At 36.2% G+C, this 72,089-nt stretch overlaps 2 protein-coding genes and 1 pseudogene across 2 annotated transcripts; all 3 read left to right on the forward strand.

Moving 5' to 3' along the window:
- Positions 1-23,200: 23,200 nt before the first annotated feature.
- LOC149218500 (AAA-ATPase At3g28510-like) lies at positions 23,201-24,653 on the forward strand (annotated as a pseudogene).
- Positions 24,654-59,917: 35,264 nt separating this feature from the next.
- On the forward strand, positions 59,918-60,649 carry LOC149218501 (AAA-ATPase At3g28510-like). Its single transcript, XM_089386573.1, has one exon. It carries the CDS (start codon positions 59,918-59,920, stop codon positions 60,647-60,649), a length of 732 nt encoding a protein of 243 aa, XP_089242699.1.
- A 5,051-nt stretch (positions 60,650-65,700) lies between these two features.
- Positions 65,701-67,415, forward strand: LOC149218502 (uncharacterized). Its single transcript, XM_089386574.1, has 3 exons — positions 65,701-66,271; positions 66,446-66,719; positions 67,307-67,415. Exons 1-3 carry the CDS (start codon positions 65,701-65,703, stop codon positions 67,413-67,415), a joined length of 954 nt encoding a protein of 317 aa, XP_089242700.1.
- Positions 67,416-72,089: the final 4,674 nt, after the last annotated feature.

A 72,089-nucleotide genomic window follows, 5' to 3' on the forward strand; every position in this document is an offset into this window, starting at 1 on the left:
CATCTATGCATCTCATTCATATGCTACAGTAAACCCATCTTTTGTTGAAATTTCAATGCATAAACACATTGCAATCAGCGTAAATACAATATTACAAATGCATCACCCTTTCACAAACCCGCCATCTATTGATTCTTAATGAGCATTCAATGCATGAATAAGTCCATCCAATGCTATAATAACCAACTTTTATGTCTTCTCAATGAAATTTCAATGCATGAATACATCTCATTCATATGCAATACCAAATCCATCTTTTCTTTTCTCTGAGTAAAATTTCAAAAGCATGAACACATGCCATTTCATATGCACAATAAACCCAACTTCTAAAATTTCAATGCTTGGATGCATCCCATTCATATGCTACAGTAAGCCCATATTTTCCTTAAATTTCAATCCATAAACACATCCATTCATGAGCCTGCAATGCAAGAGCATTATCCCTATTCAAAAGCAAAGAAGTAGCAAATATAAATGCCAGTGTTCCACAGTCTTGACTGCGCAAACCAATCATTGTCATTTGAAAAATCAAGAAAATAAAGACGATGACGAGTTAAGGAGATGATAGTGACCCTTTCTCTGGCCTTCTTCGGTCGCCTTTCGCTCGGGAGGCTTCATGCTCGCACACATAAAGAAGAATGTCGACTTCAAAAGCTGCAACGTTGTCCTGCGGCGGAACAAAATTGGACAACCCAGTTCCAGAAATAGGATCAGCCTAAGATTTCCCCTAGTGGCAATCTGGTCAGAGTTTTTGCATAACAGGGCCAGGTTCAATGCACAACACAACTCGGATGTGAAAAGACGGCAACTCAACCAATATTTGGAAAAAGCAATCAAAGTGCAGTGCATGCTTGCCAGATGCGATGCGCGGCGAGGGATAATGAATCAAACACTTCAAATCAATGGTTGAAAGTGTCTCACCTGATCGAACGAAGCAGGGTAAAAGGGTAGATGATTGTTGATGCATAGGAAGGCCTATCGGCCCAATTATAGATATTATATGAATGTATGATGAAACAGTGAATGGAGATTAATAATTTATTAAAATAGTTGATTAATTTAAAAAGTCAATTTTAATTTTAATAATTTAAAATTAATTTGAAATTAAAATTTTCAAATTATATTAACAAAAATTAAATTAATAATTTAATTATTATAAACATTTTTATAATAATCAACATGGTTTTGTTCATTTTTTCTCCACTCATATTTTTCAATGGCATCTTATACTCTTGAAAATTATAATATTTATGGATTGAATTTTTTAATAAATATAAAATATGTACCAAGTGTATGGGATAATGTTTTGTTATTTTTTTATTCAGTTTTATTTTTTACTTTTTAAGGAAATGTTGGTATGTTGTGATAAGGTTTTAAGAGTAAATAACTTATGATTACAAGGCATGAAAAAATATGCATTACATGAAATTGAAACACTTTAAACCACTTCAAATGTTTCTCAAATACAAGCCATATAAGCATAGAAAATAATAGAAATGAGCATACAAATATCAACACTCATCATTTCATGCGAGATGCAAGAATATATAATTAAATTGAGATTGAAATTGATTCATGAAAAATTAATTAGATCATAATTGTGATTTAAATATAAGAAAAAATTTCATTGAAATGAAACAAAATAACTCACTTTTTTTTATATAAAGTACTAAACAAACTACATTCAATAGAATAAGTTAAAAGCCAATTTATTGTACAACTGGTGCATGCATTCAAAGAAAGGCCTATGAGGATTGCACAATTCATATTTAGTATTTTTGCTAATTAATAGGGGGCTATTTCCCAAGGAAACAATGTAAGGAAATAGGGACTTGGGCAAGCCAAATTTTGGTTAAGTATTGGCCTGGGTTTGTCTAGGAAGCTATGAGACAGATAGAGATAGTGCAGAGCATGCTTGAGCTTGAGCAAAGCATTGTAATCTTCTAATATTTTCTGACTAATGCAATATACAGATAGCATGGGTTTTTAGCTGTGGTTTTCCCAGGAAATCACTGTATAATGTGTTGATTGAATTATTTATCTTGTACGCTTCGTGATTTCGTGATTGTTTAATTTTTCCCACTAATGAGTAGAGTAAATTCAAGTATTTTGTTTTAGTAAATTACAATTAGCAATTTGAATCTACAAGTAATTTCTACAACATCCACTATTAAAAACCAAATGGAGACAGAGTTGCCACTCTTTCGCTAGGGTAATAACAACTACATAAACAATAGTGAGAGTTTTAATTACAACCAACAAAGACCACCAAGAGGGATAACAACTTACCCTCTCTTGAATACCATGGCGCAACCACCAGCATGGAAAGGAGAGGACCTGTGAATAAAAGAACAACAACTAGGAAAGGAGACAACCACCCTGAAAAATGACAGCAACAACCACAGAATCTCCTGGGTCCCAAACAAATCCTTGAGAGCATAACCATGCATGCAGGCCAACACATGTGTTTATCCCCTCACCACATTGGCCTTTCAGCTTCCGCCGCAAGTCAGAATAGAAAACATGACTGTCACCACCCTCCATAACATCTCTTATCATCGCTCAATACACCAGACTGTTCACATACCATATCTAGAGCATGATAATTATACCTGCCTTCTCTAGATGCATCCTCCGTCGGGCCATGAGCCCAACACCTATCCTCTTAATCACACGCATGGGAAACAGGTGGATGGGAGTGGGGATGCCAAGGCCCCCTCATCTCAGAGTCGATCGCTCCCATTGGAAACTAAAAATGGCAATTAAAAAAATCATGCTAAAACGTAATCATTAATTAAATTATAATCAATTACAATTAATTATTAGAATTATAAACTTGAAGTTGATGATAAAACATAATCATTAATTAAACTATAATCAATTAAAATCAACTATTAAGACTAGATTAATAATTCTAGTCTTATGTATATGAAATTTGAATATAATTATATTTATCTATATTTTTCTCATTGATAAGCTAACTAATGCTTTTGGTAAAATTTTAATGCATATTTTGTTTTGAGATGTTGACATAAAAATAGAGGGAATATAAAATGAAAAGTGATGTATATAAAAAATAAAATAAAAAATATGTGAAATTTAAATTATTTATAAAATTGAAAGAATATTTTTAAATATTATAATTTTATTATATATTAATCAGCATAGAGTGTGATTTTATTATAAATATACAAAAATAAGAAGAAAAAAGTGTTTTTATTATATTTTATTATATTACTCTTTATATAATTTATTTTTAAATAAATTACTTTATTCCTCTTTCATCTTTGTTACACTAAAATTTGTCACCATGACTATTTGCAGTTAGTATGGCTCCATCAACTGTCATACTATCCTCCTTGGCAAGTCTCATACCTCTGCTCTTCATGTCAAACTCCAAGAAAGAGAGAAAGTCTTTAAAAATCTATATATCTCTGGGTACGCAGTTTCTCTTAGCCTTACCTGCGTGTACGCACTCCAAGTTCACAATACCTGCGTACTTGTACGCTCTGTATGTAAAGCAATGGGTGCGTACTCCTGTAAAGGTCAAAAGGCGCAAGTTTCACTCCAAAAAAGTTACTTGTGGTCATTTCTAGAGCCTTCTAGAAGCTTGTTTGACGTGTATGGAGCATCTCCAGATGGTTCATGTATCCCTACCAAAGAGGAACTTATCCCATCAAGAGGGGAGTTATCCCATCCAAAGAGGGGCTTATCCCATTGATGGTGGACCTGAATAACTTCCTCTAGAGCACTATAAATACAGGCATTGGGCCAAAGGGAGGGAGGTTGAAAGCTGAACATTCCTAAGGGTAGATGCTGCTGGAATTAGGACTCCCTTGTAAAGATTGAGAGGAGAGATTCCCATCCTTTCCTAGCCTTATTTGAGAGTGGGTGAGCTGATCAAAGTAAAGGAAAACTCTTGCTGGACCCTAGAAGGGACTTGCACAACACTAAGGCTCAGGTTGTAATGGTTCCTTTTGTTACCTTTTAATGCAAATGAACTTATTTTTCTCAACAGATTGTTATTCATGGTTTGTTTCATATACTCCTTGGTCTGTATGATGGATATGTATTGTTTTATGAGTTTATCAGGTGCTATTTAATCTTTTGGCTTGTTAGTGAATGCAGGTTTCGAAGAGAAGGAGGAGCTCATCCGGATCGGCGAGGCTGGACTACTACAAAGCGTTGGACTAAAGGTATGTTAAAGATCCCCTGATTACTTGTATTTGCAATGCATGTTTAGAGAAAGGTAGCTTTATTTGTCTTGTTTGTCACTAGAAAGCTTTTGCTTCTAGGGAGGTCGGTTGAGTCCGCACTAACGACTCTTTCCGCATGACAATCTTCTTATTTCAATATAAAACTTATTAAAATTAATTTTCTTAGCCATAATTATATCCATTTCTAACCATAGCACCATTTCATATATTTATAAAAAATATCATTATTTAGAGTTAACGCTTTGTTCTTTAATTAAACAAATTTATTAATATGGATGTGGATTTTATATGATATTTCCATATATATTTTTGTAAAGTTTGAGTGATTGGTTTAAAAGTTTGGGAGTGATTTGGATTTAAAAGTGTTTAATTTATATATAGTTATTTATTTTTAGAATGAAATAAAGATAGGTTAATTTAACATAACCATATTATTTGTGTTTATAATTAATCAATACATAGATTTAATTAATAAATTAATTTGAATTATTGATTTATTAGAAAGCATTTTTTTCTTAATTTTATTTTTTTACATATAGCTTTTATAATTAATAACTATTAGATATCTTAACTCAACACAACCATATTAACATTAATTAATAAAAATTAATAAGAGTTAGTTTACAAAAATTGGTTTGAATTATTGATTTGTTTTATTTTGAATACAAGATGATAGCCATGATATATCCATGTCATGAAATTTCATGGGTGACATGGGACACATGTCAAAAAAGTTGAAATAAAAAACCCAAACTTTTAACCCAATCACATGGTAACAAATTATATTTTTTAGTTAAAAAGAATACTTTAATTATTTATAAAGTTAAACATTAGAAGTTGTTATGGTCAACATTAAACTATTACTGGTCAATAAGAAAACGTTAAACTATTACTGGTCAATAACGTTAAACTATTACTGGTCAATAAGAAAATCGATTGCTATAGTCCTCCATTGGGGGACTAATTTAACTGGTCAATAAGAAGATTGATTGATATAGTCCTACATTGGGGGACTAATAAAAGACATAGGGTATCACAAATGATAACATTCATTATAGATATTTAGGTGCTAAATCAATTAATTGATTGGTGTAGTTTTGTGAGGTAGCCAACATAATACCAATGCCATATGCTTCTATGCATAATATATATTTCATCCTTCATGTCATATTGATGTTGCTCATTTATCATGAATGATCAACCTATCTCAGTTTTTAATTAATCACTTGGTGTTTCTATTTTGTTGAATGATCTATGATTTAAAGGTGACAACATGCTTCCATCTTTCCTATACTATAATTACAAGACATGGAAACCTATTCATTACATGCCATTGAAAAAATTTAAACCATTTAAAATGTTTCTGAAATACAAGACATAAAATCATATCCTATAACAAAACTGAGCATGTAAATATCAACCATCATCATTTTAAGCAAGGTGAAAGAATATTTAATTAAAGTGAAATTTCAATTAATTCATGCAAAATGGTTAGATCATAATTTTCATTCAATTACAAGAAAATTTTCATTGAAATCAAATCAAATAACTCACTTTACTAAGTACTAAGGAAACTACGTTCAAAAGCGCAAGTGAAAAGCCAATCTATTAATTGTTAGATCAGAGCATACATAACACACATCGGATTTATACTCAGAGACTTAGACGGCAATAGCAGAGAACAATTTCCAGAGACAGACAAATGGAGAAACAACAAGATTACTCAGTCAGAAACAACGGAATAGATAAAACAATCACTGGAGAACAAAAATCACTTTGCATTACATAACAGGCTTGGGCCTTGGCTTTCTTGCTTTCCTTGGCTAGAGAAATTACAAATTTATAGAGGCTGAAGAAGGATCTAGAATCCTGTATGTGATTCAGATGGAGATCTAGAAAGATCTAGAAACTAATGGCGGTGTGGAGATCTAGAAAGATCTGATCTAGAAGGATCTAGAATCCTGCGTGAATTTGGCTTCACACTTAACATTCTCCCACTTGAAGCCAAATAAGAGTCATCAAGTCACACCGAGTCCTACCATGCCTCTACATAAATCACGTTTATTTCGTGGTAGAATCTTAGTGAGCATATCAGCAGGGTTCCTATTTGTATGGATCTTTTCCAAGCATAATTGTTCTTCTTCCAACACATGCCGGATCCAATGGTAAAAGCATTCAATTCTTTATGTACACCATAAAAGCATTCATAATTCCAAATCCTCTTGAAACATAAGAGCTAAAATTAAAGAATTTAAAACAAGGGAAGGTAAGCATTGAACAAGTTATTAACAAAGCTTATGAAAAAATAAATTTGGGGTCACCACTTGTCACTACTTGGGTTTATTTGGGTTTAGTTTATGGTAAAGTAAGTCCTTTGTTATTAAAACAATAGGTGAAATTTCAATTTGATTTACTATTATATTTGGGTATGTACTTGCTCTTCAATGTTGATCTATTTAAGTATTGCTACCCACCATTGTTTGATGAAGAGTAAAGGTTTAAATGCTAGTTGATTTAGGTCTGGAACATTTAGAATTATTACAATTTGATGAAACCATTAATCAATGACTCAAATGTACTCACAAATAAAGTTTTAGCACCATTGCAATTTGATAAAATTATTAAACAATGAATGAAATGTACTCACATATTATTTTTTTGTATCGAGTTTGAGCTAAACAATAACCACGTTAAACTAATTGGCACACCCTAAATTAAAAAGTTTAGATTCCTCTATTGTTCCCTAAAGAGAGGGCGCCATTGCATTTTAAAAGGGAATGACTGAATAATTCCACACCTCAGATCTAAAAAAAAACAATCTACATCCATCTCATGAGTAATACCTGCAACTCTTCCAATAATCTTTCTAAATACAATGATCCTTTTCTAAGTTGCAATGTGATATATTATCTTGAGTTCCAAATTACAAAACACAACTTTTTCAAATATAACTGCTCTAACTTGTGGATGATGTTTTGATTATGGGCATGATAAATAGGATCACTTGGATGGCTCTATCCCATATTTTTGTCAGATTCAGGAAGGCTACGGGGCTTCTTATGAAACTACAGAAGTCTATCATTTTATATGGTAGTTGCATGCTGGAGGATATTTCTTACATCAAGAACTTATTTGGTATTGGTACTGAGATATTGGCATACCTGGGATATCATATAAAACCCAACAAATACAGGCTTAATGAATGGATGTGGTTAGTGTATTGGTATTATAAAAAGATTTCAGGGTGGGAGAACAGATGTATTTCACTGGGGGGACATGTTATTCTCTCACAATCTTTGATTACACAGTTGGGCGTGTATTGGGCTCATTTATATTGTATCCCGAGTTCCATCATCAAGAAACTTAATAGCATCATGGCACAATATATCTGGTTGGGTGGTATCTCCAAACATAAATATCATCTGGCTAAATTAGCCACTATCACTACTGCAAAAAGAATGAGAGGGTGGGGTATACTAGATTTGAGGCTATTTGGATGGGCGATGTTACAAAAAGCACCGTGGAGGGGTATCTTTGGAGGCGGAATATGGGGTAGGATTATTAGATAAAAATATTTAAAGGACATGGATTTTGCTGTTTGGATGTGTCGGGACCTCATAGGGACTACCTCGGGGTTTGCCACATGGTGCAGTTTCAATAAGATCAGACACAATTTCCTACATAATTTATGCTGGGCTTTTGGTTCTAGACATCGTATTCTGATTGGCCAAGATAACATTTTGGGTATTAGAAGCAAATTTACTCTCACGGATGAGCTCATACATTGCATACATAGTAGGGGTATTTTATATTGGAACCGGGCCATCTTTACATGGAATGGACACTATCCTATCTAGAAAAGGTTGGATGAGATGGGTCTGGAAGGTCTGCTTGTATGGGAATGGGAGCGGATTAGAACTGAATTGAAATGGGTTTGCATCGGATGGGAGGCTGGTGGAGATTCGATCACTTGGAGGGGAAAGATTAAGGCTGGTAGCATGCTTGTGGTGGACATATATAATACCTTTTGTTTGCAAGGGGCACAAAATAATGAGGTATGTGACTTTTATAAATTCTGGAAAGAAAAAATCCATATTAAGATCAAATTATTTTTTTATGCCTTGTTTGGAAAAACAAGAACTTAACATGGGAAAATCTATAAAAGAGGAACTGGAAGGGGCCAGGAGTATTTGTCTTTTGTAGGGAAGTGGTGGAAAATAATGAACACATATTGCTCACATGCCTGATTTCTATGAAGATCTCGTGCTATATTGCACATGATATTGATTTCCCTCTCAAAAATTTCTCAAACATCCCGGAATGCTTAAGCTGGTGGAGCAACAAAATAAATTATGGCGGACTATTTCATTAACTTTCTTTTGGGAAATATGGCGATGGCACAATAGGATTATCTTTGAAAAGTTTAGGGAACATGCAACTCAGGTTACGGATCGCATCATTGGTTGGTATCATTTCTCAATGGACAACAGCAAAGGCCCCATGCGTACTATTTCTAAGAAGCCTGGACTTCGGGATATATATCCAATGGCATTTTTCGATGGAGAGGCACAAAGGGAAATTTGTGGATGTGGTTTTTGGATCAGAATACCAAAGGAACAGGAATTCTGGGTACACTGGGGTGCTGGCCGGGTACAAATATGAAAGATAAAATTATTGCATTATGGGGTCTCCTCTTTTTTACTTCATATTTGGACATCCCTTCTATCCATATATTTGGGTATTCAATGACCATTGATCATATTCAGGGTAATATTAGTATTAATCAACTGCATCTACATCGATGGCTAAGACAGATTGGGAATATATGGGGCTCCCTTAGTGACTACACGATCCAGCACATTAGGAGGGAATACAACCAAAATGCAGACAAGTTGTATAAGATGGGATCACTGGATGCACTGGATGGGATGCATATAGAGATAAAACTAGGCGACAATTTTTTGGATGCGGGGATTTTACCACTCTCGAGATAACATATCTATGATATGCCTCCTTTATTTTGCTTGATGGCGTATTAGCATGGTCTTTTGCTTTTTTGGCTGACAACTGTTATGCTATGAAGTATGAGACTTTTTTATAGGATGCAGTTTACTTTTTCATTATTGTATACATGTTTGATATTGTATAGTGATATATTAGATGTCTCATACTAGAAAATTGATCTATATGATGATATGCTCAATTATAATGACTATAATTCTCCTAAACAAATGTACTAGTTTATACTTTATATATAAATTCAGTGTTTTTTCTTACTTAAAAATAAAAATCTAACATATGCTCACTAATGTAACCCTAGTGAACTATGATTGTAATGAAATTTACTTTATTGAATAAAGTAAAATAAAATTAAATATATTCAATTCCTAATTTTATAACTAGTTCTTAAGTTCTATGAATAAAAAACACATATAAAAAGGGGAGGTGCTACACATGTGTAGAGATTTAATCATTCACGATGATTGTCAATGTAATTCAATTGCAATCAATAAGTAAATAGGTAGTTTATTTATTTGTGTTGATCGAATTTTCCGTTAGAAATTATTAGCCATTCATAACAAACGACCACTCTCTCTATCTGTAGAGTGCATGTAGGATGTAGTATTTACTTGGAACAATAGGAGAGCAGGTAAGCAACAGATCGCTTCTCATCTGGACAGGTTCTTGCTCTCAGACAATGCTATTAATCTTGGTGGAGACTTCGCAGCTTCCATCTTGCCTCTTTCAGGATCTGATCACTGGCCCATCTCCCTTCAATGGTCGCGTCCTAGCAATCTGATCCATAGACTGTTCCGCTTTGAGGCTTTCTGGATGTCTCATCCAGATTTCCAAGGCTTAATAAATTCAGAATGGAACAATTTTTCCCCTCCACCAGGTTCAAAAATGTTCCAATTCTAGCAAAAGCTTAAGCATCTTAAAATCAAGACCAAACGATGGAATCACACTTCTTTTGGTAATATCTTTCAAGCTCAGGAAGCCCTCGAGCTGGAAATGAAGCAATTGTAGTAGAGGATTACTACTGAGGGCCATTTTGAGGACCTGTCAAAACAGGAAAAAGTTATTGAAGCGCAACTCATAGAAAGGGCTAAGCAGGAAGAAACGTTATGGAGGCAAAAATCAAGACTCAGATGGCTTAAAGATGGAGAGAAAAACACTAAATTTTTTCATAGTACCACAATCCAATGCAGAATGAACAATAACATAACTCATATTCAGAATGAGAAGGGCATCAAAGTGGAAAAGCACGAAGAAATTGAAAGAGAGCTCCTCAATTACTTCAATAAAATGCATCGTGAGCGAATTGCAGATAGATCACACGCTATAGAAAAAATTACACGAAACATTCCTAAACTTATCTCAGAAGAGCATAACCAACTGCTTCTCAAGCCTGTGGACTTACTAGAGGTGGAACTAGTAGTTCGACAACTAAAAGCAGGAAAGGCTCTAGGCCCGGATGGATTTAACTCAAACGTTTTACACAATTTCTGGGATTTGATCAAGATGGAAGTCTGGAAAGTGGCTGAGGAGTTGCGATCCTTAAGATGGATGTTTCCGGGGGTGAATGCAACGTTCATAGCCCTGGTTCCCAAGGTGGATATTCCAAGCACACCTGAAAAGTACAGGCCTATCGCATTGTGCAACATAATCTACAAGATTGTCTCCAAAATCATTGCCTCGAGGCTCAAATTGCTGCTTCCTCTCATCATCTCGCCTGAGCAATTTGGATACGTCGAAGGTAGGCAGATCACTGATGGTATCATCCTAACTCATGAAATAATTCATTCCCTGAAGATTTCCAAGAAGCCAGGTATGCTCCTCAAACTAGATCTTTCAAAGGCCTTTGATAGCCTAAGTTGGATGTATATTAAAAATGTTCTAATTTCTTTTGGATTTGCTGCTCCTTAGGTCAGATGGGTCATGAGTCTCATCTCTTCCTCTTTCTTTTCTATTCTGGTCAATGGTATACCCTCATCTCCTTTTCATCCTTCCCGAGGAATTAGGCAGGGAGACCCTCTATCCCCTTTCTTGTTTGTCATTATGGCAGAAGGATTAGGCCGGAGTATTAAAGCAGCTCAGCAATCCCATTGTATCAAAGGCCTATCCTTTCATAACTCTCCTGCCTTCACCCACCAGCAATTCATTGATGACAACATGCTTTTTTGGGCATCCCTCGGTCCAGGAAGCTCGCCAGCTCAAATCCCTTCTACCGGACTTCTCGAAAGCCTCAGGTGTCTCTATCAATAAATCCAAATCTCAGATCTTCTTTTTCCATACTCCTTCTATGACTCAGGCAGCTATAGCCCGTATTCTAGGATTCTCCATTGCCACCCTCCCATCCAAATATTTAGGTGCTCCTCTGACTGCCTCGGCCCTAAAGCACTCCTCATGAAAAATCCTCTTAGAGAATCTGGAGGCGTTGCTATCCTCTTGGACTCATAGATCTTTGAATATGGCAAGTCGGCTTGTCCTCATAAAAGCAGTACTTTAGGATATGCCGTTATACCTCTTCTCCATCCTTGCAGCACCCAAATGGGTTCTCAAAGAAATCAATCTTCTCCAAAGATCTTTTCTTTGTGGCAGTAATGGTCACAAGTGTAAGTGGGCTATTTTCAAATGGGCTACTACCTGTCTACCAAAGAAACGGGGCGGTATTGGTTTAAGGGATCCCTCTCATAGCAATGAGATCATGGGAGCTAGAATTTGGTGGAAATGGCTTACTGATCCTCTCACCCCTTGGGCTTCTCTGTGGACGGCTAAGTATGCAAGGAATTGCCCAGTGGAGGAACTAATAAGAATATCAGAGGTCAACATGGGTTCCCTTATATGAAACTCAGCCAAGCAGCACAAGAATCTCATTCAGCAGCACAACTTTTGGGAAGTGAAGAATGGAAACACTGCAAGGTTTTGGGAAGATTCGTGGCAGTAGATGCCCAAACTTAAGGACCAAATCCATCTTATTCAACCCCTGGAGTAGGAGATGCAATCTCATGATAAGGTAAAAAACTTCTGGAGAAATTCATCGACCCAAGAGTACCGAAATGGCTCAAGGCGGATCAGATTTTAAGACAGGGCTCGACTCAAGTCCAACAAATACTAGACACAGAATTAACGAAAAGAAGAATTCAGCATTCTAATGAAAAGGATATTCTTCGGTGGGGATATGAAGAAAGAGGTACCTATACTACGAGAGAGGCCTATAATATCCTTATCAAGGCACATATGGTGAAAGATCCTCTCTGGAGCATAATATGGGACCCTTCCATATGGCCGAAAATCTCCACCTTTCTCTGGCTCCTATGTCATAACAAGATTCTCACGTGGGACAATTTCACAAAGAGGAACTTTCATGTGCCCTCAATATGCCCTAGTTGTAGACAAGAGGAGGAAACCATCAAGCATCTAATGCTTTCCTGTCAGACTGCGCGTAAGCTCTAGGAAAAGGTCAGTTTCCACTGCCAAAAGGAAGGAAGAACTCATGGAGACACCATGGCCACTATGCGCAACTGGGATCATAACCCTTATCAAAGCAAGATTTTAAATTTCCTCTGGAAGCTCATCCCAGGCTTTCTCATGTGGGCCATATGGAAGGAGAGAAACAGTAGAATATTCAAGGATCACTCTATGCAGCTGGAAGATATCTAGAAAATAATTTGCCAAAATATTGAGGAAACCATATTTCTCAAAACTTGGTACCAGGAGGATCTTCCAACTAACCCCCAAGAACAATCCATATGGGCTAATTGGAAACTCCAATGCAAGCAAGAACAACTTATCAAAGGAACAAAGCCTCTAAGGAGCCATTCACCTGAGAAATGGTTACCTCCACCTATGCATATGTACCAGCTAAATTTTTATGGCGCCTCGAAAGGCAACCTAGGAAATTCAGGCTTTGGAGGGATTTTCAGAGATCACAAGGGGGCTCCTCTTTTAACCTTCTTAGGTTCAAAGGAATGGGATACCAATAACTCGGAAAAATTGGAAGGTCTCTGGCAGGGACTAATTCTTGTGCAAGATAAAGGTTTCTTCCCACTCATAATCGAGGGTGATTCCCAGATCATCATAAATATGGTCTCAAAAATCTTGCAAGGATCCTCCTTTGGAAAAGTGAGGAATAGGTGGAGAATGGCAAAAAGGCTTGAACTTATTGAATGTTGGCTCTCTTCTAACAAGGTGATCACTCTAAAGCACATTCGCAGGGAAGGGAATAAAGTTGCGGACTTACTTGCTAATATGGGGGTTGATTGTAGGATGGATCTTCATGTTGGATCAATTTCAAGCCTAGCCTCTGAATCTCAACTCTTGGATTACAACAACCTTGTGAAGAAGGAAATGCATCAGGAAGAAGGAGAACACCCGGATGCGGGTGAAATTATTGAAACATAATGCCCCTAATGGGTGATGGATAGGTAGGGTAGTGCCAGCTACAGCTCTGCGTGGCTTCCCAAGATTTCATCCGACGCAAGTTGGATAGCCTTAAGAGAGGTAGATTTGGAGGAATTTCTGCATTAATGGCTCGGTCCGTCCAAGTCGATGCTTCAGCTGTTATATTCATGGCGCTATATTTTATCCTTTCCACAATTAGTGCTTAGCCTTCATGCTCCAGGTTCTGGCCTACAGAGGGTCTGTGGTCTTGTTATGCTAAGGGTCATGATGGTAGGCTAGTCTCTGCAATCGGTGGCAAGCTTTCAATTGCCCCTGAGGTTCGAATTCTGCTGCACTCTCAAGCCCATCTTGTGCGAACAAAGCGGTTCCTTGTGCTGTTCTATTGCCCTCTTGCCATTGCCCCTAGTCTCACTGTGCTTTCCCCTCACCACCTCAACATGGTGCGCCAGAGTATGAGGAGTCGCTCCGGGGGACGTTAAGGTAGCCGAAGGCATTCAAAGGCTAGTTGTTCCATGGATCCTTCCATGCCTCCTATTACTATCCCCTCCTCTCTGGTGGTTTTGCCTCCTCCTAGCCCTTCTCGCAGGCCGACTCCGAACAGTGCATTTCAAACCACTCACTTCAAGTTTCAGAGTAATCTCAATAGGCCAATGATCACCGCTCATATCACTAATCCTTTCTGAAGAAGAAAGCCAGCTTCATCCTATGGTGCGCGTGGTTTCTAAGGATTCTTAAAGCAGTGAGTAGTTTACAGCAGAGGGAAGTTCGGAGAATCGAAAGGGAAAGATGATCGACAGGGGTGACGCTCCCAGCGATATTATGCCTCCTGAAGCCATCATCCTGGTGGACGAGGAAGGCAATTCCATGGCCACTCATCACCCCACGGCGAACCCAGAAGGCGAGAGATAGGAACTGAAGAAATGTGGACTGGCATTGCGTGTCAGGAGGTGGAGATGCCTCCAAATGAGGATGTGGAGGTATAAAGCCACCAAGGCCTGCACAAACCTTTTTTCGTTTTACTGATGTTTCATATGGTCAACCTCAGGAAGTTTTGTTTGCAGTTCTGGTTCAACATCTACAGCCAGATGGTTTTATTATTCCCCTCGAGCAGCGGCAGTATAAATATCTTCTGGGCAGCTAGGGAAAGTCTCTATCTTGCTTTCGGATCTTCTCTTATGTTATGCTGGTCTATCTCTAGTTTCTACATCTGTTCTCTTGTCTTCTATAACTAGTTCTCCTAGGCTCTCCCTGTACTGGGGCAGTTTCGCTGTGTTGAGTGCTCTCGGGTGATGTTATCCGAAGCCTCAACTTCTTGTAATATTATTTTACTTTTCAGTTAATAGAATTAGTCATTTTCCAAGAAAAAAAAAATTCATTAAAAATGATCATCCATTGAACCGTTTTTATTCTATTTTCTTTCTAGGAAGTCATATAAAACTACCACCATTTATATAATGCATGTGGCAGAGGTTTCCCCTCTATGAATTTGTTTTTTAAATACAAGTAAAATATAGAGCATGTTTTGACTGATGAGTGTCACGATTTATTCCCAATGAACATAAAAAACAAACCAATACATTATAGGTGTAATAAAACGTAAGGGAAGGAAAATTACAAGTGAATCGTTGTCAAAAAGATTTGGTCGCATAAATTGAATATAATTAAAAATTTAAATGACTTCCAAAAGGATTTGCCAATCCCAACCTGTTCATACAGTTATTTATTTTTATTTTGATGGTTGATTTGGGTGATATTTTAAAATCAAATAGATAAAATTGAGGTAATGAGATAGATAGAATAAGATTCAAAATTTGGTTAGGAGGATGTGGTTTAACTGTTTGGGTGGGGAGGTTTAGTTTACATAGTTTATGTGGTCTAATTTTCGGAGGTTTAGTTTTTATAAGTCGTGTGATTTAATTCCAAGCAAGACTATGTATGCTAAAAAACTGCTATAATTATGATTTTGTGAATTGAAAAAAATAGAATAAGATTGGAAAATGACTAAGTTTATTTAATTCCAAAACATTTCCTAAATTCATAATCTAATTAAATTTAATTTAATTGATACTGCAATGTAATGAAATTCAATAGCCAGCTTAAATCAAATTAAGCACATTGATACTACTGCCCAATGATATTCAATAGCCGGCGGAAATTCCTGGAAGTACCATCACTGTTTTTCTAAATAGGGAAGATTTATCATATTCATGAAAATTGATATTATATTTTTTTTCTTCGGCCCGAAGAAAACACAGTTTCATTGAAAATTGGAATCCATTCACATAGTTGTCTTTCCAATGTTTGGTTTTCTGATTAAAGAAAAATTTTCCGCTCGACCTTTCTGCATAAATAGCATGTTGATAGTAACATCAAAGATGAAATGCGCCTTGTCCAATGAAGACTTTGAATTGTGTTGAAAGAATCACTGAAATTCCTAATTTACACGCTGTGATCTTAGTTACTGGTTTGGAAAGTTTACCAAAATCGGCAGGTTTTAGTGTAACAGAGAACATCTTCATGGTATCTAAGCCTGGACCCAGGTTTGATTCCCCCAAGTTGCGTTTGAGGGGGGTGTTGGAAGAATCACTGCACTTCTATGGAATCCGTAATTTCCACCCTAAAGATCCTAATTACTGGTTTGGAACGTTTACCAAAACCTGAGAGTAATTACTGGTTTGCAACATTTACCAAAACCTGCTGGTTTTGATGTAACGAAAAACCTCTTTGAATTGGCCTTCTAAAACCATCCAAGTCCGTTTAAAAGCCCAGGAGAGAGTAAGTTAACATAGCAATTGCAAGCAATGAAATGTAAGAGTTGATAAAGGTTTTCATGTTTGGAATTTATTTATAACTTGATTTTGGCGTTAGTGTTGTATATGCGTAGTGAAATAGGCCATAGAGTTCAGTAGGGCCTAGCAACAACATGGCATCCCATGAAGGGTCCTTCCTGGTAAGTAGTAAAGAATACATGAAAATGAAATTCCTGTCCAACAAGACATTTCCAAGTAAATTCTTCGCTCCTTCATATTCCAATGGAGGCCCATAAAATAGCCAGGCCGAGCTCATATGAGTAAGAGGCTCGAGGTATTCTTGTTGAAATTGTAATTTCAACTGTCGTGCAGCACTATTAAAACAACAACCGTAAACTTTTTTTTGAAAACCACCAGTACTTCCCATCGCACCACTTTTCACCAAGCAGTGGTTTTCCTCCAGAGGGTAGGAATAATGTACACCAACTAACACGTGCATAACAGTTTTGTTAAAACAGGTTTCATCGGAGCTTAATGTTAGTTTGGCTTGACCGTGCGATAGTCGTTCTATTGAAATCAAGGTTGTCCACCGTCGATTGAAACCAAAGCTGCGTACAGGCCTGCACATGGAGCTGACGTGAAGTAGAAGTTTCGTTTTGACCGCCGTTTGTATCAGTAAAGCATTTAATAAAATTTACTATGGTCGTAAATGTATGTAAAACTTTTAATTTTAATGTTTTTTATTATTGTCAGGAGCATGGGAATAGCTAATAGTATTGTTATGTTTTTTTTGTTGTATTATTGTATATGCAATGAACTTGCAATGTAAATCTTGCAGCAGTGCAAAAGGAGTTTTGTTGGTTGTTCGTTGAAAAACGAAGGGGAATATGCAATACGCAGCAGCGTAAATATATCAAGTTTTCGTTGAAAGGGGAATGTTTTCTTTGTTGTTCAGTGAAATGAAATGAAATGTTTTTATGCACAGCAGTGCAGTGTATGTAATTTTTGTTATATATGAAATGTAATGCGCAACAGCATATGTAAAAGAATTTTTTCTTTACAGTAGTAAATGTAAGATTTTGTTTACACACAGCAGTGTGAAAATATATAGCTAAGACAAAGTAATTTGTTTTATGAGAGACAGTGAAGGTTTTTGGAACTGCATTTGAAACGTTCCTGATGTAATCCCTCAGGAAGAGGAAGAAGTTTGTAACAGATAGTATTTATTAATGAATAGAAATATTTTTATGTGTGTGAAAAACTCTGTTCTTCTTCAGCAAACAAATTTTTGATCCCGTGGTTAAAACAGAGCATTTTCTCTTTTCTGTTCAAGTTATTTTGTTTTGGAATTAAACAGAAAATTCCCAACATGGTATCAGAGCTTGTCCAAGCTCTTTGAAGGTGTCAAAGAAGCTGAAGGAAGGGTTTCTTGCTGCAGCAGCTTTTCCAGCAGAGTGAAGACTCAGTCAAAAAAATCCAAGGTATTTCTCAAGCTAGTTTTCTGTGTTTCTATTGAAGACAGTCAGTTATTTTAATACACAGTCAAGTATTTTGAAGAGTGCAAGAATGGTTGGAGCCAGCACTAGCATGGGTATGTTTAATACTCAGCTCCCACAGTTTAATGGGAAAAACTATGACTATTGGGCAATAACAATGAGAGCTTTACTTGCTTCCGAAGACTTATGGGAATTTGTTGAGGATGGTTTTGAAGAACCAGCAGATGAAAATGAGTTTAACAGGTTAACTCAGGCAGAGAAAGATCTGTTGAAGAGCTATAAGAAGAAGGATTCTAAAGCCCTCTGTTTTTTGTCTCAAGCAGTGCATGAGAGTGTGTTTCCAAGGATAGCAGCAGCAAAGACATCCAAAGAAGCATGGAAAACTCTTAAGACAGCCTATTAAGGCATGGAGAAAGTGAACACAACAAAACTACAATTGCTGAGGAGAGGTTTTGAGAATCTTTGCATGAAGGAGTCAGATAATATTGACTCATTCTTCACACATGTGATTGGTCTGGTCACACAGATAAGGTCTCATGGAGAGATTCTTGAAGAAAGGAGGATTGTGGAGAAACTATTGAGGATCCTACCCTCAAAGTTCGATGTATTTGTCACCACCATAGAAGAGACAAAGGATCTCTTAAACTTCTCGATTGATGAACTACATGCATCACTGATAACGCATGGGCAGAGATTGAGTAGAAATGAAAACTCATCTCTAGAGCATGCCTTCAAGACCCATATGTTCTTTGGAAGAGGAAGAGGTCAAGGTAAAGGAAACAAGAAAGGAAGAGGCAGAAGCCAAAACAAAGGTGGAAGAAACAGTCCAGAAAATGCTCAAGGAAGAGGAAGCAATCCAAATCAGAACCAAGGCCAAGGAAGCAACCAACAAAGTGGACAACATCATGCTCAAGGACAAAGATATGAAAAATCCAATGTCCAATGTTACCACTGTAAAAAATATGGGCATTATGCCAATGAATGTAGAAAGAAACAACATGATATGAGTAATAGAACTAGTGCAAATTTCACTAGAGAAAATATTAGCCAAAATAATTTGTTTTTAGCTTGTAATATGGCTGAAGAAAAGAGTGAAGATGTATGGTTCCTAGACTCCGGTTGCAGCAACCATATGGCAGGAAACATAGCCCTGTTTTCTATGTTAGATCAGAATGTGAAGTCACAAGTCACACTAGGGACTGATAATAAAGTTTCTATTATGGGAAAAGGAGAAGTAAATGTCTTAACAAAGAAAGGTGAAAAGAAAACCATAGCAGATGTCTATTATGTTCCTAGAATGAAACGTAACCTCTTAAGTATTGGACAGCTTTTTCAAAAGGGTTACAATGTTTTCTTTGTGAATGATGTATGCACCATCATGGATAGAGCACCCAACAAGCAATGTATTGCTGAAGTAAAGATGACAAGGAACAGGATGTTCCCTCTCAGGATGAAAGCAAATTTAAAAAATAAAGAAGAAATAGCAGCAGTGACTCAAGAGGCTTTCCAAAGCGAACCAAAGGATGCAAATTGGTTGTGGCACTTGAGGTTTGGACATCTCAACTTTGGAGGTCTTGATTTATTAAACAAAAAAGGAATGGTAAGAGGATTACCATTGATAGAGAAACCAGACAGCCTTTGTGAAGGTTGTATCTTGGGGAAACAACATAGAGAAAGTTTTCCATCTGGGAAAAGCATAAGGGCAAAAGCACCTTTAGAGATTGTCCACTCAGATTTATGTGGACCGATGGAAACTCCATCACTTGCTGGCAGCCACTACATACTAACATTTATTAATGATTTTACTAGAAAAACTTGGGTTTATTTCTTGAAGAACAAAAGTGAAGTGTTTGAAAGATTTTGCAATTTCAAAGCACTTGTAGAAAACCAAAGCGGGCTACATATCAAATTTCTAAGAACTGATAGAGGAGGTGAGTATATCTCCAAGGAACTTCTACGTTTTTGTAGAGAAAATGGAATTCATAGGCAGTGTACCACTAGGTACACTCCACAGCAAAATGGAGTTGCCAAAAGGAAGAATAGGACAATCATGGATATGGCGAGGAGCATGTTAAAGGCAAAACATTTGCCAAATGATTATTGGGTTGAAGCTGTACATTGTGCAGTATACATTTTGAATAGATGACCTACAAAAGCAGTCATGAACAGAGTGCCGAAAGAAGCATGGAGTGGGACAAAGCAAGGAGTCACCCACATGAAAGTTTTTGGATGTGTGGCATATGCACACATTCCAGATCAGCTAAGGAAGAAGTTGGACAACAAAGGGGAGAAATGTGTTTTCATTGGATACAGTGAGGAATCCAAAGCTTACAGGTTGTATAACCCATCCACCAAGAAGCTTATTGTGAGTAGAGATGTTCAGTTCATTGAGGAGGAAGCTTGGGATGGAAGCATAGAGAAAACAGTGAATGTTAAAACCTCTTTGTCACATGATGAAAATGATGAGGAGATGGCTGAAATACATCCCCAAACAGCAGCACCAACACAAAGATAGTAAGGGACACCCTTGAGGAGAAATGAAAGTGCTTCTCCAAGCACACCACAAGGAGGAAATTCAAGTGCTTCTTCAAGCACTTGTACACCAAATGAAAGAGGTAAGAAATTCAGAAATTTAAATGACATTTATGAACAAGAGACAGAAAATGAAGGTATGAACTCTTTATTTGCTTTATATTGTCATGTTGAAGACCATGTTCATTTCGAAGAAGCAATTAAGGATAGGAAATTGATAGAAGCTATGGATGAGGAGATCAATTCCATAGAAAGAAACAAGGCATGGGATTTAGTTGAACTACCAAAAGGAAAAGAAGTCATTGGAGTTAAATGGGTCTACAAGACCAAGAGTAATGCTGAAGGCAAAATAGGAAGACACAAGGCAAGACTTGTTGTCAAAGGATATAAGCAGCAGTATGGGAGACACTATGAGGAAACTTTTGCACCGGTTGCTAGAATGGAAACAGTGAGAGCAATGCTGTCCATAGCAGCACAAAACAAGTGGAAAGTTTACCAAATGGACGTGAAGTCGGCATTCCTAATTGGAGTGTTAAAGGAAGAGGTTTACATTGAACAACCTCTAGGCTTTGAAAAGAAAGGCCAAGAGCACAAAGTGTGCAGATTGAAGAAAGCTCTTTATGGGCTAAAGCAAGCACCAAGAGCATGGTACAATAGGATAGATTCCTATCTACTAGAAAATGGATTTGAAAAGTGTGAGGGAGAACCCACCCTCTACATCAAAGAAAAGGATGGTAAAATACTAATTGTTGTGTTATATGTTGATGATGTTATTTTCACAAGTAATGATGATTACCTTATTAAAAATTTCAAAACAATCATGAAATAAGAATTTGAAATGACTGACATGGGTTTGCTGAGATACTTCTTAGGAATAGAAGTAGAACAAAATGTAAATGGTATTTTTATCTCACAAGAAAAATATGTTAATGAAGTGTTGGAAAGATTTAATATGCAGGAAAGAAAGCCAGCAATCACTCCCACAATGATGGGATTAAAACTCAGCAAAGAGGACAGCAGCAAGGATTTTGATCCTAGCTTGTACAAGAGCATAGTTGGCAGCCTCATGTATTTGACTGCAACTAGGTCGAATATAATGTATGCTGTTAGTTTAATTTCTAGATTCATGGAGAGGCCAAAAGAAGCACATTGGCAGCCATCAAAAAGGATTTTGAGGTATGTTAAAGGTACTAAAAGGTTTGACATTTTATATACTGCTTCAGAATGTTTAGATTTAGTTGGATACACTGATAGTGATTAGGATGGAAGTGTAGATGATCGGAAAAGCACATCCGGTTATGTTTTTCACATGGGTTCAGGAGCCATTTCATGGGCTTCTAAAAAACAGCCTATTGTAGCATTGTTTGCAGTAGAAGCAGAATATGTGGCAGCTATAGCAGCAGCATGTCAAGCAATTTGGATGAGAAGGATGTTAACGAGCTTATGCCAAGAACAAGCAAAAGGAACTGCAATTTTTTGTGACAATAGCTCAACTATTGCATTATCCAAGAATTCTGTGTTTCATAAGAGAACGAAACACATTGACACATAGTTTCATTACATCCGGGAATTGGTAAACAATGGAGAAATTCTTTTACAACACTACAAAACTCAGGAGCAAGTTGCAAACATTCTGACCAAGCCATTGGGACAGAAAAGTTTCGAGCTTTTGAGGAAATGTCTGGGTATGATTGATAACCTAGCAGTTGAAATTAAAGGGGAGTGTTGAAATTGTAATTTCAACTGTCGTGCAACACTATTAAAACAACGTCCATAAACTTTTTTTTTGAAAACCGCTAGTACTTCCCATCGCACCGCTTTTCACCAAGTAGTGGTTTTACTCCGGAGGGCAGCGATAATGTACACCAACTAACATGTCAACAACAGTTTTGTTAAAATGGTTTTCATCGGAGCGTAATGTTTGTTTGGTTTGACCGTGCGATAGCCGTTTGATTGAAATCAACGCTGTCCACCGTCTATTGAAACCAAAGCTGCGTACAAGACTACACATGGAGCTGACGTGAAGTAGAAGTTTTGTTTTGACCACCGTTTGTATCATTAAAGCATTTAATAAAATTTATTGTGGTCGTAAATGTAGGTAAAACTTTTAATTTTAATGTTTTTTATTATTGTCGGGAGTATGGGAATAGCTAATAGTATTGTTAAGTTTTTTTTGTTGTATTATTGTATATGCAATGAACTTGTAGTGTAAAGCTTGCAGCAGCGCAAAATGAGTTTTCTTGGTTGTCCGTTGAAAAACGAAGGGGAATATGCAATACGCAATAGCATAAATATATCAAGTTTTTGTTGAAAGGGGAATGTTTTCTTTGTTGTTCAGTGAAATGAAATGAAATGTTTTTACGCACAACAGTGCAGTGTATGTAATTTTTGTTATATATGAAATGTAATGCGCAGCAGCATATGTAAAAGAAATTTTTCTTTACAGCAGTAAATGTAAGATCTTGTTTACACACAACAGTGTGAAAATATACAACTGAGACAGAGCAATTTGTTTTATGAGAGACAGTGAAGGTTTTTTGGAACTGCATTTGAAATGTTCTTGATGTAATCCTTCAGGAAGAGGAAGAAGTTTATAACTGGCAGTATTTATTAATGAATAGAAATCTTTTTATGTGTGTGAAAAACTCTGTTCTTCTTCAGCAAACAAATTTTTGATCCTGTTGTTAAAACAGAGCATTTTCTCTGTTCTGTTCAAGATATTTTGTTTTGCAATTAAAAAGAAAATTCCCAACAATTCTTAGTTTAATATTTCTTTGTAGGGTTTCCTGGTTTCTTGACAATGGAGCTCTGGTCGAATTTGGGGTCGATCATGGCTTCCTTGATATTCATATGGACCATGGCTAGGGAATATGTTCCCCCATAATTTTATGATTTGTTTTCAAAGTGGACGCACAGGGTCATAGCGATAATGTCTCCTTACATCTCAGTTATGATAGAGGAGAATGATAGGATGAATGTAAGCGAAGTTTACGAGGCAGTGCAGACTTACCTAAGTGTAAGTTCGTCTTCGGCCGCAAAGAGATTAAAATTGAAGAAGCCGCAAAGAGATTAAAATTGAAGAAGCCGAAGAATAACAGGGAATTTGCGTTCAGTATGGACAGAAACGAGAAAATCGCAGATGCATATGAGGGTATCAATGTGTGGTGGGTGTTCCACAGTAGAGAGATGAAACAGACGGTCTTATTCTCGTGGGACACAAACACCGAGGAGAAACACTGTTACGAGTTAACATTCAACAAGAAACATAAGAAAAAGATATTCGATGAGTATCTTCCTTACGTCATGGAAGAAGCAAAAACACTGGAGATTAGAAGTCGGTACCAGAAGATTCACACGAATAAATCTGATTCCTAGGACTATGAATTCCGGAATAGGGTGTGGATGCCTGTTGTGTTCGATCATCCTTCGGCTTTCGAAACTTTGGCTCTGGAAGCAGAGGTGAAGCAGGAGATCGTGGAAGACCTCAAGAGATTCATGAGGGGAGAGAAATATTACAGACAAGTTGGGCGGGCATGGAAGCGGGGTTATTTTCTCTACGACCCCCCTGGAATGGGCAAGTCCAGTTTGATTGGGCCGCCATGGCTAACTTTCTCGAGTACGACATCTACGACCTGGAGCTGACCCAAGTGAAGAACAACACATAACTCAGAAAGCTTCTCATCTCCACCACAAATAAATCCATCATCGTAATAGAAGATATAGACTGTTCTCTCGATCTCTCAGACCGCAAGAAGAAGAAGAAGCAACAACAAAAAGAGAAGTCGTCTGATTCCGGGAAGCCCAAGGAGGGCGAAGAGGACAACAACAGCAAAGTGACCCTTTCCGGAGTTTTGAACTTCACGGACGGTTTGTGGTCGTGTTTCGGAAGCGAGAGATTGTTCGTCTTCACCACAAAATACATCGACAGGCTCAACCTGACGCTTCTCTGATCTGGTCAAATGGACAAACACATTCTGCTCTCATCCTGCACTTTTGGAGCATTCAAGATTCTCACCAGCAATTATCTCTCCATTGCAGACCATGAGCTCTTTCCTGACATTCAAGATGTGATGGAGGCTTCTCAGATGACACCTGCAAATGTAGCTGAACATCTAATGAAGATGGCTAACCATCCCACCACTGCACTCGAAAACCTAATTAAAGCTCTTCGCGAGGCTAAAGAAAGAGCAACTATTGCCGCTTTGAAGGGTATGTTAGAAGAAAATGCTTCTGGGAAGGAAGGCCAGTTATGATATCAACGAACATTCAGTTAGGTTATCTGCAGCAGAACACAATTATTCAGAAGATGTTATACATATATTATATCAGAATAATGGTGAGAAGTAGCAACGTAGAAGAATAAGATTTAGTAATTGACTATTAATAATGATGTCACATGCTATATCATACCTATGACGGGTGCAATGTGATGTTATATTTTATGAGTTTGGAGGTTCAATATGTTTATGTGATGTGTGAGATTGTATACGTTGAACTGTGTGAGAACAATAGAGATATTTTATCGTTCCATACTTATCACATTTATGTAGCAATAAATTCGTCAATTTCTTTCAAGTCTCGTACGTTCCCACATTGAAAAATATGTGCATCCAAAAGTGGTAGTCTCAGTGGATTCAAATTTGTTAAGAAAATTATGGAACTTTTAATGAGATTTTGATAAAATTTGGTAGCAATTTTTGTAGAGAAATTTATGGAAATTTTGGTGAGTTTTTGATAAAATTTAGTAGGAATTTTTGTAAATCTAGATTATAAAAGTTAAATTTCTAAATTTTAAATATTATAGAGATTTTTAATAATACTGAATCTATTTCTATCATTAGAAACACATTCAAATATTCCTACTAACAGGCTAATCTTCCCCAAGATTTCACATCGACGGGAAGGTTTAGCACCTCGATGTCAGCTCTTCGCCACTTGGGGCGGTAGTACATTCCAAGGGTTGGGTTGTTCGCCCATTAAAGCGGTACATGAGCTGGGTTCAGAACGTCATGAGACAGTCCGGTCCATATCCGATGCAAGCGTTAGAGCATTGAGAGGACCTTTCCCTAGTACGAGAGGACCGGGAAGGACGCACCTCTGGTGTACCAGTGATCGTGCCCATGGTAGATGCTAGGTAGCCAAGTGCCGAGCGGATAACTACTTAAAGCAGATAAGTAGAAAGCCCACTCCAAGATGAGTGCTCTCCTATTCTTACTTCCCTAAGAGACCCTAGTCGTGAACACGGCTGGGACAACGAAGGGTTCTCTGTCCTTGCAGGGGATGGAGCGACAAAAGTATTGAGAATCCAAGATAAAAATAACTATCGCAACAAATTTACCACCAGACAGTTGAAAAAGGAAAATTGAAAAAGGTCATGTTAAATTTAATACATTATTACATTATATTGTCCCGTTAGATTTTACGAAATAAAATAATAAAATTAAAAGCTAACATGGAATTTTATTAGAGTATAAGTAATTAATATGTATATATATGTAGCGATGACTTCGCTTGATTTAGAACCATGCTCCCAAAGTATATAGAACTAGCCTAGATACTGTGTTTCAATTTCGTAAGTTAACATAGCTTCATGTTAGAAAAATTTATGATTAAAAGTGTTGTCGTGTTATTTTATAATTATATATTTAGAATAATGAAGTGTTAAAGTGACTTAAATTTATCATTGTGATTTTCCTGAAAATGTTTTCAAATAATGAAGTTATATTTATTTTATGATTTTTAAATTTTTACAGTAAAGATTTAGATATATTATAAGATTTTTGTATATGAAAAATGTAAATATTTACAATTATATATAATATTTAAATATTGATTTTGGAAGGCTTTAATTAAGAAGTTAATACAATGTTTAAAACAATATATTGAATTTCTTTTTTTTGTGTGACTAAAGGAATGGACAATTACAAGGTTTTGAATTGGTGACCATTATATAAGGATTGACTTAAGAGTGTACCCATTCACCAAGTGCTCTATGTCTCACTGGTGACACATCTAACTTTTATCATTAATCAACTTCATCATTTACAATACAATCCACAACCCTAATTTGTTGACCTAAACTCATTCCTTAATTAGAATTACATTAATGGCCGAGAAAACCATTGGCAAAAATACATTGAAAAAATGAAAAAAAAAACAAAAACTACCCAAATATTTTTCTCATTGGTTATCTCTCAAACCCCCAAATAGTGTTAAAAATAATCTCTCTTTTTAACAAAAATAACTTTATTTTATTAAAAAAAGAGACGCAGAGAAAGAAGAGTGTTATTACACCATATTAAAGAAATAAGAGAAATTTTATTTTGGCAATACCGGATATTTTTTATGGCTTATACAAGTAATTTGACACACACGCAAGTACTAGTACTACATGTTGACAAGCACTATGATTTTTGGTCCATAAAGATTATGAGCATTTTTTAGGAGTAAGGATGATTGATCAATGACTCTCTCCCTTCGATACAATTGTCTGTAGCATTTCTCTTGACTTCATTATAGCTTATATTGAATTATGTCAACCTAAAATCTTCCATACCAAGCTCTTAAGACTTTGAAATTCACACATGATTCATTGAGGGACTCACATTACATAATATTTTGTTCAAATATCTTGGTGATGTGCCATTTTCATAGAAGGGGTTATCAAAAGATACTCCATGGATTGACCTTTTAAATCATTTTGGAACCTATAAAATACTATAATTTTTTTGTAACCAATGATGAGATCATAGAAGAAGAGAGATGTATGGAGTTTCTTCTTCTAAGACATATCAAACAAATTTTAGATAGTTCTTATAAAATAGATTTTAAAATGATACATCAAATAATTTTCATTTTTCTTTTTACATGTTGAGGAGTGGTGACTAGACAAAGTTTTAATAATAACATTTTCATTTGGTAGTTGATTGAAGTTCTTCCAATATATATTAATGTATATTTATAGGTATATCTCTAATATATAAATAATTTTAAAATATTTTAAACTAATATGTCAAATTGACTAAGGAACGCTTTCATAGAAGAGCTATTTTGTATTTCCATCTTGGAGTCACCAATAGTAACTCATTTTGGCACATTTTTTTCAAGTGATATCTTATTAACATGATTATGAATTTTGGAAACTTGATTCATGTACATATCCCCATTAAAAATAGTCTTTAAAAACATAAAAATGATTTGTCAAATAGGCTAATAAATAGTCTAGTAGGTAGAGTGTTAATAGTGCAAATTTTAGGATAGAAATTCACTAGTTTGGACACAAGTTTTTCATATGATAATAAGATGGTGATTCAAGATGGACAAAAACTAGATTAAAAGCAATATATGCTTTTTTCTTTTTCTCTTTCTTGAGAAAAAAATGAAATTTTTATTAAAACAAGGAATATTTGCCTTATAATCCGTCTTTAAAATTCATTTATTTAGTCTCTCAAAATACAATTGTCCTAGCTATGTTTTTATTAAATTCATCAATTTAACTTGATACCTGAATTTGAGAAAAAATATACTCCTCCTAAAATTTGGTCTAGGTATGTGATATTTTATTGTGGGTCTACAATCCCTAGTGTAATTCTTTGCTAGATTAGAAATATAAAATAACTAATTCCTATATTTTGTAAAATGACCTACATAAAATCTCTAGGAAATACAACTTCAAAACAAAATTTATAGGTGATTTGTAGCAACTAGTTGCGTGTCTAATAAGATAAATGTATTTATTAAAGTATAATTTTGTTATTTTAGATTATTTATGGGTGTTCTTATCCAATGTAGGTAGTATTGTATTGTACCAAAAATATCATTGACCCATATCACCAATTGTAAGATATTAATAAATCATTGTAAGCTCATTTTTATGTGCATGCTCAAACTTAGGAATTGTCATTTGTAAAGCTTTAGGAAATCTTCCAATTTTCATGGTTCATCAACACAACACATAACATACCTTCTTGAAATTGAATAAAATGACTTCCTTGTGTATCCTATTAAAGTGGAATCCTCATTCACCTGTGTTTTCTTTCTTTTACCAATTTTCCCGAAATGAGGTTAGTACTCTGGGTGCCTCTTACTACACCATCAAAATATTATGTATTTCTAAATTAACTCATGCATCTATGTAAATGAATACCACTATGTATGAGATCCCATAGAGAGGGTAATCAACATCTCCTCTTTGCTCATCCCCATACCACGTCTTGTCTAAATCCTAGTGCAAGTAGAACTTATTTTTGCCTTTGGCACCAACACCAAATGATGGTATGTTTAATTAGCTCATTATTTAACAACAATACTAACCAAATAGATTATCCACTAAGTTTTCAACCCTGAATCCAAATGCTTGCAAGATGTTATGCATTATATGTGCATACTCTAGGTTCCTCATGTACTATTAATTTTTTATCATGCTCTTAATGAATTGGAAATTCATACCTATAGAATCAAACATGCTTGGACTGAAACACACTTTGATAGACCATATAAAGACTAATTATTATTGGTAATAAAATAAAATGATTAAGTTGTGGAATTCAAACAAACATGGATAAAAGCATAATTGAAAAAATAATATGTTCCTTGGAGTGAATTCCATGTCCTAGAATATGGAATTAATTCTAAACTATAATAGCATAAACCGAATCAAACCATACATTATACTTAAAACTATTAAATTATTATTTACATTAGAAGAAGATCTCATGAAATTTTGTACCATGTCATGATAATTTGAATTATTTTCCGCTAAACATTCTCTACATAGAATAGATATTTTACTCTCTTTTGTACATGAAATTGCATGAAATAGAAATAAAAAACACCTCTATATAAATTCACTTAATGTTGAAATATTCTCAAGTGGTTACAACAACACATAAGTAAACTCATAAATAGCTTCAAGATTTTGCATCTAACATGGTTGTCGATGATGGTCCTAAATCCATGACATAATTAATTATTAGAATATAAAATAAAATAAATTCAAATTATTAATTAAATTGGATCTACAACCCATGGATCTATAGCATGTGGATATGTAGCCCATAGATTGGTTGAAACCCATAGATTGCATGCAAGTAGATTTGTAGAAAATTGTTTGTAGCAATCACATATATCTATATTAAATAGTTTTATAGAAAATGGATTTGTAACAATATGTAAGCTAATCCTTTATTCAAATATAAATACAAATCGACACATTCATAATATTTTATCAAAAAATGAATTGAGATACTAAAGAATACAATAGAGAAAACACCTTGATCTTAGATCCAACTTTTGAACCTTAAAAGGAAATAATGCAAGGTTATTGGTAAGAAAAACATGTTTATAAATAAGGGAAAGATGGTGAAAAAATATGGTAAAATTGTGATGCATCAATCACCATAGATATTCAAGTGCTAAATCTATTAATAAATTGGTGCATTTTTATGAGCTATCTATATATAAATTCACATGGCGTTGAAATATTCTCAAGTGGTTACAACAACACATAAGTAAACTCATAAATAGTTTCAAGATTCTACATCTAACATGGTTGTCGATGTTGGTCATAGATCCATGACATAATTAATTATTATAATATAAAATAAATATAAAATCATATTATTAATTAAAGTGGATCTACAACCCATGGATCTGTAGCATGCAAATATGTAGCCTGTAGATTGGTTGCAACCCATAGATTGTTTGCAAGTAGATTAGTAGAAAATTGTTTGTAGCAATCAAATTTATCTATATTAAATAGTTCTATAGAAAATGGATTTGTAACAATATGTAAGTTAATCCTTTATTCAAATATAAACACAAATCCACACATTCATAATATTTAATTAAAAAATGAATTGAGATACTAAAGAATGCAATAGAGAAAAGACCTTGATCTTAGATCCAACTTTTGAACCTTAAAAAGAAATACTACAAGTTTATTGGTAAGCAAAACATGTTTATAAATAAGGGAAAGATGGTGGAAAAAATGGTAAAATTATGACGCATCAATCACCATAGATATTCAGGTATTAAATCTATTAATCAATTGGTGCATTTTCATGAGCTACTTATATGTAAATTCACTTGATGTTGAAATATTCTCAAGTGGTTACAACAACACATAAGTAAACTTATAAATAGTTTCAAGATTCTACATCTAACATGGTTGTAAATGATGGTCCTACATCCACGACATAATTAATTATTATAATATAAAATAAAAATAAATTTAGAATATTAATTAAAGTGGATCTACAACCCATAGATCTATAACATGTAGATATGTAGCCCATAGACTGGTTGCAACCCATAAATTGCATACAAGTAGATTTGTAGAAAATTGTTTCTAGAAATCAAATATATCTATAGTAAATAGTTCTATAGAAAACGGATTTGTAACAATATGTAAGTTAATACTTTATTCAAATATAAATACAAATATGCACTTTCATAATATTTAATTAAAAAATGAATTGAGATACTAAAGAATGCAATAGAGAAAACACTTTGATCTTAGATCCAACTTTTGAACCTTAAAAAGAAATGATACAAGGTTATTGGTGAGAAAAACATGTTTATAAATAAGGGAATTAGGTCAACCTGACCTTGAGTTCCGCCACCTAATTTCTTGGAAGGGAATTAGGAGATTTATTAGTTTCGTAGAGCCACCAAAAGATGTGATAGGATATGTATTCTGCATCTATTTATTGTACCTTTTTTCTTACATAGGAATAAAGTCTTTTCTAACCACGTTAAATTGTGATTTGATTTAAGTTAAAGATTAAATATCTATAGATATTATATGAATGTATGATGAAACAGTGAGTGGATATTAATAATTTATTAAAATGGTTGCTTAATTTCAAAAGCCAATTTTAATTTTAATAATTTAAAATTAAAATTTTCAAATTATATTAACAAAAATTAAATTAATAATTTAATTATTATAAATATTTTTATAATAATCAACATGGTTTTGTTCATTTTTTCTCCACTCATCCTTTTCTATTGCATCTTATACTCTGGAAAATTATAATATTTATGGATTGATTTTTTTAAGAAATATAAAATATGTACCAAGTGTATGGGATAATGTTTTGTTATTTTTTTTATTCAGTTTTATTTTTTACTTTTTACCAAGGAAATGTTGGTATGTTGTGATAAGGTTTTAAGAGTAAATAACTCCTAGATAGAGTCTATACTGATTTTACTTTAAAGAGAAGTATAATAAACCTTAAAAGAAATGATATTATTATCTAAAGTGTTAATAAATAATATTCAAGTTATCTATTTTTACTTTCAATTTATTTTTAAATTTAGTTGAAAATTATATTTAAAAGTTAGAATTTCACTTGTCTCGAATATGTTGACGTGTTTGGAAGAAGGGTGGGGGGTTGTTGGAGGGGTGGCAAGATGCAACTACCCCACCTAGCGCATTGGTTGGGGAGCATGGCATCCCACCTCTAGGGAGTCTTAATAGCACACACTCGAGATTTCAATATGCAAAACATGGCACAAGTGAATTATCCTTGGGAGGAGGTAAATAAGCTTGTCAAGAAGCCTAAGTACATGATGGACATTATTTTGTGTGCTTAAAATATGAGGGAGAACACATAGAATGTACTTCAAGTGATTTATAAGAGAATATATGCCTAGTTTCCATCATTAAGAGGTTGGTTGTGAGAAGAAAAATCAAATTCATGGCTTCTAAAATATGGCACAATGAGGAGGTCTCGTAGTCAAGCGAGTGTAGCATAAAAGCTGCAAGATTATATTTTTTATGGAGGGGGAAATTGGCAAACCACCCAGAACAAAGAGAGTCGAAGTGAGTCAGGATCAAACACATTACCAAAGACAAATACCTCTGAGGTTGGCTTATCTCTCTAGGGAGTGAAGCAAGTGACATCGAGTATTGGAAATCTTGGTAACTTTCCACTATAGAATTGGTCATTAGAAAAGTCTCTAAAGTTTGATCTAGAGCAAAATTCAGTGCTCCAACTTTATATAAGCACACAACAAATTTTGGCTTTTCTCATAAATTTTTGCTTTAGATTTGTTATTTTGTAGTTCCGTCTTTGGAATGGTAGTATCCTTTGTTTATTAATTTGGAAAATTGAGGTGGTAGTTATTTCCACTGCAAAGTAGAATCATTGTTGTGTTGAGCTAGATATTTTGGAGGCAAATTGGGAGTGGCTCGCTCAACGTTGTGCCTTCTATTGGGCTCGAGAGGGTCTGAGTCTCCACCTAGAAGGGAAAAATCCATTTCCATCTTCGTTTTGGTTTTCCATGTCTGGTTCCTCGGTGAGGAGGTGGATGTGTGTAGGAAGCATGTCAGCAAAATGAGGTGGTGGGAGATTGATGTGTTGTCATGGAAGAGGTGGGGATTAACCAATGGAGACCTCATTTCCATCCTAATACAGGTTGATGTTTTTCTCTAAGTGGCCACCCCCTTGTGCCTACTGGTTGGGATTGGTTGTGGTGACCAAAAGTGCTTCGAGGTTGGCTGAATGGGGAGAAGACAATACGTGTAAGGAGTTTCCTATTCTTCTAGGGGCCAAGCAGTGTCCAATACTACATCAGTTGCATGTGGGACAATCATGAAACATCAACATGACCAGTGTTGGGTTGTGTTATATTCTTTCCATGACTAGCCCACGTAGTTAACCAGGGGGCTAGAAGTGGTCGGAGCCCCCACTTTGTTGTGTTGATTGTGTAGCGGGGGGAGTCACAGGGGGTTTGAGGGGTGCAAGTAACCCCACTCTATGGGGTTTCGGGCAGCACCTCGGAAAGTTTTGGTTTTGGACCCTATGTTAGGTTGGGCGGACCTACCTATGGTTTTGTGCATGAATTTTCGCACATGGTTTTGGACACGATGGTTTTCGGTCCATGGTATTGGATGCTTCGACATGTATAAAAATGTATTGTAACATTGAAAGTAACATAATGAAAAATCAAGCTGGTAGTCCCAGTTTTGGGATCCAGGGGAAAATCTTTGTGTATATGTGTTTTATGTGTTATGCTCTCGCATTGTTTATTTTCTGTGTTTTAGAATTCGTATGCAGGTAATTTCTGTACAGGGTTAAAACCTACATTTGGTATCGGAGCTGCTTTGGCTTCAAGGGGACGCCTTTGTTGCTGAGGGGTTTCTCTCGGGCCTGTGGTAGACCCTGTTCAGTGGGAGATCTGCGTGATCGATTTTGGTGGTAAACAAGATGGCAAGAAGTGGAAAGATAAAGATCGAGAAATTTAATGGTCAGAGTTTTGAGTTATGGAACTCAAGATGGAGGATCTGTTGGTGGATAAATATTAGTGGATCGTGGTAGATCCAGATACTAAACCAACGGGAGTATCTGATCAAGAATGGAAGAAGTTGGATCGAAAGGCAAAGAGCACAATACGATTGTGTGTCTCAGATTCAGTATTGCTGAATGCATCAGGGGAAGGTACGACGAAGTCTTTGTGGGACAAGTTAGGGAAATCTAAGTCTCTGGTGAATAAATTGTTCCTGCGGAAAAAGCTATATAACCTAAGGATGAAAGATGGAGACTCGGTGACAGAGCATCTAAACACATTTAATACTGTGGTAAGTCAGTTATAATATGTTGATATTAAAATTTTAGATGAAGATAAGTACATCAGTTTGTTGTGTTCTTTACCAGATTCGTGGGATAGTCTGGTTATTGTAATAGGTAGCAATGCAACTACCCTGCAGTTTGATGAAATAGTCTCATCCTTGCTGAGGGAGGAAATGAGACGGAAGAATATGGAGAGCCAGAATGGTGATGCCTTGTCTGTACGAGGACGGTCCCAGAATGGAAACAAAAGTAATTCATCGAGTGGGAGGTATAAATCTAGAGGGAGATCTAAATCTCCAGGAAAACCTGTAAAGGTTGTGTGCTGGAAATGTGGAAAGGAAGGGCACTACAAAAGGGATTGTAAATCTAAAGCTCCTGATAAAGGAAAGGGATTTAATAGTGCTCCTTCTGCAGAGGCGAAAACCACCTTAGATGAAGGTGGGGATGTGTACTTGGCTTCTTCAAGTACACATGTAGATCATGAGGCATGGTTGATTGACTCAAGTGCATCCTTTCACTTCACTCCGCATAGAGAGTGGTTCTACGAGTATGAGAAATATGATGGTGGTGATGTGTTCTTCGGGGATGATAGGAAGGCTAGAATCGTTGGTCGCAGAAAAGTAAAGTTGAAGTTGAAAGGTGGAAGAGTTAGAACACTTCTGGGTGTTCTGTATATTCCTGCATTAGCCAGAAATCTGATTTATGTAAGCAAGATGGATGATGTAGGTGTAAAAATAGTGTTCAAGAAGGATACCTACAAGATGGTTCGGGGAGCACTAGTATTGATGCAGGGAGTTTGAATTGGAACTCTGTACAAGCTGCAAGGTAGCACTGTTGTTGATGGGTGCAACAGCTCTGTGGTTCTTGAAAGTGGAGCAGAAAATCTAGTGGTCTCTGGAGAGAAGACCATGTTGTGGCATCAAAGGCTTGGACATATTGGAGAGAAGGGCCTTCGAATACTTCATGGTAAACGTATGGTAGAAGGTATGAGTAATAGCACTCTGGATTTTGATTTTTATGAAAATTGTGTATATGGGAACCAGAATTGGGTGAGTTTCCCCTCTGGTGGTAAGAGGGCAAAACAAATATTAGAGCTTTTGCACACTGATGTGTTTGGACCTGTGAAGGTTCCATCACTGGGTAAGTCTGTGTACTATGTATCATTTATAGATGACTTCTCAAGGAATACACGTACATATTTCTTTAAGAAGAAATCTGAAGTCTTTGACACGTTTAAAGAATTTAAGGTTCTAGTGGAAAACCAGACAGAGAAGAAGATAAAGGTGCTAAGGGCAGATAATGGTGGAGAGTTTTGCAGTAAGGAATTTGAAAAATTCTGTAAGAAGTGTGGTATAGCACGACATAAGACTACTCCATATACACCTCCACAAAATTTAGTTGCAGAAAGAATGAACAAGACATTGATGGAAAGGGCAAAAAGCATGCTTAGTGTAGTTGGGTTAGGATAGGAATTCTAGGTAGAGGTAGTGGAGACAGCATGTTACTTGGTCAACAGATCACCTTCATTAGCATTGGAGAATAAGACTCTACAAGAGGTACAGACTAGTAAGAAACCCTCTCTTTCACATCTGAGAGTATTTGGATGTGATGCATATGTACATGTTCCAAAGGAGAAATGAACCAAGTTGGATAGTAAATCTAAAAAGTGCATCTTTATTGGGTATAAGGATGGTTTAAAGGGTTATAAGCTTTGGAACCCAGTAACAAGGAAGGTTGTGTACAATCGAGATGTGGTATTCAGAGAGGTGAAAGATGTTATTAAACATGAAGTCCAACAAAAGGAACCTAAGAAGATAGAGTTTGAGCTAAAGGAAGATGAATTAGACTCTACAACAGAGGAGGAATCAGAAGATGAAGAGCCACAAACTCTAGGTGTGAGAAGATAAATTCGAGAAAGAAGGCAGCCATAAAGGTATAGTCCATCTGCTTTCTGTTCAAATTTTTCTTTATCTATTACTGATGATGATCCTAGAACTATGAAAGAAGCAGTAGATTCAGAGGATGGAAAACTCTGGAAAGAGGCCATGGTTGATGAAATGACATCTTTGCACAAAAATGAGGCTTGGGATCTGGTGGAGTTACCGACTGAAAGGAAACCCATTGGCAGCAAATGGGTGTTCAAGAAGAAGATAAATGCAGAAGGAAAGGTGGAGAAATACAAAGCTTAGTTGGTAGCAAAAGGTTATTCCCAGATTTGGTGATATTTTTTCTTCTGTTGCTAAGGTAGCCTCTATTAGATTACTTTTAACTATTGCTGCTGCTTTTGATTTTGAGGTAGAACAGATGGATGTGAAGATACCATTTCTTCATGGGGATCTGGAAGAGGAGATCTACATGAAGCAACCTAAAGGCTTTGCGGTGAAGGGTAAGAAAGAACTAGTATGCAAGTTAAAGAAGTCTCTGTATGGATTAAAACAATCACCAAGGATGTGGTATCAGAAATTTGATACATTTATACAAGGACTTGGCTTCACCAGAAGCAAAGCAGATCACTGTGTGTATTTGAAATTAATTGGTGACCATGTTATTTCTCTTGTCTTATATGTGGATGATATGTTGCTGGTTGGAAATGACAAAGAAATTGTCCAGGATTTGAAGACCCAGTTGTCCTCCAAATTCGACATGAAAGATCTTGGTGATGCAAACTATATTTTGGGCATGGAAATTAAAAGAGATCGGGAAAAGAGGAAGCTCTGGTTAAACCAGAGGAAGTATGTCGAGACAATGTTGCAGAGGTTTAATATGTGGGATAGAAAACCGGTGAAGGTTCCTATTCCTGTAGGTGTAAAGTTATCAACTGAACAGAGTCCCAAGATACGAGAATAGGAAGACGATATGTCCCGTGTTCCATATGCAAGTGTAGTTGGTAGCTTGATGTATGCGATGGCCTGTACTAGACTAGACATTGCACATGCAGTGGGAGTATTGAGCAAGTTTATGTCGAAACCAGGGAAGGAGCATTGGACAGCAGTGAAGCGGGTTTTCAGGTATTTGCTTGGCACTAGTGATTATGGTTTGTGCTACCAAGGAAGACCAGGATTGGACAGAGTTTTGGATATCCTTGGCTTTGTTGATGCGGACTGGGCTGGAGATCTGGATCAAAGAAGATCTACAAGTGGGTATGTGTTTAACCTATTTGGAGGTGCAGTCAGTTGCATGAGTAAGAAACAATCTGTAGTGGCATTATCAACTATAGAGGCAGAATACATGGCAACCACTCATGCAAGCAAGGAAGCAGTTTGGTTGTAGAGATTGTGTTCAAGTATGGGGTTAGTACAGGGAGCTATAAGGATAGACTGTGACAACCAAAGTTCAATTTTCTTGGAAAATAACCCTGCTTACCATTCAAAGACAAAGCACATTGATGTTCAGTATCACTTTGTGAGGGATATGATAGAAGACAAAAAGGTGTTGTTGGTAAAGGTGGACACTTTGAAGAATACAGCAGATGCATTGACAAGATATTTGAGATTTGAGAAGTTTTCTTGGTGTAGAGAAACATTGGGCATTGCAGGGCTAGATAAATGACTAAGCTCTCTTGTGGCCCCCTGTGGAAAGAAAACAACAAGTGGGAGAATGTTGGGTTGTGTTATATTCTTTCCATGACTAGCCCACGTAGTTAACCGAGGGGGTTAGAAGGGGGGGCAGAGCCCCCCCTTCATTGTGTCAATAGCGTAGCGGGGGGAGTCATAGGGGGTTTGAGGGGTGCAGGTAACCCCACTCTATGGGGTCTGAGGCAGCGCCCTAGAAAATTTTGGTTTTGGACCCTATGTTAGGTTGGGTAGACCTACCTATGGTTTTGTGCATGATTTTTTGCACATAGTTTTGGACGCAATGGTTTTCAGTCCATGGTATTGGATGCTTCAGAATGTATAAATATGTATTGTAACATTGAAAGGAACATAATGAAAAATCAAGCTGGTAGTCCCATATTTGGGATCCAAAGGAAAATCTCTGTGTATATGTGTTTTATGTGTTATGCTCTCGTATTGTTTATTTTCTATGTTTTAGAATTTGTATGTAGGTAATTTCTGTATGGGGTTAAAATCTACAACCAGTTTAGATGAGGGGCCATTTATTACCAGGAGTGAGTCATGCATGGTAATTCCAGGATGCACCGACACGTAATAGGTTTTTCCTCATGTTATCATGAGCTCATTCTAGAGTAGGTACAAGTGGAAATTGTCGAGGTGGAAGTAGAGGCCTCATCCCACAGAGACTCCCTTTTTTATTCTGAGGCAATGCTAGACTAGACAAAATGGATTCTTAATATAGGATACATGAGAGGTAGAGCTAACCAATACATGCATATCATGGACTTGTACTAGAAAATGATTTTTTTCTTAGGAGAATGAATGAGTATCATAGGGACTCTCAGCTAGATATCATACATTTATTGGACCACCTACACACACATCTATGCTCCCTGGACCAGAGGATGGAACAAGTTGAGCACCACTTAGGCATTTCCCTAGATGTTGGATTTCCTCTAGAAGGCCCACCTAACCCCATTATGGCAGTAAGATCAGACTCAAAATCAATGTCTTGATGTTTCTCTTGTTTATGTTAGTTGTCTTTTGTTGTGATGTATCTTATGTACATAGTCAAACAGGCCAGTGTTTTAGTTACAACTGGGTCAGCTTTATATCAATAAGCTTTCAATTATCTATACCCTCTTTGAGGAGAATATTTTTTCGGCTATGGTCAGGTCTCCCATGTGAGAGATGGACCACGAAATTGTAATTTAGACTACATACTATTGTTTTTCAATTAATAAAATTTCACCTTAAAATAAATAATTTCAATTATTTGATGAAAATTATGTTTATGAAATTTTAGTATTAAAATTTTAATCAATTTAAAGTGATGCTATATTTTCAAACTTTTAGAAGAAAATAATCAAAACACATGAAACAAAATCAATTGGAAATGAGATAATTTAATTTTTCAAACTTTTAGAAGAAAATAATCAATTGGAAATGAGATAATTTAATCTCTCTCTCTCTCTCTCTCTCTCTCTCTCTCTCTCTCTCTCTCTCTCTCACTCACTCTCTCACTCTCTCTCTCTCTCTCTCTCTCTCTCTCTCTCTCTCTCTATATATATATATATATATATATATATATATATATATATATATAAAGTCTATGCTTAAGAACATAGCTATATATCAAAGAGTACATAATTGATAGCCATTGCTACTAAGAACTATAAAGAGGTAAGGTTTATTTGCTTGCCATAGTTTTCTAACAACAACATTTGCAAAATTACTTTTCCTAGTTACATAGATCCTTTAGGAAACATCTAGAATCTTAACACATTTGTAATATGTAAGCACTATTTGTGTGAGATAGGTATTCCTCTTTTCCCAGATTAGTGTCGTTGAGAGTATACATAAATACAATTAAGTCTAGAAGGTCATCATTGATAGGATTTATTGAATCTCTTGAAGACAACTAGCTAAGATGAAGCTAGATAACAAAAAATTGGAGATCGTTGAGCTACTGATGGAGGATATCAAGTTCATCTTCCATACTTTCCATTTTAACTCTATGCTCCACAAGAAGTTCCATAACCATAGTCAAAGTGGATTTTCGTCTATGATGAATTTGGATATGAAATAACACTTATTGCAAAATTGATCAATGTCCTCACCCCACTATGGGTGGAGGACTTTCCTTGAATCCTTCTGAGACATATTCCAACTTCTAAGACAAAAAGGAGAGGAAGGAAATCCAAAACTAATCCTAGATATAGCCTCTTAGCACAAACTTGGAAGAATGAAGCCAACTTTCCTATCCTTTGAGGCCAACTACCAACCATGATGTGATCATGGTAAACTATTGAGACTTCCCAAAATTATAAAGTGAGAACCCAATACCCAGAGAACAAATGAAAACTCAGTTGGTCTAAATACTTCACATACACACAAACTAAGTTGAAGAGAAAATACTTTTCCATATGAGATATCCTTCATTGTTGACAGGGGAAAGGAGACCTAAATAAACATTCATAGAGTGTGGCTTCTCTAGCAAAGATGTATAACCCGAGAGGTGTGAGACATAATTCAGAAAAGTACTTACATAGCAGCAATTCAAAATTAAAGACTCATGATTGGGGAATAGGAAGAACAAAAAGAATATGGAGAAACACCAAAGCCTTTGCTACCCAAGCTAGTACCAGGTTGACCAGTCTTGCAACCTCAAGACAATAACTTCCATCCTCCAACTGAGGAAATGACAATTGATATTGATTTTCATATCACCAAGAACCATAATAAAGTCATTAATCAATGCATGACAAGGAAGGAGTGACAAAGAAGAGTCAAACTTGTACATTCCCACAAGGGGAATTGAGGATGTGGCCACCCATTTCTCCCTTTCTCTCCTAAATAATTTCATTCACACCATATCATTATAATTAAATGTCACCTCATGTGCCCAGAGCTTGGCTTCCCACAACTCCAAATCATTTAACTTTTGCCAAAGGTTAGCTAAGATCATCATGTTTAGGTTACACAGAGGAACCTTGCACTACCACCTGCATGGATTCATTTCTACACCAATATTATTTTTATCCCATCCTTTGCAAAACTTAAAATTTCCATACACAAGCATGGACTTCAATGTAATATGGATAGCTTGTCTCAATATAATTTTCCTCACTACATTGGGAAGCACATGGAAACCTCCAAAAACAACAACTAACCTCCTCATTGTCATTGATTTTTTCTAATTTTCCTACAAAATACCTTTTTCTAGAGAGAGGCTTATTCATGGGATAGGGTGATAGCTTACCTTATCATTGATAAACAATGATCCCCTCTCCATACTAATTTCCTTGTTTTCCATTTGATCCTCATGTGATTATTGTGTCCCAAAATATAATTAGTTATTGGAAGGGCGCCCCAAACTCAAAGCAAAGCAAAAATACATTTGTAGCCTTGGGAAAAAAAGCCCCACTCCCCACCTATATGCACTTATAATCCATATATAGTAAAAACATATTATACTAATGTTACTAAAGTTGATCTTAGACTTCACCAAGATTACTCCAAAGAATTACCAATTCACAATGGTTTTTTTTTATTTATCAAGTAAGAGTAGGACCTTCTATTAAGCTAGCCAATTATACATAATTTACCTCTATGAGAGTTCAACAGTCAGTAGGTTAGCTAGAAACCAAACCACTCACCCAAAACCATGAGAAGCCTAAATAGGAAAAACTGGGGAGAAACCACCAAACAATTAGGGCAAAAGAACATCTGGTAGTGATGTCATGCACCAAAAGAACCCTTAACTCCTTGGAAGATGAGTCCACCGAACTGGGGCCACAAAAAGGCCATAAATGACCCACCGAGGGTCAACAAGAGGTTCCACCACAAACCACACTTGAAACTTCCAAACGAACTCGACTAAAATTATAAGCGTAGCACTCTAAACTTTTTCGGGTTTGACCAACTAACACAAACAAATCGCCATTGTTGATCACCCGACTTAGATCCAACGGCCTTCATGAATATCAGGAGGATGAGAAGCATGAGAGTTAACTGCCCGATGAGAGTGGTTTTCTCTCACCTCTCGCTGCAACGTGTCACACGAAGAGTGGAATCAGGGCCCAACCTTAAAAAATCGTAAACCATTCAGACCCCGCCTGGTATACCATTTGTGGTTTTGACACAGTTGTTTCATGGAAAAGCAAACACGTTCATTCGCCATGTGATATCCGTCAATCTAGTCCAACAGGTAGTTCTTGAGCCAATCTAGTCCACCCAAATTCTCTATCAAACACCAACTAAGCAAAATGAAAATGGATGGCGTACTATCCGAGTTATTCCTTTCAGCATTCAATCAAAAGTACTCCGAGCTTTGGAAGACAGTTAAGGGTTCACCATCCTCTCGCCTATCTCCTGAATCCTTTCGATCCATCCTGTTAGTCCATAGTTCCATATCTTGGGTAACCTGACATAGACAGTCCTCCCACAATTTTCCTGTAGGTAACGAATCCCAAGCATACCTAGAATCCCTGTCCCTATTGGTGACTCCTTCATTCACCAACTGATCCGCTAACATGTTAGCTTTCCTTTTCACATGAACAAATCTGACAGTTTTAAGGGTTTGCAGGTGGGAGTAGATATAGTGAAAAACCTGCAAAAGCTTCCAATGCTTCGACACCTTATCTGGAGAGGTTCCATTACAAATTTTCTTGGCTACTCTAATAATCAATTCGGAAACTGCTTCAATTATAACATTGTGTGAATTTGATTCCACCAGGATTTCCAAGCAATGCTCTAATGCCATGAGCTCAACCATGTTATTAGTGGCCTTCCCCAAGTGGCCATGGAAGATTTGCTTTATTTGCCCCTGATCATCTCTTATGGGACCCCCAAAGCCCACCAATCCTTGGGGTCCCTTAGATTCTCCAAATATATTAACTTTTAAGAAATCATAAGGAGGGGGCTTCGAAATGTTAACACATGTATTTATTAGGCTCACTTCCGTTATTATTCCCAAAGGTCTGATGGAATGGAGACCGAAGTGAAGTAAAATACACTCCTCTTGGGGTAGAGGAGGTTCTTTAGGAAGAGACCTCAATAAGCTTCTAACTGTGTCTTTGATCTTCCTTAGAATTTGATCAATTATGTGTTGGGGCTTGCTTGCTTTGTTTTTGAAAATCCAACTATTGCGCTCTTTCCAAACATTCCAGATGACAAAGCCTGGAACTAGAATCCGGACTTTATTAATAATCTCATTCCTTGATAAATTATTCCTCCAGTTCTTCAAAGAGTTGGATATGCTGAGACTATTCCTATCAGTTTGTCTAAAGATTGAGGCCACCCAGTCCCACACCTTGGAAGTGAAGGGACATAGGTTGAGAAAGTGTTCAATCATCTCCTCATGTGAGCCATAGAGGTAGCATTTGGAAGGTCCAATGAAGCCTTTCTTTAGGAGATTCTCCCAAGTTAAGATCTTCCTTTGATACACTAGCCAGATGAATAACTTTATTTTCGTCTAGTGGGGGTTTTGCCATAGTTTCTTCCAGACTTAATGAGGATTCACAAAGTTAAATCCTGTAACTTCCTGTTTAGCCTCTTTGAGGTTAAAGTTACCTTCAGCATTCTTTCCCCATCTTAATTGGTTAGGTGAGGAGGAAACCAGAATCCTTCTATGCTCCAGATCCTGGGTGAGAGCGTCTTCCTTGGCTGTCATAGGACTCTCATCACTGTATCTTATAACCTTGCAATTCCTCCATTTTCCATTGTTCCTTCCCTGGTCTCAGAAATATTTTAACAAAAACAGACCTTTGCTATCTGTGTCACTTTTGAGATCGCTAATTCATCCCTATAAGGTAAGGTTCCCTGCTCAAATTTTCCCAGGCAAGGTTCCAAATATGTAAGCCCCGGACTTTCCTGACACTCTAATGTGATCATTTTCTTGCCAATTCTTGGCATACTTTTGTTTCCAAAGCTTGGCCTAGGGGGCATTCGACTCCTTGATCCATCTCCACCAAAGCTTAGCTCCTGAAACTCTGCTGAGGGTCTCAGGATCATGAAGCTCCAAGCCACCATGGCTTTTGGGCTTGCAGAGCTTGTCCTAGGCTACTAAAGCCCACTTCTTTTTCTCTTCCCCTATGCCCCACAGAAAGTCCCTTTGTATACTTCTTATCTGCTTCTTAATGGAAAAGTGGAGCAGGAAGAGCTGAAAACATGAAAATGGGAATGACCTGCAAGACCGCGTGTGTGAGCACAAGGCGCCCTACCAAATTTAGTGACTTGCATGTCCATTTTCTGACCTTGTCTTGAAGTTTATTTAATATTTGCTCCCATACCTTATTTCTTAGAGGTTTTTCAATAAGAGGAATGCCAAGATATTTGGAAGGTAGTTGTTCCCTTTGAAATCCAAGAATTCTGGTAATGTTTCTCAGAATAGGAATATTAGTGTTAAAGAAAAAGACTTTGAACTTGTTGAGGCTTACCTTTGTGCCTGCTGCCATAGCAAAGTCATTTAATATGTTTTTGATTGCTCTAGCTTCCCTAACTATGGGTACGCCTTGCACATTGTATCATCTACAAATTGTTGATGAGTGTTTGTCGCTCCATCCGAGGTGAGTTTGATGCCCTAGATTCATCCTTCCACATTTTCCATTTTCATCGCTCTACCCAACCCTTCCATCATGAGGACAAAGAGGAATGGTGAGAGCGGATCTCCCTATTTGAGTCCTCTAGAGGGTGTGATGGTTCTTGATGGAGCTCCATTAAGCAATATGGAATAATTGTTCTTGGTGACTAATGCAATAACCCATCTTATCCAATTTTGTTCAAAGTCGTATGGTTTTAGAATTGATCTTATGTAAGACCAGCTTAGCTTGTCATAGGATTTTTCTAGTTCCAACTGAATGATCATACCTACTTGTTTGTTGCTTTTGAGAGAGTGTACCAACTCATGAGCTTGGATGATATTGTTGAGGATTTGTCTTCCTTCCACATGGCCTGTCTGCTCCTTCAAGATGAGAGAAGGTAGAAGGGGCTTGAGTCTATTGGCTATTACTTTGGAAATAATTTTATACACCACATTACATAAGGCTATAGGTTGAAAACCATTCAGATTCATTGCATTTTCTTATTTTGGGATCAGAGTTATGAAGGAAGCATTGAGAGCCTTCAGAACATTTTTGGACTTTCTTGAGTCTTCCACAACCTCAAGGATACCCTGTTTGACTATTTCCCAACAGGCTTTGAAGACGTCTACATTGAATCCATCCGGGCCTGGTGCTTTTCCGTTCTTCATTTCATTAATTACTTCACTGACCTCCTCTTCTGACACTGGCCTGTTAAGATTGTGATTGTCCTCTGTAGTGACCAGTTGAGGGATATACTGAGTGAAATGGTCAATGAACCTGGATCTATCCTCCAATGGCTCCTTTGCAATATTGAAGAAGTTTTTTACAAGGAAAAATTCCATATCATTGTGAGAGACAAGCTCAATCCCTTGAGAATCTTTGATCTTTGTGATTCTGTCATGAGCCTTGTGAGCCATAGTGGATTTGTGAAAGAACTTTGTATTTCTTTCTCCCTCTCTAATCCATTGTATCCTTGATTTTTTCCTCCAGAAAATTTCCTCTTGTAAGCATAAATCTTCCCATTCTTTTGCAAAGAGTCAGTTAGTTTTTGTTGCTCTTCGGTGAAGCCATCTGTGATGTTGATCTGATTGATCTCCTGGAGTTTCTTCTCAGTTTCTCTTTTGGATTTGAAGATATTTCCAAATTCCCTTTTGTTCCAAGCTTTAAGTCTGGATTTGATATGTTTAAGTTTCTGTTGGAGCATAAACATTTTAGTGCCTTGAATGTTCAACTCCTCTCTCCACCATTTATCAATGTTACTAGTGAATTCAGGGTGTGAGAGCCAGGGATTTTCAAACCTGAAAGGTCTATTTCTCGGTATTCCCATAAAGGTGCCTTCTAGCTATACCAGCCAGTGATCTGATCCTCCAAAGGGTAGAATGGAAGTTGTCATGGCAGGGCCTGTGAGAAGGAGGTCCTCTGAAATAATAAATCTATCAAGTTTGGATGCAACTTGAGAGGCCCCTCCCCTCTTGTTGTTCCATTAGAAGGTTCCATTTATTGTTTCAGTGTCCACTAGTCCCATGTTCATAATGAAGTTCTAGAAGGCCATTGAGTCTCTGCCTAGCTGTCTAGTACCTCTTTTTTCTTTGAAAGAGATCTTATCGTATTGAAATCTCCTGCAATGATCCAGGGCATATTGGGATGTCTTGCTCTTAGATTCTCAAGTGAGGTGAGGAGGTTGAGTTTTTCTGCTTGCTTTTTAGGTCCATAAACATTTGTAATCATGTATATATCCTTATCACATATAGGTTCACATACGGAGGAAAGATAATTCATGGATGCTTCAGCGTTCAGAATTCCAAATTTTTGTGGATCCCACAGTGTGATAATCTCCCCCGTCGAGTTGTTTGCCTTAACCTATATATACTCGTACTTAATTAACCACTTGTTATGAATTTATCTTATCTTATCCATTGAACATTTTGTCTCTTAAATAAAAAACATATCTAGTTTTTCTTCTTTCATTCTGTTACTGAGATTTCTTTGTTTCCTTCTATTTCCTATGCCTCTAATATTCCAGGTTGTGAGCTTCATTAAGGAAGGTTTGTAAAGGATTCATTTCTACACCAATATTATTTTCATCCCATCCTTTGCAAAACTTCAAATTTCCATATGCAAGCATGAACTTCAATGTAATATGCATAGCTCATCTCAATATCGTTTTTCTCACTACATTGGGAAGCATGTGGAAACATCCAAAAAACAACAACTAACCTCCTTATTGTCATTGATTTTTGCTAAATTTCCTACAAAACACCTTTTTCTAGAGAGAGGCTTATTCAGGGGATAGGGTGATAGCTTACCTTATCATGGATAAACAACGATCCCCTCTCCATACTAATTTCATTGTTTTCCATTTGATCCTCATGTGATTATGTGTCCCAAAATATAATTAGTTACTGGAAGAGTGCCGCAAACTCAAAGCAAAGCAAAAATACACTTGTAGCCTTGGGCAAAAAAACCCCACTCCCCACCTCTATGCACTTATAACCCCTATATAGTAAAAACATATTATACTAATGTTACTAAAGTTGATCTTAGACTTCGCCAAGATTACTCCGAAGAATTACCAATTCGCAATGGTTATATATATATAGATATATATATATATATATATATATATATATATATATATATATATATATATATATATATATATATATATATATATATATATATATATATAAAATTCAATTTGATTCAATTTTTTATATTGTAATTTTATTTTGGGTCTATGTAAGAGATATTTTAATGTTCTATAAACATTTTGATGTGGTCAAATTACATAAAATTAGAAACAAAAATAAAATAAAATAAGTAATAATTAAATAAATTTGTGATAAAATAATCAATTCCACGTTTTGACCATGGTTTAATTTACCTATGGTTTTTCCAGTGACGTGTATATATATAATCATCCTAGATCCATCCATCTTAACTTTGGATCTACCAAGCGCCTATAAGGGCAAATCTCTTTTAGAGTGAACAGAGATTTGATCCCTCTCATCTCTTTTAGAGTGAGCAGAGAATTGATCCCTCTCATCTCTTTTAGAGTGAAAAGAGATTTGGTCCCTCTCATCGCTTGATATATCTAGAGTTAAAATGGATCTAGATTGATTATAGTAAAATTATAAACATATTTTCTCTAAAGAATATAATATACATTGTACATTAAAAGAAATTCATTATATATCAAAACTTCATGTTTAAATTTACATAAAAACTATATAAAAACTCAATACTTATAATAAAATCTTTTTCTAAGTTATATATATATATATATATATAACACATTAAAAAGTAAAATAATAATAAGTAAAAAAAAAAAAAAGATAACACATTAAAAAGTAAAATAATAATAAGTAAAAAAAAAGAAGAAAACATATATATATAACATGTCGAAAAAATGTCAATTATGAGGATTTAAATAAAATTAAGAAAAATTGCATTGTTACAATGTTATGATGCACAAAATCCATAGTAATGTATTGATTTCCTTGGAATATATATATATGGGTAATGTTGGTATAATATTTGGAAAAGAAGACATGTATTTGTATTCTTTATTACATAATTTTTATGGAAAAGAAAACATAATTATGCATGCCCTATTATCCTAGATTACCTCGAAAATAAAACATGTGTTTGCATGCTCTATTGTGTTAATCATTTTTTTGGAAAGTGTATGCATTTCCATGCATAATAACAACACTCATTGTGTTAGCGTTCTTTACGTATTTGCATGCGCCAAAAGCAATACTTGACGGGCTAGTTCTTTCGATAAAGTTTAAGTAATTCACATGAACGAACATAATAATTGATGCATTAACTTCCTTTAGAGGAATTTCTGGACAATTGTAGTGATTTGTCTTTCAATAATGTGTGATTATTCGAGGGGAATATTAGTTAATGTGGTACTTGTTTATAGAAATGCATTGCACGAAGATCATAATTGATGCGTTAGTTTCCTTTAAAGGAATGTCTGGACAATTCTAGTGATTTGTCTTTCAAGAACGTGTGCTTACGCAAGGGGAATATTAGTTAATGTGGTATTTTTTTTATAGAAATAAATTGATGATTATACACTTATAACTAATGCATATGTGGTGTTGTTAAAGGAAACATTTTGTGATATTTTGTTTGCATTTCATGAATGTACATGAATAGACGGTGAAGCACCACTAGTATAGATTTATTAATTTGTTTGATTAATACTTGATTCAATCATGATATCAAAGGTTGTTGACAGTACCAGTTGCAGAAAAAGACTATGACATACAAAGATGGATTAAGTTACCGTTATGGTATGAAATAAGTTAGTGGTCTATACAAGTCAAAGGAATTTCAGATGCAGGATAATCCAATGACGACAAGGACCAAGCCCTGAAGACACAATGCTCAAGGGTTTGTGGGTAAATCATGTAATGATGATTGTAATAGCTTATAACAAGTTATGTTGTTTTTTAGATGATATTCTTTGTAACATTTTATGACAATGGTCAACGGATGGACTGCCTTATAGCCATTGAGTGATGGGTGAATACCCTCATGAGTTTTTAATAATAAAATTAAACGTTTGTTGGTTTTCACCCAATGGGCTTTCCAAGGTATATCAGTGTTCAATGATGTGATTTGTTATGAAACTAGCTCACAAAAAGATAGAAAAGATAGATTAATGACTTCAAAATTAGCCTCTTCAAGGGATCAACCTCCTTTACATTACACAAATAAACAATTCTCGGATGATACAAATGACAAGACCTCCTTTCTATATATAGGAGTCTAAGGGGTCCCGATACAATCAGAGGCTACATAACAATAATATTGTAGGGGCACAACAATAACAATAGTGGGCTTCTATGGGGCATAATAATAACAACATGGGGACTATATGGGCATAATAATACAATAAGGGGGTTGCACTAATAACAATAAGGGGTTACACTAGTAGTATATGGACCTAACATGCCCCTCTCCTTCAAAAAGTGTTGTCCTAAACGCTTGAGTAGTTTTGGATGCTTCGATATAAAATTCTCATCCTCCCATGTGGAATGTTCAGCAAGTTAGTTCTTCCACTTGATGAGATACTCTAAAATTGATCGATTTCATATATGTCGATTTCTTGTTTTTGTGACTGCTTCCGATTCCAATATGATTTTTCCTTCCTCTTTAAGTTCTAGAAATATTGTTTGAACTGGGAGCTTGTCACCTATGACCTTCTTCAAGCATGAAACATGGAAAACTCAGTGCACTCAGGAAGATGCAGGAAGCTCGAATTTATATGACATAGTACCAATCTTTTGTAACACCTTGTACGGACCATAATACTTTGGTGATAATTTATTATCCTTCTTAGCTAGCTTGAGGGACATTTGTTTGTATGGTTGTTGTCGTAGAAATACCGAGTCACCTACATCAAAACGTCTTTCGTTGCGATGTTGATATGCCTGTTGTTTCATTTTATTTTGCGCCAAAGTTAGGTTATCCTTTAAGAGTTTGAGAACTTGTTGTTGATCCTCGATGTGATCTTCCACTGCTTGAACCTTATAATTTCCTTTTAAAGATGATGTGATAGACATTGGATCATATCCATAAAGTTCCATAAATGGGTTCATTTTTGTTGCAATATGGAAGGAAGTGGTATACCACCATTCAGCTGGAGGAAACCACTTGACCCATTATCTCTGTTTATCAGATACAAAGCAACGAAGATATCCCTCCAAGCATTTGTTCACTATATATGTTTTCCCATCAAATTGAGGATGATAAGATGAGCTATGAGCTAACTAAGTACCAAAATATTCCACCTCTTGTACTCCAAAGAAACATTTGGAGTTTTTTCCATATAATTGCTTCTCTTCCAATAGTTTGAGTACCCTGTCAACATGTTGAACATGATCCTTCCAAGACTTGTTGTAAATTAGTATAGCATCAAAAAATACTAATGCAAATTTTCTAAGGGTTTGAAAATGGAAATCAAACCTTGAAATGTAGAAGGTGCATTAGTAAGGCCAAAAGGCATGACGAAAAATTCATAATGACCCTCATGCGTTCTAGATGTTGTTTTTGGAATGTCTTCAATCTTCATTTTGATTTGATGATATCCTAAACGAAGATCCAACTTTGTGAAATAAATTGATCCATGCAAATCATCCAATAATTCAACAATGACAAGAATGGGAAATTTATCTCTAGTAGTGAGCTTGTTGAGCTCCCTATAATCTGGACACATGCGCCATGATCTGTCCTTCTTGTGCACCAATACTACTAGAGTAGATAAATAACTTTGACTAGGTTGAATTATACCAATCTTTAGAATTTCTACAACCATACGTTCAATTTCACTCTTTTGGGCATAGGGAATCTGTAAGGCCTGATGTTTGGAGGAACACTTCCTAGAATCAAATGAATAGCATGATCATGATCACGAATAAGTGGGACGTCTTTGGGAGTCTCAAATACCTTCGAATGATTGTGCAAGGCTTTTTGGAGATCTAGAGAAATATATGATTTCGATGTGGGAACCTCTAGCCAACATAATTGTGTAATTACACCTAGTTGTTATTTCCTTAGAAGCTTTGTCATTCTACTAGAGTTGATTATCTTTCTCAGTTTCCCTATGTTACCCCTTAATTCAACTTCCTTTCCTTCCAAAAAAATATTCATGAAAAGTTGTTGAAAAGTAAAAGCTGTTATACCCAAGGATTGTATCCATTGGACTTTTAGTACAACATCAGCACCACCCATAGGAAAGGAAATCATTGGGTTAGTCAATACATATTCTCCCATGGATAGCTTGATATTATGGAACTTTCCAGAGAAATTTATGGTTCCTCCACTTGAAACTATCACTTGGCACTCTAGTGCTGGATATAGGAAGCAATTGAATTCCTTAGATATATTACAATGAATAAAATTATGTGTACTTCTCGAATAAATCAACACTATTACCTATTTCTTCTTGATATGTCCTTCTATCTTGATAGTTTAAGGATTGGTAATTCCGGCCAATGCATTACAATATATGGTCGGATTCATTTCTTCTTTCTCTAGGGCTTTTTCCTGGTGTATATACTCTTCTTTTGAATTTTCTTGTTCCTTTTCTTCCTCCTCTTCACAACCTATGTAAAATAATTTCTTCTCACCACACTGATGACCTTTAGTGTATTTTCTATCACAACTGTAACAAAGAACTTTTTCTCTTTTTCCTTCCAATTTTTGTGGTGTCAACCTTGTAGTTTGTGGAAGGCTAGGGAGAACAACACTTCCATATTTATAGTTGTGAGTGGTAGGCTTCCTTGTTGCCATAATTTTGATTTCCATTTTTCTTGCCAAACTAAATACCTTCTCTAATGAATTAGGTTCCCAAAGGCGAACCTCATGTTGGATGTTGTCCTTTAAAGTCCCTATGAACGCATCAATCCTATGCTCCTCTAGAATATCTTTTACCTTTATATTCAATTTTTCGAAGTCCTTAATGTGTTCCATCATTGCAGCGTTTTGTTTGAGATTTATCAATTAGCTAAAAAAAGTGTTTCTTTTTGTAGGATCATAATGTGGTATCATTTCTTCCGTAAAAATTTCCCAAGTGACAATTTGTTTACGAGAGAAAAGCCATCGATACCATACAAACTAATTTGGTTCCAAATATAGTTGCAATGCGTACCTTTTGTGTGTTTTGCACATTATGGAGATCGAAATATTGCTCCATCTTTAGTATCCATGTTACGAGATCCTTGTCATAAAAATTCCTCATATGGATCTTTGGAACATGGTCGGTCTTCAATCCAATGTTAGAGTCTATGAAATCATGATTAACATTTATTTTGTTCTTATCATGAGTTTCCTTTACTATCATTTCACCATTAGTAAGTATTTCTTATAGCAACTTTGTCAAATTTGTCTTCAAATCTTCCATGTTGCCTTTAAGTTTTTCATCTATACTATCCATCTTCACTTCTAGGCCTTTCTTTAAACCATCCATATTAGCTTCCACTCCATCCATCTTAGCTTCCATGCCTTTCTTTAAACCATCCATCTTAGCTTCTGTTACTTTTTGTGAGAGTGAATTTTTTTGCACTTCGTCTGGTAATTTTGATATATCATGTTGCATTTCTTCCTCTTCTTCATGAGTCATGTTAGAGCTTTCAAGTTTCTTACTAGGTGTTTCCAGTTTATTTCTTCGAGACATCAATTAATGATAATTATTCTTCACCATGCCTTTTGAATTCCTGCAAACTAATTTTTCAAACCAAACTTATGCAAAATTTAAAAAAAACTACACACTTTTTTTCACTTTGTAGGAGCTCGATATTGAATCTATTGTATCTATGTAATTTCGGATCTCCAAAATTTGAAATTGTATGTTGCGGTAGCCCTCGGAGTCCTCTTTCCAACCCTGCAAGTCTTATCAAGATTGGATTCTCCAAGGGAGAGTTATGTCAAATCTCCCACGATGACCTGATTATAGACTAGTTCAATACAGCGAACTTGTATGAAGTTCCACATGTCACTGTTTCGACCTTAGGACCGAAAATTGATACAAAAAAGATATAGCCCGTCCTTTTTTTGTAATGTTTAAAAAAAATTTAATCTGATGCTCAGAGAGAAATTTATGATGATTTTCCCAAGGTCACATATTTGGGATGTAATTCAAGAGCTACAAAAAACCCTAAATCCCTTGGACCATATCGCCGAAAATATAGTAACCCATGATTTGAAATTTGGGCCTAAGCTTCATTAGTATTTCGTCTCAAATGGGTTTTAATTTTAGTGTCTAAACCTTCGTAGAAAACCAATTATAGCATAAATTCCATGATAACCTATTTGAGATGGAATTTTGGATCTTGCAAAAACCATAACTTCCTCAAATCATATCTCTGCAAATATAGCGAGAAAAGTTCTGAAACTTGGACCCGAGGTTCAGAAAATTTTCTTCTCAAATGGGTTTTTGTTTTAGCTTCTGAAACTTCATAGACAAAAAATTATAGCAAAAAATCCACGATGGCCTGTTTGGAGCAGCTAAACCCTAGAATCCAAAGTTTTGATACCAAACATTATGGAACCAGCTCACAAAAATATAGAAAAGATAGATTAATGACTTCAAAATCAGCCTCTTTGAGGGGGAAACCTCCTTTACATTAAACAAATAAACAATTCTTTGATGATACAAATGATAAGACCTCCTTTCTATATATAGGAGTACAATCAGAGCCTACATAAAAATAACATTGTAGGGGCAAAACAATAACAATAGTGGGCTTCTATGGGGCATAATAATAACAACATGGGGACTATATGGGCATAAAAATACAATAAGGGGGTTTCACTAATAACAATAAGGGGTTACACTATTAGTATAGGGACTTAACACAATTGCTTATTATGTCATTTTGATGGCGTTGATTCCTTGCATGATGTAATGTTCATAATATCAAGTATGTGACTAACTAATCACATCATTCCTTGCAAGGTTACATCAGAAATTTATGTTAATATGCTACAACAGTGTTTGTTAATGGTTATGTAATTTGCTATTCCATTACTAAAGTTACTCTATGTAATGATGAAGATTATATCTAATGGTTAATGAAGAATGTAGAATAGTAATTTGGATAGTTATATGTAAGTAAATTGTGTAAAAAAAATCAAACTCCATACATTTTCATGCGAGGTTACCGGGGATGTTACAAGTGGTATCAGAGTTGAAGGTTGCAGCATTGATGCCTTTTGGGAATTGGTAAGTGGAAAAGAATTCAAGGTATGATACTAGTGGGCAACAACTGAGGTATTATTCTAAAAAATTACATATTGATATATGCAGTAGACTCCTTTTTACCTTAGATGCATGATGCATGTTTATAACCTCATTGAATAGTAGTAAGTAATAAAGAGTGTTGCAAAAATATGCTCATGACATTTGGATATTGATGATCATAAAAGACAATAAAACCTCTATTTCACCTATGAACAATCCTGAGTACTCACTAGTGAAAGTGAAAATTGGCTACTAACCTTTGCAAATATGAAAATATTAATAATACATTTAATGAACATGACTAAAGTTACAATGCAATACTTTTAATGCATGAATGTAAAATATGGGGAATGTCCTTGAAGAGGACAATAGATTGTTTTAAAAGGACTTTTGAAGAACTTCTTTAGATGTTAAAAATAAACAATGAGTTGAGTAGTTTGACTTGACTATAATAGCTAGTTGTTGATATAGTCTTGGCAGCTTTGCATTAAGATGGTTGGTAGCATTGATTATTTAGTGTTGCATGACCAACTATTAAAACTTTTTTTTTTTTTTCTAGGTTAAGACTAAACTAAGTACCCATGGGGAATTGAACCAGTGACCTATCACAAGGAGTGCCTTAACAGCGCACCCATTCACCGTCAATCCAAAGCCCCATGGGCGACCAACTATTAAAACTTATATGCATGAATTATATTTGATTAAATCTTGTTGCAAGTTGTAAAAAAGTGATTATGGTGGTTACTTCATGTGTTGGTCTATTGGTAACAATACACTGTGGGAAATTGGAAATGTTTGGATTGTTACCCTAACTATTATTGACATTTACACATTAATGAATATTTTTATATACATTTATGCATAACAGTATTGTATGCATGAAACTAAAATTATTGGGAAAGTGAATACTTGTTTAAACAATGCAATTTATCAGTTTCGTCGTTGATGGCATTAAGTAGGGGTAGCTTAATGGAAATATGAGAACTTGTGAAGGTAAAATGTTGCAACGCAAATTGCAACCATAAATGAGAAATTATAATGTTATGATATGCATGATTATGTTATTTGAAAAATCATAATGTACACCACCTGTATCTGTTATGTTTCCTGTCAATCTAGATATTGTGGACACATTGTGAGGGTCAACTATGAATATATGATGAACAAAAAAAAGTATTTTTCTTTATTGATAATTTGCATATGGTTCATTATGTAAATTACTGTGGGAAAGAGTGTTAAGAGATAATCTCACATGTCAGACAGTTATGGACAGTTGTGAAAGGCCAAGATGCCTTAGGTTGATGGTGTTTGCCTGCCCAGAGGGGTTGATGCCACTTTCATGGCTAGATTTCTTCTCCCTAGAGATAAATGATCTCAGTATGGGAGAAGAGTTGGAAAAAATGGTGAGAGGGGAAAAATCCTAAGGCAACTCTGTTGATTTTTGGGGCCTATTGGAGGAGGGCCAAATTCCTCATATGACGAGATGTTGTCGGTGGAATAGGAAGGACACTGCCAAGAGGAATCTTATATTGGACCCTGTATGGTCATTGGAATTCTTGAGCTAATTGGCCAATGGAATTTCATAATGGACCTAGTATGGTCTCGGTCATAGAAATGTATATATGTTAAAATGGCTTGATCTGGTTGTGGAAATTAGTTCCCATTGGTTGGGAGGAGCATTCTTTTTCCCACTGTCATTCTCATAGCGGAACAAGTTAACTAATCAATTATGTGTTGCATTAAAATGAATTTTCTATATGATTGTGTAAATATTTTGTGTACATCTTGACAGAAAAGGAGCCTAGTGCTTGGAAAGGAATTACTGGAGGTATAAGTTCTTTTATTGTATTACTAATCTTTTCAATGTCTTAGTAGGGGCTAGGATAGTATGAAGTTGGTGCATTTATTGATCATTTCAATTATTAGAGAGTTAGGTTCTCTCTGAGTAACTTTAGAAGTATTGCGTGGATGTATTTAGCAGGATCTAAGACAGTTTTCACATGGTGCAATGATTTATCATTTTGATGATTAGAGCGTTGGTGCTCTATAAGTACTTGTAGAAGTACTGCGATTGAAATATCACCTGCCATTACATAATTGATTGATAGTTAAAAGTATTTCATTTGATTGAAAATTTTGTGACTAATATGATTATCTTGGATTTGTTAGTCATATAATACAGGCTGCTTGCCATGGAGTGTGGATGGGTTATCAAAACATTCTTAGAAAACTTGCATAAATGTGACCATGACTTTCAAGAGTAATTGGTAAGTAATGGTAAGTTGATATAGATATTTTTTTTGTTGTATTTTATGAATTTGAATAATGAATATGTGATGGAAAATAGAACTTTCATATTTTTGTAGTTGTAAATGCTTATGACTATTGATAAACATTAGTTTTTTTTGGCTTATTGATATTGCCAAGAAATAAGATCCTTCATTTTAAAGGGATTTTTTTCTCTTTTGGTCGTTTATATTATTATATCATTAGTAAAATTTAATGATAAACATCAAGGGCGATGTTTACTTCAAGGGGGGAGTATGTAATATCCCTATAAACTACATTTACGTTGACATTCACAAATGGAAAAGATCATTTTTACCATGTTTAACGAAATGGTTGAAAACAAGAACCATTATGATTTAGTTGGCAACTAATTTGAATCAAATAAAGAAAATGATAACTCATTGGGATAAAGAAAGTTTTACAGGTTCTTTAAATTCATTCTTAAATTGGAAAAACAACTTTCATCCTCATCTACTAGAGTTTTCATCATGTGAAGTCTCAAGGCATTGATCATCACAAATTTGGTGAGGAATGTTGTGTCTCCAACGAAATTTATTCCTAAACATGAGGTATGCACATGGGACTTCATTGTTATTGCACACAAAAGACAAGTAACCATGACTTTCTATAGAAAGAAATTGCATGTGTTTTGTGCAAGGAATTATAGGTTATTTTATTAATTTGAATTATTTCTCTAGACTCTTGAATGTTTCCAGGATTTTTGTGTAGATGAATTAATTATTTCATTGGAAGGTTTTGAATGGTTTCTATGCAATAATTTCTAAAAACATGCATGACAGCTTTACATATCAAAAATAAAGAAACCATGTTTTTTTATTAAAAAAATATATTGTAGGGACATTGTTTCTCGAGAATGCACATTGAAAATAAAAATATTTAAGAAGTCATGCTACTTTTCATAAAGAATGCATGCGAGCTTTCCATGGTAAAATAAAAAGAAACCATATTTCTTTTTTGAAAGAAAATTGCATGGTAAAAGATAAAGAAATCATATTACTTTACTGAAAGAAAAATTCCATGGTAAAAGATAAATTAGGGATGTAGTTTTTTGGGAAAGAAAACACAAGAGAAACCTACACACACAAAATATTAAAGAAATCATAATATTTTTCATGTAAAGAATGTATGTAAACTTTTCTATTGAAAAGAGAAAGAAAATACGTTATATCATTAAATAAAAGATTGCCAGAAAATTATAAGAGAAAATTAGATTATTAATTTTCTTGGAGATATTAGCATGATTCCTATATACTCCTAATAGAAATATGTGCTCAATGATAATATCCATTGTACTGGAATTCTTGAAATAAATTTCTATGTTAATTCTTGAAAAGAAAATATTAATTGCATGCATCATTGTATTAGATTTCGAAGTGAAATGCCTTTGCATACATTATCATATTCTTGGAAAAGATAGATTAATTTTCTTGGAAGGGTTTCATGAATCTGTATGCATATATTACCCATGTTGTTTTTTTGAAGAATTCAAGGATTTGAGTGCAAAAAGACTTGAATAGAGTTTTGTGCATGAACTGATGAAAAATAAATATTGTTTTCTTAAAATATGCATATGAACCTTGTTCATACAAGAACAAGAATGCATTCTTGTTTCTTAAAAAGATTATGTACATTGACGTAAGGGTCACTGTGTTGAAAAAAAAATACACGTTGCATGCACAAAAGGATAGTCATTTTGATATAGAAAATATGTTTTTGTGTGCATATAAAGAAATTTATCATGTTAATTTTCTTGAAAAGAATAATTTCTTGCAAAGATTTCATGGCTAGATGAATTTTGTTAATTTCTTGATTTAGGTGCATAAAAGGTTAAGTTAACCTTGTTATTTTTGTCTGGGTTTTATGCATAAAAGATGGTTATCTATGGTAATTTCTTCAAAAGGGAAGCATTAGAAAATTGCATGTAGAAAGATAGGAAAACAAAGTTATATTAACTTCTTTTTGAAAGATAAGTATGTATTTGTTTACATGAAATAATAACTAATGATGGTAGAATTCTAGAGAAGGGAAAATGTGTTACGTACATTTAAGAAGGGTTATTATGATAAGCTCTTGCATGCGCAAAGAATAGTCATTGAGTTATAGAGATATTTATAGAGATATGGTCTTCGCATGGATAGAAGAACTATTGAGCTATATTTCTTGAGAAAAAGAAATATTTGATTACTTTTATACTATCATAACTATTATTTTAGTTTCTTTTGGAATAAGATCATGTATAGGCATGCAAGATTTGTATTATCTTGAGTTGCAAATAATAGGCATTTGTATGTGGGAAATGTTAGCATGTTGTGTTAGCTTATATTGGAAAAGATTCTTTAGGAAAGAAGATGAATTACATGCACAAAAACCATACTAATATGTGTTGGTTTCCTTAGAATATATATATAGATAGATATGGGTAATGTCGGTATAGTCTTTGGAAAAGAAGACATGTATTTGCATTAGTTTTATGGAAAAGAAAACATATTTTTCCATGCCCTATTATGCTATATTTCCTCGAGAAGGAAACATGTATTTGCATGCACTATTGTGTTATGCATTCTTTTGGAAAGTATATGCATTTACATGCATAGGAACAACATTCGTTGTGTTAGCTTTCTTTACTTATTTTCATGCACCAAAAGTAATACTTGAAGGGCTAGTTATTTTGATAAAGTTGATGTAATTTGCATGCACGAAGATCATAACTGGTGCATTATTTTCCTTTAAACGAATGTTTGGATAGTTGTAGTGATTTGTCTTTCAAGAATGTGTGCTTATGCGAGGGGAATATTAGTTAATGTGGTATTTGTTTATAGAAGTGCATTAATAGTTATACGCTTATAACTAATGCATATGCAGTGTTGTTAACGGAAACATGTCATGATATTTTGTTTGCATTTCTAAACCAAATAATTAGTTAAAATATTTATTATTATTTTTTTATTAAACTTAATAAAATTAGTCAACCTCGTCTTATTTAGGGTTTGCACTTCAGTGCAACTTTTTTATTACTAAGATCTTAAATACCTTCATGTGGCCATATCCTTGATAATATCATGTTATCACTTGATTCTAGCGTGGTCTATAATCTCTACCCTTCAATTTTTGATACCCAACACAAGCAATAACTCAAATAACTCCAATGCATAGAATTTGATAATGAAATTAATAAATCATTTTATTTCTATTCTATAGTGTATTGTTTGTTCTTTCAACACAACAATGAGTTTTGTACTTGAGTCAATAACCACCCACTATGCCTTATCATGACCTATCTACTAGAAAATCTTCCATCTAGAGTTCACATAGTTCAAAAGTTTTTCCATTAAACTTCTCCATCTCCACTCTCTAATTGTGGTCATTCTTTCAATACAAAAATCTCCACTAGAGAGCTCCCACTGAACAAGGGTATCACATATCTAAAACAAGCCAAACCTTTAACAACAAAGGCATTCCCAGGAATCCAAAATCTTGTTCTGATATCAAATGTAAAAATAAAAATTGAAGAATAAAGAATAAAGAATAGTAAGAATACATGAAAATGAAATTCTTGTCCAACAAGACATTTCCAAGTAAATTCTTTGCTCCTTCATATTCCAATGGAGGGCCATAAAATAGCCAGGATTATCTCATCTGAGTAAGAGGTTCGAGGTATTCTTAGTTTAATATTTCTCTGCGGGGTTTCCTGGTTTCTTGAAAATGGATCTCTAGTCGAATTTGGAGTCGATCATGGCCTCCGTGATATTCATATGGACCATGGCCAGGGAATATGTTCCCCCAGAATTTTATGATTTGTTTTCAAAGTGGACGCACATGGTCATAGGGATAATGTCTCCTTACATCTTAGTTATGATAGAGGAGAATGATGGGATGAAGGTAAGCGAAGTTTACAAGGCAGTGCAGACTTACTTGAGCGTAAGGTCATCTTCGGCCACAAAGAGATTAAAGCTGAAGAAGTCGAAGAATAACAAGGAATTTACATTCAGCATGGACAGAAACGAGCAAATCGCAGATGCATATGAGGGTATCAATGTGTGGTGGGTGTTCCACAGTAGAGAGTCGAAACAGACGGTCTTATTCTCGTGGGACACAAACACTGACGAGAAACGCTATTACGAGTTAACATTCAACAAGAAAAACAAGAAAAATATATTTGATGAGTACCTTCCTTACATCATGGAAGAAGCGAAAACACTAGAGATTAGAATCCGGTACCGGAAGATTCACACGAATAAATCTAATTCCAAGGACTATGAATTCTGGAACAGGGTGTGGACGCCCGTTGTGTTCGATCATCCTTCGACTTTCGAAACTTTGGCTCTGGAACCAGAGTTGAAGGAGGAGATTGTGGAAGACCTCAAGAGATTCATGAGGGGAAAGAAGTATCTTCCTTACGTCATGGAAGAAGTGACCCTTACGTCATATTCGATTAGTGTCTTCCTTACGTCATGGAAGAAGTGACCCTTTTCGGAGTTTTCAACTTCATGGATGGTCTGTGGTCGTGTTGTAGAAGTGAGAGATTGTTCGTATTCACCACAAACCACATCGATAGGGAGTTGTCTATAATGCGATTTTTTGGAGATTCTGGTGACAGAATCTGGCGGAAGAAATTGAGGTTAAATCTTGGACTTTTTGGAGATTCTGGTGACGGAATCCGGCGGAAGAAATTGAGGTTAAATCTTGATTTGTTGCAGTTAAAATGGTTTTTTAACTGCATATTTGGATTCAGCACCCTCGAAAACCCTTGGGACGCTTTCATTGTGCAGAAACTAGCTATCAAACTTGTGATTCCAATAAATTACTGCCGGATTTCGACCGAAAAACCTGCTGAAAAAGCTTTCAAAAAGTCGCCATCGACAGGCTCGACCCCGCACTAATCTGGTCTGGTCAAATGGACAAACACATTCTTCTCTCATTCTGCACTTTTATAGCATTCAATATTCTCACCAGCAATTATCTCTCCATTGAAGACCATGAGCTCTTTCCTGAAATCCAAGATGTGATGGATGCTGCTCAGATGACACCTGTAGATGTAGCTGAAAATCTAATGAAGATGGTTGACCATCCCACCACTGTGCTCGAAAACCTCATTGAAGCTCTTTGCGAGGTTAAACAAAGAGCAGTTAGTGCCGCTTTGAAGGGTATGTCAGAAGAAAATGCTTCCGGGACGGAATGCCAAGTATGATGTCAGCGAACATTCAGTTAGGTTATCTGCAGCAAAACACAATTATTCAGAAGATATTATACATACATTATATCAGAATAATGGTGATAAGTAGCAACATAGAAGAATAAGATTTAGTAATTGACTATTAATAATGATGTCACATGCTATATCATACCCATGACGGGTGCAATGTGATGTTATATTTTATGATTTGGGAGGTTCAATATGCTTATGTGCTGTGTGAGATTGTATACGTTGAACTGTGTGAGATTGTGATGTTATAATAGAGATATTTTATCGTTACATACTTATCATATTTATGTAGCAATAAATGCCTTAATTTCTTTCAATTCCATAGGTTCCCACGTTGAAAAATATGTGCATCCAAAAGTGGTAGCCTCAGTAGCATTCAAATTTGTTAAGAAAATTATGGAAAATTTAGTGAGATTTTGTAGAGAAAATTATGGAAATTTTGGTGAGTTTTTGATAAAATTTAGTAGGAATTTATGTAAATTTAGATTATAAAAGTGGAATTTCTAAATTTTAAATATTATAGAGATTTTTAATAATATTGAATCTATTTCTATCATTAAAAACACAATCAAATATTCCTACTGCAATATTTTTTGAATTTTTGTTAGAAATTCCAAATAAAAATAACTATCGCAACAAATTTACCACCTCGCCTATAAATGATCTGTACAAAAGAGATGGTTGAAAAAGGAAAATTGAAAAAAGCCATGTTAAATTTAATACATTATTACATTATATTGTCCTCTTAAATTTTTACGAAATAGATTAATAAAATTAAAAGATAACATGGAATTTTATTAGAGTATATATATATATATAAATAGCTATATAGATATATATATATAGTATTCTATTGATGACTTTGCCTGATTTAGAAACATGCTCCCAAAGTATATAGAACTAGCTAGATACCGTGTTTCAATTTCGTAAGTTAACGTAGATTCATCTTAGAAAAATTTACGATAAAAAAAGTTAAAAGTGTCATGTTATTTTATAATTATAATTTTATAATGATGAAGTGTTAAAGTGACTTAAATTTATCAATGTGTTTTTTTTCTGAAAATGTTTTCAAATAATGAAGTTATTTTTATTTTATAATTTTTAAATCTTTACCATAAAGATCTAGATATATTATTTTTGTATATAAAAAATGTAAATATTTATAATTATATATAATATCTAAATATTGATTTTGGAAATCTTTAATTAAGAAGTTAATAAAATGTTTAAAACAATATATTTAATTTCTTTTTTTGTGTGTGATTAAAGGAATGGACAATTACAAGGTTTTGAATTGGTGACCATTATATAAGGACTGCTTTTAAGAGTGTACCCATTCACCAAGTGTTCTATGTCTCACTAGTGACACATCTAACTTTTATCATTGATCAACTTCATCATTTATAATACAATCCAAGACACTAATTTGTTGACCTAAACTCATTCCTTAATTAGAATTACATTTAATGGCTGAGAAAACCATTGGCAAAAATACATTTAAAAGATGAAAAAAAAACAAAAACTACCTAAATAATTTTCTCATTGGTTATCTCTCAAACCTCCAAATAGTGTTAAAAATAATCTCTCTTGTTAACAAAAATAAATTTATTTGGTACGGGTCAATTTTGGTTCAGCTCTGAAACCCTAAGGCGACGATCCCAACATGGCTTGGAGGAGGCGATGGAAGTGACCGGATGAGGGATAGGTCCATGCCTTGGAGCTGGCGACCGGTGGGCCTAACAGCTCTGCACCGGTGACATGGATCTTGTATAAGCCACCTCATGTGACCTAGATCCTATACAAATAGTGGGTGATTTCTGTCACATTCAACCTTCTTCGTAAATCTTTTCGTCATTCTACCATTCAAAGGTAATTTTCCCCAAGCTCACCCTCCGTTTCCTCAACCTGGTACCCTTCCTCAACAAAGACAGACATATTTTTTCAAATCAGCAGCTAGCACGGGTTTGTTGGGGCGGTTATGGAGGATTTGCTTGATTATTCAGAGGACCCTTAGGAGGGTGCCCCCATTTGGACAACTCCCCACTCATTTCTGCCAGTCTTGTAGCATTTCACCTTTGTTCTTTCGGACGAACCGGAAACCCTTCCCTCTTTCTTAGGGCCCTCGAGCTTGCTCTCTTCCCACCCAGCGCTCACCTCCACTTAGCCGCCCTTCTTGTTTGCCCCTAAGTAGCCACCAGCCCTCGCCCGCACAATCAGTCCAGAAGGAGCCACCCTGGTGAACACCCCCTCTGGTATCGCCCCTCACTCACTTTTTCTCATCTCCAACACTTTTCATCCGGCTCCCCCTGACCCTCCATCAGTGGCCCCTATGGCATTGCTCACCTCGGCTCCACCCTTTGGCAGTTTCACCCAAATTCCACTGATAACGGGAGCCTTTCCTGTGGTATCCTGCTTGGAACCCGTAAACCCTAACCCTCCCTCTGTTCAGATTACGAGGGGTGTCCCTCAATCATTATCGGGGGAGGGGAACGGTCCAAGCAAGAAACAGAGGTGCGTCAAGACCAGGGTGAAAGAAGCTTTCCTCAGTCTGGGAGAGGACATTCAGTTGGGGGACTCCATGGAAACTACAGATCGGGTCCTGGTCGGCAGGGTTCGAGGAAGATTTTACACAGCGGATAGGCTGAAGCAATGGGCGGCCGAAGTCTGGGGCCATCATCTCGTCGACCTCCCCTTCATTCAAACTTTTGTCAAAGGTTGGTTCGCGCTCCGATTCGCCAGAGCTGAGCATACTAATTGGTTCCTCTCTTTTGTGTGGCATATTGAACAAGCTCTTGTTCTGCTGCGAAGATGGAACCCACTCTTTGATCCGGAGAGCGAACATCTAGGAGCAGGCCCCCTCTAGGTGAGATTACCAGGTCTACCACTCCAGTTCTGGTCTGAGGACGTTTTCCATCGTATTGGAAACACCTTAGGCACCTACTTGGACCATGATAAGGCCTACCTCTCCACTGGCATGATGGCATATGCAAGAATTCTAGTGCATCTGGACACAAGGGAGGGTTTATAGGAGCATATTACTCTCCAATGGAGGAATATTACAAGAGTGCAGAATTTGGACTATGAAGGGGTGCCCTTTCATTGTAGAAGGTGCCATAAGGTAGGCCACCTCTTTCGGGACTGCCCTCTAAACCTGAAGAACAAGCTAGGGGAGGCAAGCAAGGGAGAGCCAGTAGGAATCAATCTACAGAAGGATCACCCTCCACCGCGTGGAGAGGCCAAAAACCAGGTCCGTTCTGAAGCAGCTCAAGGACCTCGTCCCAAAGAAGCCTCGAAGAAGAGGGCAAACGCTCAATACCAGCCTCCTTCTCCCCCGCTCACCAGGTCAAGGGCGGCTGCAGGGGCATCGGGAAATCCAGGTAAGAGTTCCTCAGTCTCCTGTTCCTCTCTTAATTGTGCTCCTTTCGATGCATCTTCTCATGATAATATTAATGCGGGTCCGCCTATACCCCCTTCCCCAGTGACATGTCCCCTCCCACCGACCCTCCCTTCAGATTCTCTGATCCCTCCCTCCTTCCTGGAATCCCCTCCCTCCCTCTCCTCAGCTCAGAATCTTGGTCCCCCCCCCCTCTCACTATCCGACCCTCCCCAAGATGATGATTTTCGTCGCTAACCCATTAGGCATCAGCCTTGACCCATCCCCTTTCCCTCTAAAACTACCCCGAGGTAGACCCTCCTCCCTGTCAAAAGCTAAGCTTCAAGCCAGGGAGGATGTAGCTTCAGGAAGACAATTATCCATCTATAGGGCACTTAGAGTAGAGAATGCCCCATCTGATCCCCCTTTATGAAGATTCTCTCGTTCAATTGTCGAGGGTTGGCTAGGCCCGACAAGAAACTAGCCTTTCAGAGAATGATCATGGCAGAACCTGTTGACATTGTCTTCTTGCAAGAAACCCTAGGAAGTGCTGAAACTATCTCCAGATTGCTCGCTTCGATGCTCCCGGGTTGGACCTTTCAAGCCCTTGATGCATCTGGGAGATCGGGAGGTTTGGCCCTAGGCTTAAACTCTCAGACCATTAAGCTTATCAATTGCTGGGGAGGCCCTGGTCACCTAGGGGTTGACCTATTCTCAGCCAAGCTGAACACCAAGATTAGGCTCATAAATGTGTACGCCCCTTGCCACCAGAGGACTGAGTTCTGGGAAAAACTATTGAGTTCTGAGCTACTCCGAGAGGAACCCCTTATTCTGGGAGGGGATCTTAATTTTTCAATAGGTCACGCAGAATCCTAGGGCCACCATGCCCAGGCTGATCATCTCTCAGAGTTTTTTGAGCACATATTGGAAGTACACAACATGGTGGATCTCCCTTTAGCAAAGCTGAAACCCACTTGGAGGAACAATAGAGTGGGGGAGGCTAGCCTCTCCAGAAGACTGGATCGCTTCCTTATTAAGGAAAGCTTTCTTAGCTCAGGCTTCAACCTCAGACAGTGGGTGGGCATAGGAGGCCTATCAGACCATCTTCCCATCTATTTGGAAATCAAAGGAAGGATAGAAAAGCCTAAGGGTCCTTTTAAATTCAACTCATCCTGGCTAAAAGAGGCCTCCTATCTTCAAATGGTCAAGACTTTCTGGCAGGCCCACCCACTGGCGGCCAGAGGGAACATTGCAGAGGGTTTTGTTGCCAACCTAAAAGAATTGAAGAAGCTCTCAAAATCATGGGCCCATAACAAGAGAGTCATGGATGATAAAACCCTCAGGGAGACCGAAGCAGAGATTGTTGCTTATGAGAATGCCATAGGGGGAGTCTTCACCTCTCCAGATCAAAAAGACAAGCTGCAATCTCTATACGCCTCTCGAGGAAAAATCTTAAAGGATAGAGAAGAGACGTGGAGACTGCGAAGTAGGGCTATTTGGCTCCTTGAAGGTGATGACAACACGAAATTCTTTCACAAATTTGCAAATGGAAGGAAAGCTATAAACACCATCTGGCAGCTAAATAATGAGAATGGGATCCCTCTAAGCTCTTTTCCTCAGCTTTCAGGAATGGCTACCTCACACTTTAAATAGGCCTATAGAGCTCCCCCCAATATCACCCTAGGGGAAATCATCCGAGTGGCCCAACTATTCCCTCGCTATGTGGATCAAGAGGAGGCACTGGATTTGGAGAAGGAGGTCTCATTGGGGGAGCTGGAAGCTACTCTCAAAGGCTTTAAGAGAGACAAGAGTCCAGGACCTGATGGCTGGACAGTGGAGTTCTATCTGACTTTCTTTGAAATTCTTGGCCCTGACCTGCTCAAAGTAGTTGAATCCTCCAGGAGTGAGGGGAAGATGCCGGATGCCATAAATTCCACCTTCATAGCCCTTATCCCCAAGTCAGCAAACCCTACCTCATTCGATGATTTTCGGCCCATCTCACTGTGCAATTGCCTCTACAAAATCATAGCAAAGATCATAGCCAACCGATTGTGACCTATTCTCTCCTCCCATATCTCTCCGGAGCAGTTTGCCTTCCTCCAAGATAGGCAAATCCACGAAGCAGTTGGAACAACACAGGAGGTCCTGCACACCCTATAGACAAAGAACCTGAAAGGAATGATTCTTAAGGTGGATCTCTCAAAAGCTTTTGACAGATTTAGTTGGCTCTACATAAGGATGCTCTTAACTCACTTAGGATTTCCCTTTGCCTTCATCAAATGGGTTATGTGCTGCATCTCAAACATCCCTTTCAGTGTACTGATAAATGGAGCGGCCTCCCCCTTCTTTCTCTCGGAGAGGGGCCTAAGACAGGGATGTCCTCTATCCCCACTTCTCTTCTTGCTTGTCATGGAAGGCCTGAGCAGGCTCATCAAAGAAGATCACTCTCGTGGAAGGCTGCAAGGAATCAAAATCTCTGAGGGGTGCATCCTGACTCATTTTCTATTTGTGGATGACATACTGGTGTTTCTTAATGGAGGAATAGGGGACCTATCAGCCTTGAAGAGCTCTTTCTCTCTATTTCAGACAACTACGGGGATGATGGTAAACTGCAACAAGTCCACACTAACAGCTCAGGGCTGCTCGCCCCATGAGATCCATTTCACTCTCCTTCGATTCAATTTCACTCTTCTAAGAATGGAGGAGGGGCTCCGATACTTGGGATACAAGCTCAAACCCTTAGGCTACAAAATAGCAGACTGGGTATGGCTTATCGCAAAACTGGAAAAAAGGCTGAACCTATGGTATCTCAAATACCTATCCAGGGCTGGCAGACTAACGCTTATAAAAGCAGTACTGGAGGCTACCCCAATATACTGGATGGCCCTAGCATGGATCCCGAGAGGTATACTCACCAGGATACAAGCCCTTTGTAGCAGGTTTTTATGGAAAGGAAATCAACCAGGCAGAATCTTTGCATGGGCCAAATGGGATGCTCTTTCCATCCCAAAAAAATGGGGAGGCTGGGGAATTAAAAAGCTGGAAGACTTTTCCTCACTAATAGCAGCAAAGCTAGGCTAGCAGATCATCGCCCCTTTAACCGTTCAGGACTGGCTCAGACAGCCTATAAGATCCACAGCAGGGATATCAATAATCTGGAAGGCAGTCCTTAAATCCATGGAGACCATCAGATCAGGCCTAATCTGGAGAATACAAGATGGCACTGCAGTAAGAATTGGGGAGGATCCCTGGATAGGGTGCGGCAATGCATATAGACTGTCGCTTAAGCTTAAGGTACACCTCAGGGAAGTGGGTATTACCCACATCAGCCAAATTGCTGACTCTGAGCACACCTCGATTTTTCAACAAGCCTGGAAGATAGCCCGAAGTCTGCTCATCCCTAGGCAATGGGAATAGACCTGGAACAGATACACAATAGCTCTGACTGAAGCTCAAGTTAGAATCTGAGAAGGAGCTGATGAATTAATTTGGGCCCATGCGAAGTCTGGGAAGTACTCACCTAAGGAGGGCTATTTGATTCTAGCTGACAAATACAAGCCCCAAGAGCTTGAGGCATGGTGGCGCCTTTTATGGAAGCTAAAGGCCCCTCCCAGAACTCGTCTGCTCATGTGGTCAATTCTCAAAAACAAAATTCCAACTGGGGACAACCTTCTCAAGAGAGCTCAGCATGGGCCGTTCTGGTGCTGCCTATGCAAAAGCGAAAACGAATCTGCGGACCACCTTTTCCTGACATGCCAAGCTGCAATTGACCTTTGGAGCCTAATCTCTATGTCCCTTCCTTCCCCTTGTAGATGGCAGGGGACTACCCTGCAAGAGGCTTGGGCGAACTGGTGGACTAATGCCACCCCTCTGAAGGCTAGGAATCTTCCCCTTCTCATCTGTTGGGCTCTCTGGATAGGCCGCAATAACCTTATTTTTCAGAACATCTCACCCCACTGGCCTTCTATATCAGCTCGAATCTTACATGACTACAACATTATCCCTGAAGAGACAGTCAACCATCAGCCCAGAATTATCGTCCCTGAATCCATAAACCGCCAGTTACCTTGGGCTTATTTTGATGGCTCTGCCCAAGAGCAGGGCTGTGGGGGAGGGGATTTACTATTCTTATCAGACTCCCATCATTTTCAATTACAAATGGGCTTGGGAAGAGGTACAAACAACTTTGCAAAACTCTCCTCAGCCAAATTCCTGATCCAATTTTCACTGGAAAAGCATTGTAGAGCTCTTCAGTTATTTGGTGACTCAAAAATAATCTGTGACTGGCTAAACAAAAAATCAACATGTTCAGTTTATTCTTTGAGACAAATTTTGAATGAGGCCCTTCGACTCATCACTCTTTTTTACTCCTTTGTATGCTCTCATATTTTGAGGGAACGAAATTCAACTGCCGACTCTCTATCCAAAGAAGCTGCGGACAGGCCTCCCGGTATCTGGCTGATCCGGGAACAAAGGGACGAGCACCATTTTCAGTTTTACCACAGGCCATATATAGATATTCTGGTTTAAAGGGCTGAACTGAAACATGCTCTTTATTATAAGTTATCAACATGTAAATATTTTCTTTTGCTCCATAGTAACATACATATTATAGACTCGGGCTCCCTGAGAAGAATGATTTTGATGAAAAATTTTGGGCAATCTAGAAACTATGTCTCTCTGTGTGGATCAAGGCACATGCTATTGTTTTTTTGCATTATCTGAAGTATTGACAGGTCTTTATGTTTACCTTACAGCATATGCAAGTTGCATATACAACATGTAATTTTCCTTTTTTAATGAAAATAACGATTTTTCCCAGGGTAAAAAAAAACAAAAACAAAAACTTTATTTTATTAAAAAGAGAGAGAGAGAAGAGTGTTATTACACCATATTAAAGAAATAAGAGAAATTTTATTTTGGCATTACCAGATATTTTTATGGCTTATACAAGTAATTTGACACACACATAAGGACTAGTACTACATGTTGAAAAGCACCATGATTTTTGGTCCATAAAGATTATAAGAATTTCTTAGGAGTAAGGATGATTGATCAATGACTCTCTCCCTTCTATACAATTGTCTGTAGCATTTCTCTTGACTTCATTATAACTAATATTGAATTATTTCAACCTGAAATCTTCCATACCAAGCTCTTAAGAATTTGAAATTCACACATGATTCATTCAGGGACTCACATTACATAAAATTTTGTTCAAATATCTTGGTGATGTGCCATTTTCATAGAAGGGTTTATCAAAATATACTCCATGGATTTACCTTTTAAATCATTTTGGAACCTATAAAATACTATAATTTTTTTGCAATCAATGATGACATCATGGAAGAAGAGAGATGTATGGAGTTTCTTCTTCTAATACATATCAAACAAATTTTAGATAGTTCTTAAAAAATAGATTTTAAAATGATACATCAAATAATTATCATTTTTCTTTTTACGTGTTGAGGAGTGGTGACCAGACAAAGTTTTAATAATAACATTTTCATTTGGTATTTGATTTAAGTTCTTCCAAATATATATTAATGTAGATTCATAGGTATATCTCTAATATATACACAATTTTAAAATATTTTAAACTAATATGTCAAATTGACTAAGGAACACTTTCATACAAGAGTTATTTTGTATTTCCATCTTGGAGTCACCAATAGTAACTCATTTTGGCACATTTGTTTCAAGTGATATCTTATTAACATGATTATGAATTTTGGAATTTTGATTCATGTACATATTCCCATAAAAAATAGTCTTTAAAAACATAAAAATGATATGTCGAATAAGCTAATAAATAGTCTAATAGGTAGAGTGTTAATAGTGTAAATTTTAGGATAGAAATTCACTAGTTTGGACACAAGTTTTTCATATGATAATAAGATGGTGATTCAAGATGGACAAAAACTAGATTAAAAGCAATATATGCTTTTTTCTTTTTCTCTTTCTTGAGAAAAAAATTGAAATTTTATTAAAACAAGGAATATATGCCTTATAATCCATCTTTAAAATTCATTTATTTAGTCTCTCAAAATACAATTGTCCTAGCTATGTTTTTATTAAATTCATCAATTTAACTTGATACCTGAATTTGATAAAAAATATATTCCTCCTAAAAGGTGGTCTAGGTATGTGATATTTTACTGTGGGTCTACAATTCTTAGTGTAATTCTTTACTAGATTAAAAATATAAAATACCTAATTCCTATATTTTGTAAAATGACCTACATAAAATCTATAGGAAATACAACTTCAAAACAAAATTTATAGGTGATTTGTAGCAACTAGTTGCATGTCTAATAAGATAAATGTATTTATTAAAGTATAATTTTGTTATTTTAGATTTTTTATGGGTGTTCTTATCCAATGTAGGTAGTATTGTATTGTACCAAAAATATCATTGACCCAAATCACCAATTGTAAGATATTAATAAATCATTGTAAGCTCATTTTTATGTGCATGCTCAAACTTAGGAATTGTCATTTGTAAAGATTTAGGAAATCTTCCAATTTTCATGGTTCATCAACACAACACATAACATACCTTCTTGAACTTGAATAAAATGTCTTCCTTGTGTATCCTATTAAAGTGGAATCCTCATTCACTTGTGTTTTCTTTCTTTTACCAGTTTTCCCGAAAGGAGGTTAGTACTCTGGGCGCCTCTTACTACACCATCAAAATATTATGTATTTCTAAATTAACTCATGCATCTATGTAAATGAATACCACTATGTATGAGATCCCATAGAGAGGGTAATCAACATCTCCTCTTTGCTCATCCCCATACCACCTCTTGTCTAAATCCTAGTGCAAGTAGTACTTATTTTTGCCTTTGGCACCAACACCAAATTATGGTATGTTTAATTAGCTCATTATTTAACAATAATAATAACCAAATAGATTATCCACTAAGTTTTCAACCCTTAATCCAAATGCTTGCAAGATGCTATGCATTATATGTGCATACTCTAGGTTCCTCATGTACTATTAATTTTTTATCATACTCTTAATGAATTGGAAATTCATACCTGTAGAATCAAACATGCTTGAACTGAAACGCACTTTCATAGATCAAAATCTTATAAAGACTAATTATTATTGGTAATAAAATAAAATTATTAAGTTATGGAATTCAAACAAACATGGATAAAAGAATTATTGAAAAAATAATATGTTCCTTGGAGTGAATTCCATGTCCTAGAATATGGAATTAATTCTAAACTATAATAGCATAAACCGAATCAAACCATACATTATACTTAAAACTGTTAAATTATTATTTACATTAGAAGAAGATCTCATGAGATTTTGT

This window comes from Pinus tabuliformis, chromosome Q (genome assembly GCF_031772625.1).
Source record: "Pinus tabuliformis cultivar Carrire ecotype Pingquan chromosome Q, CPIR1, whole genome shotgun sequence".
Taxonomy (NCBI): Eukaryota; Viridiplantae; Streptophyta; class Pinopsida; order Pinales; family Pinaceae; genus Pinus; species Pinus tabuliformis.

Coding starts and splice junctions, on each gene's coding strand:
- LOC149218501 (XM_089386573.1), top strand. CDS start 59,918: ATGGCCTCCGTGATATTCATATGGACCATGGCCAGGGAATATGTTCCC.
- LOC149218502 (XM_089386574.1), top strand. CDS start 65,701: ATGGTGGATCTCCCTTTAGCAAAGCTGAAACCCACTTGGAGGAACAAT. Junction 66,272..66,445: donor GGCTATTTGGCTCCTTGAAG/GTGATGACAACA, acceptor ATATCACCCTAG/GGGAAATCATCCGAGTGGCC. Junction 66,720..67,306: donor TTCATAGCCCTTATCCCCAA/GTCAGCAAACCC, acceptor ATGGAGGAATAG/GGGACCTATCAGCCTTGAAG.